Here is a 72,089-nt window from a genome sequence, read left to right as displayed (position 1 = left end):
AAACAGTATGGAAGTTTCTCAAAAAATTAAAAACAGAATTATCATATGACTGAGCATTTCCACTCCTGGGTATATATCTGAAACAAACAAACAAACAAATACAGTAATTCAAAAAGATACATGCACCCCAATGTTCACAGCAGCATTATTTATAATTGCTAAGATACGGAAGCAATCTAAGTGTCCATCAACAGATGAACGGATAAAGAAGATGTGGTACATATACACATATATACATATACACGTTTATATACATACAACGGAATACTACTCAGCCATAAGAAAGAACAAAATTTTGCCATTTGCAGCAACCTGGATGGACTTAGAGGGCATTATGCTAAGTGAAATAAGTCAGACAAAGACAAATACTATTGATATATGGTATCACTTATATGTGGAATCTAAAAAAATACAACCAACTAGTGAATATAAGCAAAAAGAAGCAGACTCACAGATAGAGAACAAACTAGTGGTTACCAGTTGAGGCGGAGGGCAACATGGGGAGGTACAGAATACTGGGTATAAGATGGGTTACAAGGATGTACTGTACAACATGGGGAATATAGCTAATATTTTGTAATAACTGTAAATGGAGTGTAACCTTTAAAATTGTATAAAATTTTGGGGGGACTTCCCTGGTGGTGCAGTGGTTAAGAATCCACCTGCCAATGCAGGGGACACGGGTTCAAGCCCTGCTACGGGAAGATTCCACATGCCGTGGAGCAACTAAGCCCATGCGCCACAACTACTGAGCCTGCACTCTGGAGCCCGCAAGCCACAGCTACTGAGCCCAAGTGCCACAACTACTAAAGCCCACGCGCCTAGAGCCCATGCTCCGCAACAAGAGAAGCCACTGCAATGAGAAGCCCACACACCGCAACGAAGAGCAGCCCCCACTCGACGCAACTAGAGAAAGGCCGCGTGCAGCAACGAAGACCCAACGCAGCCAAAAATAAATTTAATTAATTTTAAAAAAACTTAAAATAAAATAAAATTGTATAAATTTTTTAAAATAAATTTAAAAAATGGGTACATTGGTCTTAGGCAATGATTTGGAGGATCCCACATCCATAACTTAGGCATTCAGTAAGCTCTCAATTATGCAGCCAGAGTCACTGCACACAGCAAAGGCAAACCCACACCAAGGTTAGTTGTCAACTCCATTAAGAACAAATCACCACCTCTTCCAGGATGGAATGTGCCCATTGTAATCAACTTGCCACCAAGTGGCTGGCTGATCTCTTTAGAGATGTTACCACAGAGGCTTAGAGTCAGTCTCTGCTGCTGAACTTTCAGGTATTCAACAGCAACATTAGCTAGATCAGCTTTGGTGAGAAGGAGACCATACTGTTGAGTCTTTTATGTAACACTTCCATCTCTGCAGTCATGGTTTCTCAATTCATGAACCCACTGCACAAGCACTGTGGTGGAAAAACACAGAGCCTGGCTGACATTTGCTAGTACATCCAGTTGTTGAGTGCCTCTTCTGTAGGGGGTTGTTTCTGAGACACAAAAGTCTACAGCTGGTGCACAACCCCATGCACATGCCTCTTGCCCAGACTTCCTTGTCCACACTATCCCAATCTTAATCCTTTCAGGCCTCTTGCCAACCAACCAAGCCACTTGCCACTAGTCGGGAATCCTTGTAGGTCCTTATCTCAGACCAGCTGTCACTTCCTGTCAAGTGGATGACCAAATATAGTGCCGCAGACCTTTACTACTACCTTTACTACTGTTGTTCAAAGATGCTTTCCTTTCCAGCTAAAAACACTTAGGGATGAAGGTTGAAAACAGGTGAAAATAATTGTTTGTTTAATTACATAAAGAAGGCTGTTTGGGGAATCCCGTGGCAGTCCAGTGGTTAGGACGCCGAGCTTCCATTGCAGCGGACCGGGGGCACAGATTCGATCCCTGGTCAGGGAGCTAAGATCCCGCAAGCTGTGCAGCGTGGCCAAAAAAACAAAACAAAACCCCAAACAAACAGAAAAAGAAGGCTGTTTTTAGCATTAATATTTTTATGTTCTTTTTGTCTTCTCAAGGGACCCTCCCTCAAGAGCGATACATTCTTTGGCAACAGTTGGGGTAATTTTTAAAGAAAAGTGAAGTTCTTAAAAATTTAGTTACTCCTCCTCCTACTTCTACTATAATCTCATGTTAGAAATCCTAACATTGGCCAAAGTACATCATTTCTAATCCCATAGTTCACCCTTGGCAGAAAGAAGCCATAAGGCTTTATGGTGTCTTCATTTATCACCAGAAAATGATAACCATTTTGTCTGGTATGCATTAGTGAAGTGTGGGATGAGTGAGGAGTATACTTTTCTTATGTAAACCTAGAGAAGAGTTGTTGTGAATACAGATTTGCTTTCAGATAATAAACTTTAGGAAAGAGAATATGGAAATTTATTAACTCCAAACCATACCTACATGTATTTCCATGTACCTCCAGGAATTCCTGTTTGAAAATCATTGCCCTGGTCTAATTTTACATGCATGTGCTAATTTATAGACAAACATAGTCAGGATTTTTTACCTCAATATCTGCCCCACCTCTTATCCTAAAACTCAGAATGGCTTCATCTGTTTGCTTTCTGCTTCGATTATGATTCATATTTGTCCTCCAGTTTCATGTACTGTTGTGGGTTGAATTGTGGTCCCCCAAAATATATGTCTATGTTCAAACCCCTGAAACCTGTGAATATTACTTTATTTGGAAAAAAGGTCTTTGCAGATACAAGTTAGGGTCTTGGGGTGAAATCACCCTGGACTACCCAGGTGGGCCCTAAATCCAAATGCCCTGATAAGAGACAGAAGAGGAGAAGACAAACACAGAAGAGAAGAGGCAGAAGATAGTCACATGGAGATAGAGGCAGAGATTGGAATGATGCAGCCAAAAGGAATGCTGACAGCCACCAGAAGTTGGAAAGGTGAGGAAGGATTCTCCTGTAGAGGCTCCAAAAGGAATGTGGCCCTGCCGACATCTTGATTTAAGACTTCTGGCCTGCAGAACTGAGAGACAATAAATTTCTGTTGTTTTAAGCCATGCAGTTTCTGGTAATTTGTTACATCAGTCCTAGAAAATGAAAATGCATATCTTTGGCTTCCTATGTCCGTATTCTGCCTATAATGGGCTCTACCCTATGGCATAGGCCCTTGTGTATGGTGTCATCGCAAAATTCATACAAGGTTTGTCATCAGAGCCCTACAGATTTCTTTTTGTCTACCTTTTTATTGTGAAAGTTTTTGCATAATTTTAGATGTATTTGTTTTGTAATCCTGGTCCTGCCCTTAAAAGCTGGGTAACCATGGATGAGTTAGATAACCTTAGCACCTTAATTTCTACACTATTTAATCTAGCAACCAACAAATGTTAGTTTTCCTTCCTGTAAATCTAATCTAAAAGCTGCAGCTTTTAAAAGGGATCTTCACTGATAAAATGGTTATACCCAATATTACTTGTTCGTTTGTTTTAGGTTTATTCCTTTTCTAGTGTTTTTCCAATTTTTGCAGTGATTTGAAGAGACATGCCATTATAATTCTATCAAACCAAAACCTAAGCCTGTCAAATGCCTCGACGTTAAGAAATCAAAACCTAAGGACAACCAATCACAAACAGCCAACAAGCTTTCCCAAATAAGGGAAACTACAAATAAGGCAACTGCTTAAACTACCAGCAATCAAATAATTTCCTTGCTTTGCTTCTGTCTTCTCTGTAAAAGTCTTACCCCCCAGCTCCTGCCAGTGGAGTACTTCTAACCACCTGTGGTTTGGTGCTGCCCAATTCAAATCACTTTTTGCTCAAACTCTTAAAAATTTTAATATGCCTTAGTTTACCTTTTAACATTACTACAGAATAGCCAGCCCTAACTAATGCTTAAAGACACTGGAGATTAATTCTCAGGGGTCACTCAGCTCTTTAAAATCAGATACAGGTGTACTTCATGCTTCTGGAATATCCTTCCCAACCATATGCCAGGAGAACTACTATTCATGCTTCAAAGCTGGGCTCCAACATCCTCTTCTCTCTAGGTTTTTCCAGATCCCCCAGGCATCTGTTCCTTTTTATGGGCACAGCTGAACATGCCTTCCTCTGTCACAGCCATGTTGTTGTCTGGAACTGGGATTTCCAATACTTGTGTCTTTCTCCCCTTTGGTCTGACAGCTACTCAGGGCAAGACTGTGTCAGAATCAGTTTAGCTCCCCTGATTTGCTAGCTATATATTTATGTCTCCCAACTTTTTCTCCGTAATGTAAAGCTCATGCATTCCTTCAGTCACACACATGTATTATTGCCATGCTTGATGATGCAAGGGAGGAGCTCAATCTGATAATGCCAGTGCAGTGTGATCAGTGTTCTGACAGGGGCATGATGTGTGCTGCGGGGGCACAGCAAGAGGGGGCTGACTCTGTCAGGGACTGGGTGGTAGTGATGGAGGTGTGGGAAGGGCTCTCAGGAAGGCTTAGGACATGATTTTAAAAACTGAGTCTTGGAAGAGGAGCAGGAATTTGTCAGGAAAACAGAGTGAAGAAGGGATTTCTCAACAGAATAGCAGGTATAATAAACCACTTTTCACATCCCTGGATCTGACATCCTGATCGTACCTCCACATCTTGATTCAGGTGACTCTCTCCGTTGGGAATGGCCACACACTCCTGTTTTGGGGGGAAATTCCTTGCCAAGGATCAGGGAATCTCCTTTGCCTTATGAGGCCCTAAATTAATAGTTCTTTTACATGTATAATCTAATTCAGGGGTCTGCAATCTACAGCCCGTGGGCAAATCTGGCCTGCTGTCTGTTTTAATAAATAAAGTTTTATTGGCCATGCTCACTCATTTACATATTGTCTATGATTGTTTTTGTGTTATAACAGCAGAGTTGAGGAGTCGTGACAGAAACCATATGGCCCCCCAAATCTAAAATATTTATCAGTATTATCTATCCCTTTAGAGAAGAAATTTGCTGACCTCTGATCTAATTTAATGCTGAGGGGGAAAATCATTATTATCCCTGTTTTACAGAGGAGGAATTTCAGGCACCAAAAGGTCACACAGCTTGTTAGCGGTGCAGCCAAGATATAATGAAATATAGGAGATATACATAGATATATAGATATGTATGGAGAAGTATATCTGAGCAGAGCAAGGGATGGATTATGATAGACATAGAGGTGCATATCCAGATTCTTCTGCAAGGAAGGTCTTACTGCTCAGCTGTGGGGAGTACAACTAGAAGACAATTTCTAGCTGTCAGCTACTTAAAGGTGGGCCTCAGCTACAGAGAGCTGCCTCACCCAAGGTCATGCCCTTTGCAGGGAAGCCTGCATCTGGTGAATGAGCAAGGTTGGGGTCAGGGTATGAAGACCCAATACAGGACACTTGGAAGAGAAAAACACTCACCCCAGAGCTCCTCACCAGGTTGACATTTTTGGGCCTATAATGTATTTAAACTTCCTTTGCCTAATCCTGCTTCTCCCCCTTCCTTTCATGGGTATTGATCTTTAAGAAACACCTGAAACTTCAACTCTATCTCAGAATCCGTCTCCAGAGATCCCAATCACAATTGTATTGTGGTCAGAGAACAAACTCTGCATGATTTTAATTGTTTTAAGTGTATCAAGACTGGTGGTGTGGCCCAGCATTTTTCTATCTTGGTGTACATACCCTGTGCACTTGAAAACACTGTATATTTTACAGTTGTAGAGCTAATGTTCTAGAAATATCAAGGTTTTTCACAGTGCTCTTCAGGTAGTCTATATCTTCACTAATTTTTTCTGTCTAGTTTGTTCTATCAATTGCCTAGAGGGGGATGTGAAAATCTTCAATTACGATTGTGGAATATTGATATATCTGTTTAATTCTTTCAATTTCTGCTACATATACAGGCATACCTCATTTTATTGCGCTTTGCAGAAAAAAATGTCTTTTAAAAATTGAAGGTTTGTGGCAACCTTGCATTGAGCTAGTCTCTCAGTGCCAGTTTTCTAACAGCATTTGCTCATTTTGGGTCTCTGTGTCACATTTTGGTAATTCTCACAATATTTCAAACTTTGTCATTATTATTACATTTGTTGTGGTGATATGTAATCAGTGATCTTCGATGTTATCACTGTAATTTTTTGGGGGTGCCACGAACGTTGTTGTCTTATTTTCGGAAACTGCCGCAGCCATCCCAACCTTCAGCAGCCATCACCCTGATTAGTCAGCAGCCGTCAACATCGAGGCAAGACCCTCCACCAGCAAAAAGATTACAGCTCACTGAAGGACCAGATGATGGTTAGCATTTTTTAGTAATAAAGTATTTTTTAAATGAAGGTATGTACATTTTTTTAGACATAATGCTGTTGCACACCACAGGCTACAGTATGGTGTAAATATGATTTATATATGCACTGGGAAACTACAAAGTTCATGTGACTTGTTTTATTGGGATACTCACTTTATTGTGGTGGTCTGGAACCGAATCTGCAATAACTCTGAAGTATGCCTGTACTTTGGAACTCTTTTAGGTGCATAGACATTTATGTATGTTATGTATTCCTGATGAATTGATCCTTTTATCTTTTTTAATTGGCCCTCTTTATGTCTGATAACACTCTATCAAGAAGTCTGTTCTGATTAAAAAATGGGCAGAAGACCTGAATAGGCAGAAGATATTTTTCCAAAGAAGACATACAGATGGGCAACACACACATGAAAAGATGCTCAACATCGCTAATCAGAGAAATGCAAATCAAAACCACAATGAGATTTCACCTCACACCTGTCAGAACGGCTATCATCAAAAATACCACAAATAACAAATATTGGAGAGGATGTGGAGAAAAGGCAACCCTAGTGCACTGTTTGTGGGAATGTAAATTGGTGCAGCCACTGTGGAAAACAGTATGGAAGTTCCTCAAAAAACTAAAAATAGAGCTACCATATAACCCAGCAATTCCACTCCTGGGTATATATCTGAAGAAAACAGAAACACTAATTTGAAAAGATACACGCACCCCAATGTTCACAGCAGCATTATTTACAATAGCCAAGATATGGAAGCAACCTAAGTATCCATCAACAGATAAATGAATAAAGAAGATGTGGTACATATGTACATGGAATACTCCTCAGCCATAAAAAAAGAATGAAATTTTGCCACTTGCAACAACATGGATGGACTTGGAAGGTATCATGCTTAGTGAATTAAGTCAGAGACAGAAAGACAAATACCGTATGTTATCATTTACATATAGAATTTAAACAATAAAACTAATAAATATAAAAAAAAAGAAACAGATTCACAGATACAGAAAACAAACCACTGGTTACCCATGGGGAGGGGGAAGGAGGAAGGGGGAAGGGGAAAGATAGGGGTAGGAGATTAAGAGGTACAAACTACTATGTATAAAATAAATAAGCTACAAGGATATATTGTACAGTACAGGGAATATAGCCAATATTTTATAATAACTATAAATGGAGTATAATCTTTAAAAATTCTGAATCACTATGCTGTACACGTAATATTTATGTAATATTGTAAATCAACTATACCTGTACTTTATTTTTTATTTTATTTATTTTTTTGCGGTACGCGGGCCTCTCACTGTTGTGGCCTCTCCCGTTGCGGAGCACAGGCTCCAGACACGCAGGCTCAGCGGCCATGGCTCACGGGCCCAGCCGCTCCGTGGCATGTGGGATCTTCCCGGACCGGGGCACGAACCCGTGTCCCCTGCATCAGCAGGCGGACTCTCAACCACTGTGCCACCAGGGAAGCCCTATTTTTTTAAATTAATTTTATTTATTTATTTTTTTGGCTGTGCCATGCAGCTTATGGGATTTTAGTTCCCCGACCAGGGATCGAACCTGGGCCCTCGGCCATGAGAGCTGGGAATCCTAACCATTGGACCGTCAGGGAATTCCCTATACCTCAATTTTAAAAAGTTAAAAAGCTAAAAAAAAAAAAGAAGAGAGAGAAGTCTATTTTGTCTGCTATTAATATAGCCATTCCAGCCTTTGTATGCTTACTATTTGTATGATATATCATTTTCAATCCATTTAATTTTAACTTACCTGTGACTTTTTAAAGTTTGGATCTTGTAGAGAACATAAAACTGGGTCTTGCTTTTTTTTCTCCATTATGTAAAGCTCTGCCTTTTAATTGGAGCTTTTAGTCCATTAACTTTTTTTTTTTAATTTTTATTGGGGTATAATTGATTTACAATGTTGTGTTAGTTTTAGAGGTACAGCAAAATGAATCTGTTATATATATACACATATCCACTCTTTTTTAGTCTTTTCCCATATAGGCAATTACAGTGTAAGTTCCCTGTGCTATACAGTAGGTCCTTATTAGTTATCTATTTTATATATGGTAGTGTGTATGTGTCAATCCCAATCTTCCAATTTATAGTCCATTAACTTTTTTTTTTTTTTTTCCGGTACGCGGGCCTCTCACTGTTGTGGCCTCTCCCATTGCAGAGCACAGGCTCTGGACGCGCAGGCTCAGTGGCTATGACTCACGGCCCTAGCCGCTCCGCGGCATGTGGGATCTTCCCGGACCGGGGCACGAACCCATGTCCCCTGCATCGGCAGGCGGACTCTCAACCACTGCGCCACCATGGAAGCCCTCCATTAACTTTTAATGTAATTATTGCTATGGTTGGATTTAGATCCACCATATTATTTGTATTGTTTTTCCCCTTTGATTTTTTTCCTCTGTACCTCCTTTCCTGCTTCCATTAGGAATTTTAAATACTTATTAGAGGTTCATTTAAGTTTATCTGTTGTGTTTCTGGCTATACTTCTTTGCTTTACTCTTTAATGGTTTCTCTAGATATTGCTCTATACAACCTTGACTTTCATTCTACTTTCAATTGCTATTATTTATAGCACATAAAATTTAGAAACTCTCTACAATATAGGTCCACTCGCCTTTCTTTATGCTAGAGTTGTTATATGTACTGAATCTAAATACCTTACACTCCACATAAGGCAATGTTATAAGTTTTGTTTTAAACAATCCTAAGTATTTTCAAGAAATTAACAAGTTAGAATAGTCTTTTATATTTACCTATGTATTTACCATTTCTGTTACTCTTTAATGCTTCCTGAAGAGCTGAGTTTCCATCTGGTATTATTTCCCTTCAACCCAAAGAACTTTATGGTCATTGGGAACAAATTCTCTTAATTCATTTATCTAAAATGTCGTTATTTCACCTCCATTCTTTTTTCTTTTTTATCAAAATTCATTTTTGTTAATAGAAAATAAACACTTATTCCAGTTGTTATACTTGAAGTTGCTAAAAAAAAAAAGAATTTAAAATCACCACTTAATAATCCTGCTTTAACTAAGACAATGAAACTGTGGCTTAAAAAAAAAACTAGCACCATTTGCTCCACCTCCATTCTTAAAGGATAGTTTTGCTGGATATAGAATTTGAGGTTGAGGTTGAAGGTTTTTTTGTTTTTTTTCTACAGCATTTTTAAGGATACCAATCCACTGTCTTCTGGCCTCCACAGTTTTTGATAAGTCACCAATCATTAAGATTGTTTTTATCAAATATGTGTCATTTTTTCCCCTGGATTTCAAGATTTTCTTTCTTTCTTTTTTTAAAGATATTGATTTGGAATATGCTCTTCTTTTTTTAAAAATATTTACTTATATATTTATTTTGGCTGTGCTGGGTCTTAGTTGCAGCATGCAGGCTTCTTAGTTGTGGCATGTGGGCTTCTTAGTTGCGGCATGCAGACTTTTAGTTGCGGCATGCATGCAGGATCTAGTTCCCTGACCAGGGATCAAATCTGGGCCCCCTGCATTGGGAGCGTGGAGTCTTGGGACCACCAGGGAAGTCCCAAGATTTTATTTCTATCTTTAAGTTATAGAGCTTGTCTAGGAAGTACCTAATCATGGCTTTCTTAATTTTCATCCTGCTTGGAGTTTGCTGAGATTTTCAAATCAGTACATTTATGTCAATTACCAAACTTGGGGAAATATCAGCCATTATATCTTCAAATATTTTGTATGTCCCATTCTCTCCTAACTCTCCTTTTGGGATTTCATCTACATATATGCAAGACATGGTTTTTTGTCCCCCAAGTCACAGGTTAATGTCTTTTCATCATTTTTCTCTCACTTGTTTGATCATTTCTACTGATCTATTTCAAGTCAATGACTCTTTCCCCTGTAATTTACATTTGGCAAACTTATCCTGTGAATTTTAAATTTCAGACATTGTATTTTTCAGTTTGAGAATTCTCTTTTGGTTTTTCTTTGTAGTTTCAATTTCTTCTCTGAGTTAAAAATCTTTACATTCATTTTGAGCATATTTTATTTCATTAAGCGTAGTTATAATAGCTACATTAATATCCTCATCAGCTTATTCCAATTTCTGGGTTGGTTGTCTGTTCTTGAAATGAGGTCACATTTTCCTAATTCTTTGAATGTCAAGTAAGTTTGTCTTGTATCCTGGATACCATGAATGCTAAGTTGTGGCAATTCTGGATTCCATTATATTTCTTGGAGGAGTGTTAATGTTTTTGTTCTATCAAGTAATTAACATCATTGAACTCAGACTTTAAATTCTGTCCCTGAGGAAGCAGCACAAATGAAAGCTCAGTTCAAAAGACAAAGGGTTAGGAGTTGTGCCATACCTGCATGATTCAGGGGTCAGCCAGAGACTTGTGCAGACTTTATTCACATAATTTGGGTTCCCCCCCTTTGAGTCTCTCTTTTCTGGGATTCTCCCCTCATTTTCCAGTAGCTGTGATTGCTATGAACTCAGTCTTGTGGTTTTTCATGTTAAAAAAACCTGCATGTTTTCTCTCAAATTATCTCCGTCTACCACACCAACTTCTATCTTATGAGGGTGTCATACTTTATTTAATCAATTAATTGGCAACTTATGTTTTATCCAACTTCTCTGTGTTCTGTGATAATTATAGTACACCCTGATTGTGTTTCATAGAATAGATTCCTGGAAGTAGGAGTGCAAAATATTTTCAGGTTTTGATGTATACTGTCAGATTTACATTTAAATAGGTTGTGCAAACTTGACTACCAAAAGCAGTGTATGAGCTTTCTACCTCTCCTGCAAATCTGATTATTTTTCAAATCTTGATTTAATAGAAAAATTTCTTACTTTTTCCTCTTCTGTATGTCAGAGGAGTTCAGCATCTTTCTCTCTCTTCCCACTCCCTCAGATTCTAAAAAAGGTATGCCTGGAACACTCTTCCATCATATATACATGACTTGTTTTCATATTCGTCAAGATTGTGTCAACACTAAGTAAACTTGAGCTTGTATCACCACTACCACCATATTTAAAACTGCATTCTCTTACAATTGCATTTCCTTTCCCTGTTTTGTTTTTTGCCATACCACTTGTCACCCTCTGTCATACTCTGTATTTTAATTACAGTTGACTCCTGAACAACACAGGTTGAACTGTGTGGGTCCAATTATACATGGATTTTTTTCAATAAATATATACAGTACTACATCATCCATGGTTGGTTGAATCCTTGGATATAGAACCACAGATTTGGAGGGCCGACTATGGGATGTAAGCATTTGCAGATCTTGGTATCTGTGGCTGGTCCTGGAACCAGTCCCCTGTGGATACCAAGGGACAACTATATTTAGATTTACTGCCTGTCTCCCACTCTAGAATTAAGCTCTCTGAGGACAAGATTTCTTTTCTTCTTGTTTTGTTGACTGCTATATCTCTAAGACTTAGAACAGTGCCCAGCATATAGTAGATGATCAATATTTCTTGAATAAAGAAATGTTTTAAAACTGTTAATAATTAATTTTATGGATATATGCCTCCTCCTCTTCTTTACATTGAAGAAATGTCTCAGGAACATTTAAAAAGATTTTTTAATTTTACTTAAACAATTATTCAGATGAGTGATTCTCAAAGTGTTGTCCCCAGACCAGTAGCATCAGCATCTTCTGGGAACTTATTTAAAATTCAAATTCTCAGGCCCCATCACAGACCTACTGAGTCAGAAATTTTGTGGGTGGGGCCCATTTCTAAAGTCCATGTTTTAACAAGCCCTCCAGGCCACTGTGATGCATGCCCAAGCTGGTGTATCATTGATTTAGACTCACATCTGTATGTCTATTTTCTTTCATTGTTTGCTTCTAATTTTTTTTTAAAAATATATTTATTTATTTATTTTTGGCTGTGTTGGGTCTTCGTTGCTGCACGCGGGCTTTCTCTAGTTGCGGCGAGCGGCGGCTACTCTTCGTTGCGGTGCATGGGCTTCTCATTGCGGTGGCTTCTCTTGTTGCAGAGCACAGGCTCTAGAAGCACGGGCCTCAGTAGTTGTGGTACGCGGGCTCAGTAGTTGTGGCTCGTGGGTTCTAGAGCGCAGGCTCAGTAGTTGTGGTGCACAGGCTTAATTGCTCCATGGCATGTGGGATCTTCCCGGCTCAGGGCTTGAACCTGTGCCCCTGCATTGGCAGGCAGATTCTTAACAACTGTGCCACCAGGGAAGCCCTGTTTGCTTCTAATTATTTTTAGACATCATTTCCTATTAATTGATACTAAATTTTAATTCATTTTTTACTGCACAGGATGACTTTCAGCATTCATTTTTACTGTTCAGGTATACCTATATTCTTGACTGTCCCAGGTGTGGCACTACCATGGGTTCTCCAAGAAGTGTAGGAAATTTCTAGCCATATGTGCAACTGTTTTATTCTTCTACAAAGTACAGATTTTCTACAGCTCTGGACAGTGATGATTCATTCGGTGCATAGTGCTAGATTTTCACCTGGTAATAAATTACTGATGGAAATGGCTTTCACATTTCATTTTCTTCCCTGACAGTAAATAAGTTACTTGGTAATGAGAGCATAATATCCGTGAGTTAATCTTTCAATATATGTATGTGCACATGTGCACACACACACGCACACGTTTCATTCTAAATATTCATGCTTTTAATTCTCCAAAATGAGTTCAAGAAGGCAGGCATTGGAATAGGAAATATTTGCAAAGATGGCATTTAATCACATATGGTTGAGGGTCCATAATTATGCTAGGCTAGTATCTAGGTGAAATATTTATTGAGAAGTATTGACCATGACTAGACAAGTCTTTCCTACCAACTTATATGTTTATTCTGAGGAATAAATCAGGTAATGCAGTGAATGTGTTCTGAAAAATGTAAAAGGTGACATACATATCAAATATTATTATTACCTTATATTACAAAACCATTTTTGTCCTTATGTTACTGTTTTTAGTGTAACAACTTAAATTTTAGAACAGTTCAGCTGTATTTTTTAATCTATGACTCACGAGTAAAAATAGGAAAATAGGTTTCCTGTGCAAACCCAAATTGATTAACAGTATCTTCTGGAATGCATGCTTAAGAATGATTCTGAGGCCAAGTCTAGATTCACTCAGAAAGAGTGCAGTGATACATTAACAAGGTCTGCTATTGGGCAAGAACAAGAAGTAGTGCCATTTGCTGCAATATATTTGAAATCCCAGATTGAGGTATTTGTGTATAAGCACTTTGAATATGAGATAAAATGGAGTGATTGTGCAGAAAATCACTTTCATTCAGCTGCAATCACAGTTCATCTTCAGTCTTTAAAAATGTGATAAATAAAAGAAACACAGTGCTGAGTTATAGTTGTAATTCATTATTTTAATGAAAGAACATGTTTGATAGGAAAAACCTTTGTGAATTCAATATCAAATTTAATACCATATCCTCATTCATGAATAAGCATAGAAACTCTTACTTTGTCAAATAACATCATGGAGTGGGTTCAGTGAAATTTTTCATTAGTACTGATTTATACATATTAAAAGGATTTTAATTGTGAAAATAATATATGTACATGATTTAAAAATGTAAAGAGTATACAATAAAAAGGAGGTCTCCGTCCCATCCCAGACCCCATTCCTGTAGTCCTGTGCCCAATGGCAACCGCTAAGTTTCTTTTGTATTTTTTCAAACCAATTTACTCACATATAAATATACATATATATACACAAATACATACATACATACACACAGACAGACAGGAAAACACACACACCCTTTTGTACACAAGTGGGAATAAACTATATACACAGTTGAGCAACCTTTTTTCACTCAACAATATATCTTGGATAGCATTCCCTACCAGCACCTGTGTGTTCTCAGCTGATTTCTTTCATTTTCTCTTAATTTTGTGTTAACATTTTTTTTTACATAGATAATAACCCTTCTATAAAGTTTTCTGCTGATGCAGGTACTAGCAAAGACATTAAGAAAGAGCTGCATGATAGCGTCAAAGATGAAACTCATATCAATGGTCACACACATTTATACATGGCAATAAACAGATACGCAAATTCAATTCTCACATGTGGTGCTTAAGTACACAACCCTCGAGCAACTCAGGAATTGTCAGAAAATGTAATTTGTTTCTCTAGTGCTCTGATTATTCAATTATTAACAATTTTAAAAGCTTTATATTCAATCTGAATATATAGATCATTTAAAATATTTTTAAAACAATATTTTATATAAAAGGTTTAAACTCTCCATCCATTCCTTCCATGTGGTGATTCATTTTCAAATTCTCTCATGGGTAACGAGGTGTAACTTCTTGTTAAAAGCTTTCTAACATTCTTTAAAGTTAGAATACTTCTAAGGTTAAATAAAACCTTTAGTTCAGATTTCCCACACTAATTTCACGCATGAGATTTCTCTTCTGAATGAGTTTTCATATGTTTAGTAAGGGATGCATTTTGTTTGAAGGCTTTTCCACATTCATTACATTCATAAGGTTTCTCTCCAGTGTGGGATCTCTGATGTATAACAAGTTGTGACTTTGCATTGAACGCTTTTCCACATTCATTACATTCATAGGGTTTCTCCCCAGTATGAGTTCTCTGATGTACAATGAGGTGTGACTTTTGGGTAAAGGCTTTCCCACATTCATTACACCCATAGGGCTTCTCCCCAGTGTGAACTCTCTGATGTTGAGTAAGACCTTCAATTTGCTTGAAAGCCTTCCCGCATTGATTGCATTCAAAAGGACTTTCACCGGTATGAGTTCTCATATGGTAAGTAAGAGATGAGCTATGTCCAAAGGCTTTTCCACATTCATTACATTTATAGGGTTTCTCTTTAGTATGAGTTCTTTGATGTATAATGAGGTGTGACTTCTTGCTGAAAGCTTTCCCACATTCACTACATTGAAAGGGTTTCTCACCTGTATGAATTCTCATATGTTTAGTAAGGGATGAGCTATACTTAAAGGCTTTTCCACATTCATTACATTCGTATGGTATTTCACCTGTATGAGTTCTCACATGTTCTGTAAGAGATGAGTTATACCTAAAGGACTTTCCACATTCCTTACATTCATAGGGCTTCTCGCCTGTATGAGATCTCACATGTTGAATAAGGTTTGAGCTATGTCTGAAGGTTTTCCCACATTCAGTACATTCATAGGGCTTTTCACCAGTATGAACTCTCAGATGGTCAGTGAGGGCATGTTTATGACCATGGGCTTTGCCACACTGAATACACTCATATGGTTTTTCTCCAGTGTGAGTTCTCTGGTGTACAACAAGGTGTGATTTTTGGCTAAAGGCTATCCCACATTCATTACATTCATATGGTTTCTCACCTGTATGAATTCTCTGATGGTCAACGAGTCCTTGTTTGTGGCTGAGAACCTTCCCACATTCATTACATTCATATGGTTTCACTTTATTCTGAGTTTTGTCACACTTAGTAGGAGATGAGCTATGGCTGGATGATTCCTTATGTTTTTCTCCAGTTTGAATTTTGTCCCGTTCAGTATGTTTCTTGCCAGTTTGAGTTTTGTCAGGCCTATTAGATGAGCTATGGTTGGGTAATTTCTCACATTTTTTTCCAGTTTGATTTTTGTCTTTCTTTGTATCAGATAAGCTATGGCTGAATGATTTCGTATGCTCTTTAGCTACATCAGGTTTCTTTTCTACATAATTTCTTACATGACCAGGTAAGTCTAAATTCTTTCCATGTGAATCAAATTTAAGAAGCTTTTTCTTTGAAGGAACATATTTTGTACTCACATTTTTTTTCCCCAATGAACTACATTCATGGCCCTTTTTCTTAGTCAGAGTTGTTTTCTTGAAAGCAACTTCCCCAAGGAGTTTGTTTTGAGATTCCTGGTGGTTCTCTAGCTGGTCATCATCTTGCTGGACTTCTTCTAAAGTGGAATTCAATGAGACATTCTTGTGAATCTTTGCACTCTCATATTTTGGAATACAACTTATAAAGAAATGCCTTGTTGTGGGGCTGAATCTTTACTCAAGCCTAGTATCCTAAAGTGAATGAAATATCAAGTGCAAATGTCCCTGTCTTTTTGGACTGGAGAGGCAAAGTGCTGTAGTAAAAACAGGAAAAGAAAATTGACAATAGTGATTAGAAAAGACTTTGGCTGTTTATAAATATGACCTTGCAACCTGGGATAAAAGATGGAATAAACACAAGGAGCAGTGAATAAAAAACAGATGAAGTTAAAAGCTTGTAATTGTTGTTGACACTTTTTGAAGTCTCTCCTCAGCCCAAGCTGCCCAGATTTAATAACTGCCAATCCACCAATAGTATTTGGCTCTTACAGCCCATCTATATTCATCCAACTCTCCATAGTCACGGTTGGAGACAGCTGGCTCAAGCCAAGATGTCCAATAAGAGTACGTCTCCTAAAAACTTAGACCCAAGTTAGTCTCCACTGGGTGCTAAATTTAAAAATGATATAAGACAAGCACTACAAAGCCACATTTTCCCTATGTAAACAGAATGTTCATCAGTACAAAGAATAAAGCATACATCCACAGAAAAGCAGAGATGTAAGATCATGTGTCCTCAAAGAGACCATTTGCATAATCCCAGTTCCTAATGGCTTCCCAGTACTGGTTCTAGTCCCCAGCTGAAGTATCACCCCTTAGGTTACAAGAAGCCTTATAATAAATTCCTCCATTTACTTAGGATAGCTCAAGTAAAATTCTGTTATTGCTCCCCAGAGAGCCAAAATAAGAGAAAATAAGGTAAGTCCATCAAAGAGTACTGAACAGCATATAGATGACTGAGGGATTAAGCAGGAAAGGATGTTCCACTGCTACCACCCATGATTAATATAATAATGCAATTCCTGTAGTAAGAATCATCCCACAGTTTCTATGAGTTACCTGATGTTTTTACCATATTTTAAAGTTTGATATTGGCAAATAAACTTTACACCATTTGGATTTACAGTGTACACACACACTTGTTTTCCAATAGTTTGCTATGGAGCACACCTTCCTGTCAGGTCACTCTAATTGCCAATTATAAATTTTAAGCTAATTCCTAACTCTAAGTGATTGCTCACATTCTTTCCTCCATACATTATACAATTATACATTTTGAGATATCTTCTCAATCTATGCTTCCCTTCTCTGAGACCACCACCCACATTGACAGATGTAGGCAGCCATGTTTGTAGTATATGATCTAACTTCTCCTTGAAAACAATTGATCAGACAGTGGTAAACACCAGGCTCCAGCTATTCAACAATTCTCCTAAGAACTTAGAATTGAAACTTGAAGACTTCTGTTAGCTACATATGGATGTTACATATGTAAAAACCAAACAATTTAGAAGCTAGGACTACCATTTTGGGGGTGGCCTTTTTCAGCTATGGACATGGAAAAACAGAAAAAGCTTCAGGATAGGAATCAAAGAGACTCAAAGAGAGAAGCAGATATAAGAGTCCCCATGACCTCAGAAAGAAAGAGAGAAAAAGTGAATAGTTGTTTTACTAGTAAAAGAACATTACATGGATAAAGTGAAAACTGAGTTCAAACAGAAAAGAGTTATGGTGTTTGAATATACAGCCAGGAAATACTATTACTTTTATGGAGAACTTGTAAGAGATTAGTTCCCATGGAGTAGATCAATTTTTATAAGTATACATAAAGTAGTGTTATAGTAGCAAGAATTGGAGTTGCCAGCTGCTTTTTCATTTAGGAAATTTTAAGTGATGCAAGCATCCTGAGAAAAAGAGTATAACAAGAACTTTTTTTTTTTTTTTTGGCGGTACGCGGACCTCTCACTGTTGTGGCCTCTCCCGTTGCGGAGCACAGGCTCCGGACGCACAGGCTCAGCGGCCATGGCTCATGGGCCCAGCCGCTCCACGGAATGTGGGATCTTCCCGGACCGGGGCACGAACCCGTGTCCCCTGCATCGGCAGGCGGACTCTCAACCACTGCACCACCAGGGAAGCCCAACAAGAACTTTTATGTAGCATGACAAGGCTGCATCTTCCAATGTCCAAGGATGCTGGGGAGGATGGAGGCAAATCTCCTTCTGGGAAGAAAAGGATCAAACCTCAAACCTTTCCCCTTGAGGTGTAACATTATAAGAACCTCTTATTATGATGATTTGGGCTGGTCCCAACTGACATTGGCCAGTTGGAAAAGATATAAAGCACCACAAGAGAAATTTACCATGAGGGAGGGGAGGAGGCTCTGAACTAGTGAACTGGTATAATAATAGGGTAATACTAGGGGAGAGCTGGGTCTGGCAGAGCATGTAATTAAGGCTATAAGCTTGTCCTGAATCTGAGACAGTAACTAAGACATGAATTTTAAGCTAAAATGACTGTAACTTCAGAAACTGAAGCATGGAGCTCATTAGACCCAGCAAATCATTGGAGGTAATACAACAGTCCTTCCTTGAAGAAACTTCAAGAATGATAGAAGAACCTGAGCCAAGAATAGAGTCACTGTAGCAATGACAAAAATGTATTAAATGACTCAGAATTATTTTTTAGTTGTAACACCAAGTATCAGCGAGAAAAGTGAAGACAGCCAAAACTGGAGCCACTAATGCATGGATCAAAAATTCTATGAAGGACTTCTCTGGTGGCTCAGTGTTGAGAATCTGCCTGCCAATGCAGGGGACACGGGTTTGAGCCCTGGTCCGGGAAGATCCCACATGCCGTGGAACAACTAAGCCCGTGCACCACAACTACTGAGTCTGCGCTCTAGAGCCCATGAGCCACAACTACTGAGCCATCATGCCACAACTACTGAAGCCTGGGAGCCTAGAGCCTGTGCTCTGCAACAAGAGAAGTCACTGCAATGAGAAACCTGCACACAGCAATGAAGAGTAGCCCCTGCTCACCGCAACTAGAGAAAGCCTGCGCGCAGCAACGAAGACACAACGCAGCCAAAAATAAATAAATAGAATAAAATAAACAAAAACAAACAAACAAAGAAAACTCTATGAAGTCTCTTCATTTGTCATTTGAAGGACTGGTCCCTCTGGTCTTGGGAAATTCATAGAGTCTTGAAAAATTCAATGTTAGAAGAAACTTGAAAAGATATTGTGGACATTCTGCTAATTTGGGGACTGTAGTGATATATAATAACTGAATATTTTAATGTTTGGTGGCAACATCTAAGATGAATATTTTTAAGGGGGGGATTTAATAAGCTACCTAAGAATTGAAGCAATTTAGGTATGGGACAATATGAATATAATTTGGGTGATGTCAGTCAGAACTGAGGGGGGAAAAAGAATCAGGAACTGAGGAAAGAATAGTAAGAGGGAAGGCAGAGAGCAAGGATTCATGGGAACTCCATGGCAGACAGGCCTAAAATCTGACCCTGATAAAAACAAGGAAGGTGGAAGGAAGCTCTAATTTAGAAAGAAAGATAAAGCTTTCAATTTCTGACCATCTGAGAATAAGCTATCCTGTAAGGAGGTAAAATATAAGACAAAGGAATTGAAGATTTATCTGGACAAGATAAATTTATCTTGGAAGTCACCAGTATAGAATAAATAGCTTGTATTTACACAATAGATTATTCCTTTGAGGAAAACAGAATTAAAAAAAAGAATAGATAGTAGAAGACAAAACCTTAGGGACACTTCAAAGTGAGAAAGAAGAAAATCTGGTGAAAAAACTGGTAAAGGAACACTTAAACGATAAAATCAGATTCAAGTGGTACAATTCAAGCTAGGTGGGCAAGAATTTCAGGCTGATCAAAACTATTAAAATATGCACTGGAAGGTTACCACTGCTGACTTTAAAGTCAGAAATTGTTAGAGGCATGGATCCTATGGAATTTGACTGCAAGGGTTAGGGAGAAAATGGAAATAATGCTGGTGGTATAGACCACAGATCTAGAGCATTTCACAGTGAAAGGGGGGAAATGGAAAGTAATGAGGGGCAGGAGGATTACACCAAGAGATCTGGATAGAGGACAGATTTAAGAATGCCTGAATCTCTAAGGAGAGGAATTTGATACTATGGGGTCTAAGAGTGTGGGTGGATGAAGGGAGAAAAGCTGAGGATATTAGGAAAAGGGAGGATAATTTTAAAAAGCATTGCTTTAGAGAGGTAAGCAGGAATGGGATTACTTAAGAAAACAGCTAAAAGGGTTCACTGCTCTTTCTCAAAACTGAGCAACAGAGAGCATGGATGAGGAAAGATGGCTATGTGGAAGGGTCAGTTAGGCATCTGATGGTCTGGTATCCAAGGTTTAGAGCCCTGTTTTTCACCTTTTTTCCTACCACAACCCGAGTGGTATGGCAGACTGTATTATTGTTCCCTGTGGATTACACCTCCCAGCCCCACTGTATGGCCATTTGAATCCTCCCTGTGAAAGGAGTATACGTTCCTACCCAGTTGAACTCGGGAGTGGCCAGGTGATCTGCTCTGACTAATGAACCAATAAAATGTAAGCAGAAAGAGATATCTACCACATCCAATCAGTGATTTTAAGTCATCATATGGTTCCACTCCCTCTTCATTGCCTCTGTAATGAGACCAGAATTGGCCAAATAGGGACTGCTCTTTCAGTGTAGGTCACAAGATAATGTGGAAAAGGGCTACAGCTTGAGCAAGAAACAAATCTTTCTTTTTTTGTTTTTTTTGTTTGTTTGTTTGTTTGTTTTGCGGCACGCAGGCCTCTCACCGCTGTGGCCTCTCCTGCCGTGGAGCACAGGCTCCGGACGCGCAGGCTCAGTGGCCATGGCTCACGAGCCCAGCCGCTCTGCGGCATGTGGGATCTTCCCGGACCGGGGCACGAACCCGTGTCCCCTGCATCAGCAGGTGGACCCCCAACCACTGCGCCACCAGGGAAGCCCCAAATCTTTCTTTTTGTAGGCCACTAAGATTTTGGGGTCTTTCTTTAATGGGACGTAATTTAGACTAAGCTGACTGATACAAATGGTATAAGCAAATCCCCATAAGTCACACTGGCTCCCAACTACAGTGAATCTCCTATGAGAACCTCTCACGTGGACAGGTTCACAGAAGGAAGAGATATTAGAATCTCCAAGGTTGGAGAATCTTTGTAGTTTGAACTCTTTTTCCCCCAGCAGATTTTGATATTTTTCTACTGCTACTTCCTAGGATCTATAAGACGAATTTAAGAATAAATTATTCGAAGAATTCCAAACGCATGCATCTATTGTCAATTAATCTATGACAAAGGAGGCAAGAATATACAATGGAGAAAAGACAGTTCTCTTCAATCAGTGGTACTGGGAAAACTAGACAGCTACATGTAAAAGAATGAAATTAGAACATTCTCTAACACCATACACAAAAATAAACTCAAAATGGATTAAAGACCTAAATATAAGATCAGATACTATAAAACTCCTAGAGGAAAACACAGGCAGAACAATCTTTGACATAAACTGCAGCAATATCTTTTGGGACCTTCTCCTAGAGTAATGGAAATAAAAGCAAAAATAAACAAATGGGACCAAATTAAACTTAAAAGCTTTTGCACAGCACAGGAAACCATAAACAAAATGAAAAGACAATCTACAGAATGGGAGAAAATATTTGCAAACTATGCAACCAACAAGGGATTAATCTCCAAAATATAAAAACAGCTCATACAGCTCAATATCAAAAAAAAAAAAAAAGCAAAAAACAACCCAATCAAAAAATGGGCCGAAGATCTAAACAGACATTTCTCCAAAGAATACATACAGATGGCCAACAGGCACATGAAAAGATGCTCAACACTGCTAATTATTAGAGAAATGCAAATCAAAACCACAATGAGGTATCACCTCACACCAGTCAGAATGGCCATCAAAAAGTCTACAAATAATAAATGCTGGAGAGGATGTGGAGAAAAAGGAACCCTCGAATACTGTTAGTGGGAATGTAAATTGGTACAGCCACTATGGAAGACAGTATGGAGGTTTCTTAAAAAACTAAGAATAGAGCTACCCCATGATCCTGCAATCCCACTCCTGGGCATATATCTAGAGAAAAACATAATTTGAAAATATACATGCACCCCAATGTTCATTGCAGCACTATTTACAACAGCCAAGACATGGAAGCAACCTAAATGTCCATCAACAGATAAATGGATAAAGAAGATGTGATATATTTATACAATGGAATATTACTCAGCCATAAAAAAGAATGAAATAATGCCATTTGCAGCAACATGGATGGACCTAGAGATTATCATACTAAGTGAAGTAAACCAGACAAAGACAAATATCATACGATATCGCTTATATGTGGAATCTAAAAAAAAAATGATACAAATGAACTGTACAAAACAGAAGCAGACCTACAGACATAGAAAACAAACTTATGGTTACCAAAGGGGAAAGATGAGAGGAAGGGATAATTTAGGAATTTGGGATTAACATATACACACTACTGTATATAAAACAGAAAACCAACAAGGACCTATTGTATAGCACAGGGAAATATACTCAATGTTTTGCAATAGCCTATAAGGGAAAAGAATCTTAAAAAATATATGCATGTATAACTGAATCACTTTGCTGTACGCCTCAAACTAACACAATATTGTATATCAACTATACTTCAATAAAAAGAAAAAAATATATTTTTAAATTAATAAATAATAAAAATGTGAAAAAAAAAGAATTCCAAAGTTACCACTAAGAAACTAGGAACTTACTTCCATTGGCTCCTATTCCCTTGGGTCTTGCTATTTCACTCAGACCACCTTGTCTGGGTCTTTTCCCCTTCCCCAGCCATGGCTCTTCTCCTTTTCCCAACTTGGATATCATGTCTGGTTTGAGAGCTTGATATCCTATTCATGAGAAAAGATAGAAATTGAGTGTTAGAACAACAAACATTCCAGAAATCAAGCCCTACCATTTAAGCTTCAGAGCTTTTAAAGGATAAAAGAACACACGGCTTCTGAAATTTCACAGTGCAGATGTCCATGTACCCCATCTGGGTAGATCCTCCATTTTCAAGGCAGAGGAGCACAAGTATTCTGGCTAGTACCCAAAAGGGATTAAAACTCTTGGACTCATAAAAATTAAGGATAAACTTATCCAAGGACTTCAGAGAGAAGGCATCACAGTAGGCACACTTTGAATTACTTTGTCCTTACCCATTGAGGCTAGGTTGCTGTAATTCTCCAGCATCACATCCTTGTACAGGCTCTTTTGAGCAGGATCTAGTTGCTCCCATTCCTTCTTGGTAAAGGCCATAGTCACATCTTTGAATGTTACCGATCCCTGTAATAGCACATTCCTAGTTCAGTCCAATGTTATCCACATCAGTGAAAGATGCAGACTATAATGACTTTCTCTTACCTTGACCATTCACTGATGATCATAATGTTATACACGGGGCTTATTTTTTTACCCAATTTTGCATTTTTGTTTTTGAGAGACAAAAATCATATTAAGAAATGTCCCTATAATGGACTCAATGTTTGTGTCCCCCCAATTCGTTGTTGAAACCTTGCCCTCCAATATGATGATATTAGGAGATAGGGCCTTTGGGAGATAATTAGGATTCAATGAGATCATGAGAGGGGAGACTTCATGAATGGGATCAGTGCCCTTATAAGAGTCATGAGAGAGCTTGCTTCCTGTCTCTGCTCTTTCTGCCAAGTAAGGATCCAACAAGAAGTCTGAAACCTGGAAGAGGGCTGTCGCCAGATCCCGACCCGATGTCGGACTTCTAGCCTCCAGAACTGTCAGAAACAAATTTCTGTTGTTTATAAGCCACTTAGTCTACGGTACTTTGGAAAAAAATCCTATGATTATCAGAGAGAAAGACAATTACAACAAACAAACAAACCAGAATCAGTCTTCATCTTTTCTTCTGTAACTAAAGACTATGGAGGAGTGTTTATAGAGTTCTGAGGTAGAAGAATCGAGACCCTTGGTTTTTATGACCAGTCAAAAAATCATTTATGTTTGGAAGCAAAAGTAAGGTATTTTAGGCATGTAAGGATGCAGAAAGTATATTACCTATGTACTTTAGAAATAAAGAGAAGGAGGGAGGGAGAAACTGGGAATGTGGTAGGAAGAGGGGACAGGAGGAGAAGAAGAAGAGGAATGATTTTTAAAAGAAGGAAAATTGGATCAGAATAAAGATTTCAAGATTGGGAAAGACTTGAGCATATACAAGAGAGAACTACGAATAATAAAACCAGTAAAATGTCTAGTTACATCCAAGTAACTTGATAACGTTCTTGTGCAATTGTTATAAAAGTAACCTTAAAATCAAGAGGCATGATATAAGAAAAATAAGCAGGCATATAACTGGTTAGGGACGGGGAGAAATTAAAGCATGTTAAACTTCTCCTCTTATTAGGCAGCTACTGGAGAATTCTGAAACTGATAAGTATACATTCAAACATGTCTGTTTAACATTTAAAGATCACCCCTGACCGCCATAAGCCACCAATAAATTAGCTGCATGTGTCACCAATCTCTGACCTCACAAACGTCGTCACTGATTCTTATAACTCCCGTCATTAATTGTCACTGGCCTCCCAATCACTGAGCCAGCATGGCCCTTCCTAATCACTAAGCCTATAATTCCAAAATTACTGATCCCAACAAACTCCCAATCACTAACAGCAACAGATCTCCCCAGTCACTTGCCGCACAAACACTCTGATTACATATTCCCACAGGTTCCTCAACTATTGATACCAGTGGAACATATCAATCTCCATCTCTGATATCACCCCAAATCCTATCAATCTCCAGTCACTGATGCCAACAGAACTCTCAAACAGTGCCTTTTACAGAAACTCTAATCACTGCCAGTAAACTTCACTACACGCTCACCCTCTTTAGCCATTCCCTTTGCCTGCTTGCTTTAACCAAAACCTACCTGTCTCCTGAGGACTCTGTTCCCTTACAGTGATCCCCGTGGAGGTTGTTTGCCCACCTCCACCCCAACCCATGTACCTCAGGGCCTGAAAATGAAGTAAATTATACTTTCAACAGTTTTTCACTCATCCTTCAAAATCCCTAACTCGTTTAGAGTATCACCAGACTTTAACCCATTAATAGTCTGGTTCGATGATTCACTAGAAGGACTCACAGCGTTCAGCATATAGCTGTACTCATAGCTATGATTTAGCACAGCAAAAGAATTCAGTGCAAAATCAGCTGGAAAAAGCTGCACGAGGTGAAGTCCAGAGGAAGCCAGGAACAAGTTTCCAAGAGTCCTCTCCCAGTAGAGTCACACAGTACATACTTAATTCTTTCAGAAATGAGTTGTGCTAACACATGTGAAATGTTGTTTACCAAACGATGCTACTAACAAGGGCTTAATTTCCAAAATATACAAACAGCTTATAGAACTCAATAAAAAAAAAAAAACCAATAAAAAAATAGGCAGGGCTTCCCTGGTGGCGCAGTGGTTGAGAGTCCACCTGCTGATGCAGGGGACTCGGGTTCGTGACCCGGTCCGGGAAGATCCCACGTGCCGCGGAGCGGCTGGGCCCGTGAGCCATGGCCGCTGGGCCTGCGCGTCCGGAGCCTGTGCTCTGCGGCGGGAGAGGCCACAGCGGTGAGAGGCCCGCGTACCGCAAAAAAAAAAAAAAAAAAAAAAAAAATACGCAGAAGACCTAAATGGACATTTCTCCAAAGAAGACATAAAGATGGCCAATAGGCACATGAAAAAATGTTCAACGTTGCTAATTATTAGAGAAATGCAAATCAAAACTACAATGAGGTATTACCTCATAGTGGTCAGACGATCATCATTAAAAAGTCTACAAATAATAAATTTTGGAGAGGGTGTGGAGAAAAGGGAACCCTCCTACACTATTGGTGGGAATGTAAATTGGTGCAGCCACTATGGAGAACAGTATGGAGGCTCCTTAAAAAACTAAAAATAGAGTTGTCATAGGATCCAGCAATCCCACTACTCTTGGGCATATATTCAGAAAAGATGAAAACTCTAATTCGAAAAGATACATGCACCCCTATGTTCACTGCAGCACTATTTACAATGGCCAAGACATGGAAACAGCCTAAATGTCTGTTGACAGATGAATGCATAAAGAAGATGTGGTGTGTATATATATATATATACACACACACATACAATGGAATACCACTCAACCATATAAAAGAACGAAATAATGCCATTTGCAGCAACATGGATGGACCTAGAGATTATCATACTAAGTGAAGTAAGTCAGACAAACACCATATGATATCACTTATATGTGGAATCTAAAATATGACACAAATGAACTTATTTACAAAACAGAAACAGACTCACAGACATTGAAAACAAACTTAGATTACCAAAGGGGAAAGAGGTGGGGGAGGGATAAATTAGGAGTTTGGGATTCGCAGATACAAACTACTATATATAAAAGAGATAAACAACAAGGTCCTACTGTATAGCACAGCGAATTATATTCAATGTCTTGTAATAAACCATAATGGAAAAGAATATGAAAAAGAATATATGTATATTTTTTTTTCACTTTGCTGTACACCAGAAACTAACACAACATCGTAAATCAACTATACTTCAATTTAAAAAAATGCTGTTTACCAATGCTTGGTAAACAACATTTTTAGGGGTTGGTCAAATAGGCACTCTCTGCCTAGCATATACAAAAGTCCCAGATTCCCAGAAGGAAATCAGACATTCAGCATAAACCACATTGTTTACATAGTTTAGGCACAGTGAGCCACTTTTAAAATTCCCGGGAATAGCGGGAACTCTCCTGAAATCTAAGTTCTCGGATGTTGGCCAAAGGTTAACCTTGCAATCAGACCTTTCTAAGGACAGCTGTTTCAGGTCTTTCATGTCAACTTTTCTGCACAGTCATCCTCCCTCATTCACTGAAAACTTTAACATCAGATCCCTTTTCACCACAGCCCTGCACTATTTCTATATCGATGCAGAAGAGCCTTTCAACATCCTGGCCTATTGTAAACCATCATCATCATCTCTTCGCTTTAACTACTGCAATAAGCTACTAACTGACCTCCCTGCACCTCTGCACGCAGCCCGGGACAATCCAGTCTAACTACCAAAGGCACCGTAATCGCTGGCTCCCCTAGACATTCCCAGTTGCGACCTCCACAGACTCCCCAATCTTTGATACACCCCAAAGCCCCCATTTCTGATCCCCATGGCCTCCCAAACTCTGACTTTCCAGGAACCGCCACAGACCCCTCCCCTCCAACCACTGTCACCGTATATCCCTCAAACACTGATTTCCTCAAACTGCAGCAGTCACGGACTCCACAGACACCTCCCAAGCACTACTCCATCGATCCCTGAGTGTGCTAACACCATCCCCCCACCCCTGCAAGAGGCCCTCCAGTACCGACTCCAACTTCCGAATCACCTATCTTCACAGACTACAGTAACCCTCCAGTCACTGACGCCCGATTCGACCGCAGCTGACCACCAGACCACCCCTCCCCATCATCGCGCTCACCGCGGCGCTGCCCCCGGGCTCCGACACAGCCATCTCCGGGGGACACCCGGCCTGTCCCGTCGTCCCTACACTCCTCCTCCGGTCCGCGGTGTCTGGCTTTGTCAGGATCAGGGGGCAGGCGGAGGCCGACATGGCGGCCCCCCAGAGCGCGGCCTCTGCCAGTTCGGCAGCTGCGATGGCGCCGCCCTTGGGTATCCGCCCGGGCGCGGCCATCTTGACCGAGTCGCCGCCGTACAGTGGGGACCTGGCGCTCTCGGCGGGCTCAGGGGTGGGTGGCCCGGCTAGCTGAGATGGTCTCGCAGTGGTGAGGTGCAAGCGGGCAAAACCTGGCTCGCAGACTGCTCCCTGCAGAGTGATTCACTGTGCCTGACAGCCCACCCCCGGCGCTCAAAGGTTTCAACACTTGAGGACAGAATCTGGAGTTGCTTTTCCCAGTCAGTGCAGCCAGCTGCGGGGAAACCGGGAATCGCACTGCCTACCGCAGACTCCAGAAAGCTGGGATAATGAGAGAAATTGGAGGGGAAAAGCCCAATGGGGCAGATGCCATTGTTTTATAGAGAGAGAACGCTAATCTTTGAAATATATGTCTTTTCATTTATGGTATAAGAACAATGAGAAAACATGAAGCATCAGATTAAGTGAATACATCAATCCTCAGTGAGAACCAGTTTGATGGTGATGTTTCAGCCAAATAATCAAGCCCAAATAATCAAGCAATTGGAGTAGAAATAGTTTCTCAATGGGCCAGTTCATTTACAAACTTCGTTCATTTAACAGTTATTTGTTGAGCTTTTATACTATATGCAGACTAGGTTGCTTGGGTTTGCTAGGTAATGAGAAAACCGGAGATTCAGACACAGCCTTTGTTCACCCTTGTGGAATTTACAGTGAGGCAGAGGGCTGGTAAAGTTATCACAAATATATTGTTCTTTTTTCCAGAGCCAAACATACCCTGTTTTGCACCTTCAACTTTTATGTGCTAAAAAAAACCCAAAATACAACGGAGTAAATTAGAAGATCTAATTGGCTTTATTAAATGATTCATCAATGGGGCAGCATCCTATCTAGCAAACAGAAAGGCCATCTGAGGAGTTGTACAAAATGGGGAGCTTTTAAAGGCAGAAAGGGGCTGGGACAGGGGAGTCAAAAACAAAACAAAGGATTATTTCAAGCAAGGTCACTTTCCTTTGAGGAAAAGGCGGGGGGTGTCCCCAGGCCCAGCAATGCTTTCCTAGTCTTCTGACATCAACTCTAGGGCTTAGCAAAATATGTTGTAAATATTATGATGCATAGAATCCTAATATGGCCCCCATTAACTCCGCTCCCTAGCGTAATACCTTTGTGAGATCTCCTAACTTTCAATGCAAGAGGAACCTGTGGTTTGGTGGAATATTACTTCCATGATTAGATCCCAAATCAGTTGACTCTGAGTTGATAAAAATGGAGATAATCTTGGTGGGGCTGATTTAATTCGGTGAGTCCTTAAAAGTGGCTAGACCCTTCCAGAAGTCAGAAATTCCAAAATTCCAAATGGGAGAAGGCCTGTGGAAGGAGCCACATGGCACGGACCTGAGAGCAGCGGCTGAGGACTGAGAGTGCTTTTTGGTCTACCACTGGCAAGACAACATGGACCTCAGTTCCACAACTGCAGAGCAAATGTTTCTGACAAAAACCTGAGGGAGCTTGGAAGGATATCTTTCTCTAGTGGAGCCCGAGATGAGGACACAATCACCCAACACCTTGATTTCAACTTTGTGTGCCCTTGAACAGAGCCCAGCCATACAATGCCCAGACTTCTGATGTCCTGAAACACTGATATAATAAATCTGTGTTGTTTTAATCCAGTAATTAGTGATAATTTGTTCTGCAGCAATAGAAAACTAAGGACTCAGCGAAAATTGAAGGATAATTGTGATTGAGATTCCTCTTCATCTACTGGAGACACAGCACCTCCCCTGTGTCCCTGACAGAGCATCTTTGAGCCTCACCTTCTGGGTGTGAGCAGTTGACGCCCATCCTCCTCAGATAAAGTCCTGACTTTGTCCTTACAGTACAGTCCAAAGAGGTCCATTACTTACATTAAAAAAAAATAGGGGCTTCCCTGGTGGTGCAGTGGTTGAGAGTCCGCCTGCCGATGCAGGGGACGCGGGTTCGTGTCCTGGTCCGGGATGATCCCACATGCCGTGGAGCGGCTGGGCCCGTGAGCCATGGCCGCTGAGCCTGCGCGTCCGGAGCCTGTGCTCCGCAACGGGAGAGGCCACAACAGTGAGAGGCCCGTGTACCGCGAAAAAAAAAACCCAAAAATTCTACTTTCTATCTGATCCCAGCTAGTTGTGAGAGAAGAGAGGCAGTCCAGTTTCTCCAGACTTTGCTTTAACAATATCAGTGTTTCCTCACCAATCCAAACAAGTTCCAACCTATCTATAAACAAAATGCTGTCTCTATTGTAACAGCTCTCCAAGCCCTTGATTTTACTAATTAACTAATCATCCTCACATGGCCCTTAGGGGGCGGTATTCAGAGACAGAAGTGGGTGGAAAAGCATAGGAAAGGCAGGGTATGGATATTCCCTGCACTGAAGAGGAGGAAGGGAAGCAAGGAAGAGGGGAGAGAAATGAAGAAGATGAACGAGGTTGGTGAAAATAGGTCATGGAATGGTGACGAGGAACTTTCAATCTACCAGAGGAGTTCCATCATTTCTTGGCATGGCAGAGTCTGTCAGTTTCCAGGCTCAGGATAAATAGTGAAAGAGTGAATCTTCTTTTTCTTTTCCTTTTGGCCACACTGCGCTGCATGCTAGATCTTAGTTCCCTGACCAGGGATGGAAGCTGCATCTCCTGCAGTGGAAGCGTGGAGTCTTAACCACTGGACCGCCACAGAAGTCCCCAAAGAGTGAATCTAACACTTGAATCAATTTTGTCAAGACGGTAAGGATCAGTGTGTGGGTTGTACACTTACATGTGAGTTTTTGTGTATGTGCAGACATTTTCAACTGAGTAAAACAATTGTCATATCAAAGAAAGCCCAGGAAATTGTCTCTGCTTTCCATGATCTCTACTACCTCTTCTGGTCTCATGAGATTCTACCATCTGCACAATTTTAGGTACCTGATTTAGAAACTCTGTTCCCTCCATTAGCCTGTAGTCTGGCTCTTGACTATAAAGACTTTCTTACAATAGTCTCTAGGAAATGTCCTACCAACGGACCTTGTGTGAGACTTGTCCAGAAAAGTTAAGAGAACTGTGTGATCCCACCTATCAATGTTTTCTCATGCATGCATTCAATAATTCATTTTCCACCTGTAGATATCTATTGAACATCTATAATGTGCCAGGTACTAGGCCAGGTATTGTGGATACAATAATGGGAAAAATCTTGAAACATGGGTCCCATTCAGGGAGCTTAGGATGCAGGGGAGGAAACGAGTATTATTCAAATGAGCACACACAAAATTAGGACTATGATAAGTGCTTCAAAAAAGATACATGGTGCCATGAGAGTATGGATTATAGACTTAGATTTATGTAAATTACCAGGAAGAAAGGACATTTCAGCTGACATTTGAAGGATGAACAAGAATTAACTATGACAGCATTACAGCTTGAACAATTGCATGTGCAAAGCCTAGTGCCATCTCCCAACTCTAATCTTCACAAAGAAGAATCTGGAACCTTCCTTATCTCCCCTAGAGCCCTCCTGGGTCTCAAGAACCTCCTTTGCTCCATCCATTATTGGGTCCTCATTCTTCTCCTTTCTCTTTAAGGGACAGGTTCCCTTGGAGAAAAAGCCTATTTTCCATGTAAAGGACCTTGACTCTCATAGTTCGCGTTGCCAGGGCTCTTGCCTGGCAGCCCATCCCACATCATCCATGTATATCGTTCTATATTATTCAGAGACTGCAGAAGGGCCATGCCGTGCAAGTGGACAACTTTATGGATAGGCACAATACGTCAAGGCACAATACGTCAAATCAGTGAGACACAAAGCTCCATATAATGTCCAAGGAATTGCTTTCCAGAAAGACATGAGTTCAGATTTTTAGGTTGGTTGGTTATAAAGATTGCACATGATGGAAATATTCTGTGTCTTGTGGGTGAAGTGGTGGTAACATGGGTTCGAATACATTTGTGAACATTTGCTTGATGTATGCACTTACATGCTGTGGAATCACGTTTAAAGTGAATACAGTGGAGAAAGGAAACAGGAAAATGAAGGGGAAAGGAAGGATTCAGGACACTACCAGAACACTTGTAAGCACATTCACAAAGTCACACTGACAAAGGACTGCCAGAGTAAAAAATTTATTGCAGTACATGGAAAACACAATGGTCCATAATAAGTAAAAATGTAATTTTACTTTCAACACCAAAAATCTACAAAGTCCCTCCTAGAACCCAGATTGCTCATCTGATATAAAGGTTTGTTCAAGGTAGGTTTCTAAGCATAACCTCGAAGAAACCCAATCTCTGGTAAAACGCAAAGACAGACGTCTAATTGTTCTTTGCAGTGGAACATACCCCGGAATCGATCTATCTCTACCTCTATCATCTAATCTATCTATCGACCTATCTATCTATCTATCTATCTGTCTGTCTCGTCCTCCTCCTCCTTCTCCTCATCCTCCTTTCCCCGTCTCTCTCTCTCCTTTCATTTTCCACATGAAACAGGAAAATATGGAGGGATGAAAAGGCACAAATCACATCACTAAGGTTCGCCGTCTGAACCGCAGAAAAACAGAAGTGTTTTCCTCTGAACGCACATCCTGGCAGCCTGTCTTCTGGACACGGGGCCACATCTCCCTGAGCTGGGATGCGGCAGGAGCTGATGTCTGGTGCGTGCTGAACACCGTTCCCGGGACAAGTGGATTTCTGTCCGCTGTGGGGGAAGCTCGTCGCCTCCGGTTACACGATGCTGCCGCGGAGCCTTGCACGGCGAGGTGGCGGCGCGGAGTCCGGCTGGCTCTTGGGCGGAAGGGACCGGCCCTAGGAGGGGCGGGGAGCAGCTGGGTGCGCCCCTAAGGCGATGGCGCCCAGGGCGGGGAGGGCTGCGCGCCGGCGGGCCCGGAGCGCGCGGCGAGCAGGGAGTCGAGCGCCGCGAGCGCCCAGTGCAGGGCCGCGCCCGCGTGCGCCAGCTGCCAGGCGAGCCAGGCGCGCTGCGCGGCCGTGGGCTCCGTGCGGCCGGTGGACAGCGGCAGGAAGGCGCCCCCCGGGGCCCGCAGCTCGCCCAGGACCACCTCCAGGGCGCCCATCTGGTTGTAGAGATGGGACGTGAGCGCCGCCAGGGGCGCGCGGGCTTCGGGCCCCAGGGTTCCGCGACGGCGTTTGCGGGAGGGGGGCCCGGCCTCCGCCGGGCTGTGCTGGCAGCGTCCCCAGCTCCTGGCCCACGCTGGCGATCGGGACCGGGTCCTCCTGCCGTGGAGGCGCCAGGGAGTGTGGGCGGAACCTGCGCGGGAGACAGAACGGGAGGGTTTCAGGTGATGCGCGCCGCCCCGTGGGTCAAGGTCACCATCGCCCTTCCCCGTCTCCACTCCCCCACCCTACGCCCCACACCCCACCACGCCTGACTCTGGTGGCCTCTTCCAGGATCTGCTGGCAACCGGGACCAGGTCCTGGATGCCTTGCTCTCAGCCCTTCTGCCTTCAGGGGCACCTCACCGGGGTCAGGGTCTTTCTCGGCACGCTGGGGGCTTGGCTTGCCCCTCAGGTCCTTCCCTCACATCCCCACCTCTGCCGAGGCCCAGCGCAGACACCTACCTCCTCTGCGGTGAAGTCCCGCTCTGGAGGAGTCGGGCTGCTCCGTAGCTCTCTGGTGGGCTGGGGGTGGTCGTCCCCTCACCTTCTCTTCTCCAGGTCTGTTTCCTTGGTGGCGACTGTCAGGGGAGCCATCGGGGCTTCTCCCCCGCTTGTGCCTGGTGACCGCTGTGGGTGGAGAGGAGGAGAGGAGTGAGTGTTCCCTGACCTACCTCTGGAACGTGGGGGGAGTGGATTAGAGGAGATTCCAAGTCCCACGGCTCCGCCCACCTCCATTCCACCCCGTCCCCCAGGCTCTGGTTTCCTCCTGCTCCCCACAGCCTCCATGGGCAGCTCCCTAGGGCCGGGCCTTTCCTGTCGCTGTGGCAGCTCCTGAGCTGCCTGGCAGGCGTGCCCCTCCCTCAAGTGCAGCCCCCGAGGATGGCACAGCTGGTAGAGAGCCCCGGGTCACAGGGAATCGGGCCTTCACCTTGGGTTTCTCTCACCACTTGCAGTGGTGTGAATGTCACGTCTGGCACCTGTTCCTTTGCTCCTTAGCCCAATATCTTGTGTCTCCCAAAGCCTCTCAAGCATCACTCAAAACAAATGTCTGCAAAGAAGAACCTAGACTTTTACCTCCTTTGCTCTGACAGCCCTCTCGGGTCTCAATGCTTCCTATTGCTCTCCGTCTTTCTGAGGGATGTGCATCTCCTCCCTTCTGTTTTAGAGACAGGTTCTCCTTGGAGCAAAGCCTTCCATTTTCCCTGTGGGAAAGACCTTTTCTCTGCTGGCCAGGCCGCCTGCCACTTGCTGCCCCTGCCATTTCATCCAAGCCTCCCGGCTGAGCCACAGGTCTGGAGGCCTGGGGAGTGGGAATGACTAGGCCAGCAGAGGCCCTGGCCTTTTATGGCTTCCCAGCAGCCCACTGCCGGGTCTCAGATTGGTGCGCCGGAGACCACACCCCCCAAAGAGAATTGCAATGATGAGGTTAAGGGCTGTTCGGGCTCTCCCACTGCCTGCCTTGGTCCTCAGGACGTTGTAGCTGTACATTTCGGAGCATTTCGGCTCTCTGCTGTATGTTAACTGCACAAAAGGGCACTTGTTTTCTGGTTCGTTTCACGGTGCTTTTTATCTGTTTGTTTCACCAGTTCTGTGTGTGTCTGCATGTGTTAGCATGGGTCACTCTTATGCCAGGGGTCAACAAGGTGCTGGTATAAAGGACGAGAAAACCTTTTGGTCCGTTTTACTTGCATTCCCTTTGGCCCCTACTCAGGTCTGCCATCCTGACAGGAATGCCACCATAGACACTACAGGATGAAAGACTGTGGTTAGGCCCCAAAATAATGTTTTTACCAAACTTGGGGAAATATCAGCCATTATATCTTCAAATATTTTGTATGTCCCATTTTCTCCTCACTCTCCTTTGGAACTTCATCTACATATATGTAAGACATTTTTTTTTTGTCCCACAGGTCACAGGTTAATGTCTTTTCATCATTTTTCTCTCACTTGTTTGATCATATCTACTGATCTATTTCAAGTCAATGACTCTTTCCCCTCTAATTTAAGGTTGTCAAATTTATCCTGTGAATTTCACATTTCAGACATTGTATTTTTCAGTTCGAGAGTTTTCTTTTGGTTTTTCAGTGACAAGGATGATTGAGCATTCTTCAGTTCCGTCCCTCGTGTTTAATTTTTGAATTTACACCTTAGGGAAGATAAGCTTAGGATACAACTTGTACCAACAAGAAAATTGGCTTTTATTTCCCTAAAACCTATATTGGCATAAACACACAAAAATTACTGTATGTTGCCCTTATAAGAAAAAAAGAGTAAAATGACCCGATCCAGACAGCTCCCTTAGGATCCTGATCACTGGCTGTAAGTGAATGACGTTCCTCCCCCATCTCTATCTGAATATCCTCCTTCAGTGCTTCTCAAACTGGAACCTGCATCAGAATCTCTCGGAGGGCCTTGGAACACAGATCACATGGCCCCGCCCCCAGTGCTCTGACCCTCTAGGTCTGGATCAAAGCCTGATATTTACATCTGTAACAAGTTCCCAAGTGATGGTGATACTGCTGGTCCTGGGATCACACTTTGTGAACCACTCACCTACTGGGTAGAATTTAAAAGACAAAGGCACATTCTCCTTGAGGTTACTCATCTCACATGGTCCTGTGAGATATGGACTGAAGTGAGCCTTCCAGAACGGGGATGGGGGGCAAGGCGAGTCCTTTCCTCTCTTCACATTAGCATAGATTAGATGGTCATTTTTCTACTTAGAAATGCCGTGAGTAGAGACTATTAAAACCAACTAACCAACCAGCCAATGCCAGATGCTCCGATATAACTGCCTTAGGGAAAGTGATCAAAAAACATTTTTTTTTTTTTTTTCCTGGAAGGGCTTCTGTGCTCATGGCGTGTGGCTGAGGGAAAGCAACAGATCTCCCTTAGTAACGGCGATGTGGCCCAATGTTGTGGACACGAAGTAAATCAGACCTCTGAAGACAGGAGAGTCCAGAGTGAATGATGGGAAAACAATCCAATTTATACTTGCTATGGGAAGTATAAATATGTGGTAAATGAAGAGAAGTCAGCCTCACACGAGCTATGCCTGCTACTGTTTTGGTTTCCCTGAAGCCTACAGGACCTCCCCGGCTTGGCTGCTCTGAACCCAGAGGGGTCCTACAAATGCAGGGGCCCGCAGGCTCAGCTGGCGGTAACAGTAGCCTGGTAAGGGTGGGAAGATTCTAGTACAAGTTCCAATGTGTCTGTGCGTTTTCCCTACACCGCCAAGGAATTTCTGAGACCAGTCTGGTGTCTTACAATCCTGACACTATCTACTCAGGGACAGCTTCCGATTCCACACGCTCAGGGCTCAGTCTTACAAGACAGCCCCTGCCCCACTTCAGGTGCAATCGCAAGTCCAGGTTGTCAGCTGTGCTTCTGGGGGATCCACTATAGCTCAGAGGTTCCAACAACCACTCTTGGGTTCAATTAATTTGCTTATAGAACTCAGAGAAACATTTTACTTATTAGAGTATCAGTGTATTATAAAAGGCTGTCACTCAGGAACAGCCAGAGGCAAGACATGCATAGAGCAAGGCATGGGGAAGGGGCATGCCTTTCCAAAAGGTATCTCCCCAGATCATGTGTTCACCAACCTGGAAGCTGTCTGAACCCCAGCCTTTTTGTTTTTTTCAAGGAGGCTTCGTTACAGGGACGTGATTAACTCATTACACATTGGTGATGGGTTCAACCTCCAGATTGTCTCCCCTTCCGGGAACCTGGGGGTTCCGATACAAAGCGCGAATCCCCTAATCACCACATGGGGTCTTCTGGAAAGCAGCCCCCACCCTTTGGTGACCTGGGTGCTTTCTAAAGGTCGCCTCATTAACATAACAAAACCCATTTATCACTCTCATCACTTAGGAAATTCCAGTGGGTTTAGGGGCTGAGCCAGAAACCCTGGCAAACACCAAATATATATTTCTTATTATGAATCACAACATCCAGGCCAGGAGGACAGCACCTTCCCTGAGTGCACGTGTAGCCCTTAATCATCCACTTTATACTGGTTTTATCTGTGATCTCTTCGGATCTAAATTCTGTGCCCATTTAAGGCAAACCTCTGGGATATATGAAATTTGGATATTTTGAGCAAAATTATAAAGAATACTGACTCCCCCATGGGAACCTGCTCGGGGAGCCACATTGGATTTTAACACTTCAAGAAGCCTACATTCACGTGGCCAGTCGCCATGATTACAGCTGAAGGATTTCCAGACATGACATACAAACCATCCCAATGGTGACCCCGGAATGAGGGGAGAGCAGGGACTTCCAGACACATGAGCACTTGGAATTAATTGCCACTCTCGTAACTCATACACTTTCTAGCAAGATGTGACACCCTATATCAATACGTGGTCCAAGATAACTGGTGAAAAAATACTATGATACGTCTCCGAATCCAAGTAACAGTTCATGAAGCCTCAGAACAGGTAAGGACTCCATAAGCCCCAGCAACCACGGGACACTCCTTTTTTCTTTTTTAACTTTTTATTTTCTATTAGAGTATAGTTAAGAATGTTGTTAGTTTCAGGTGTACCGCAGAGTGAACCTTCTCATTAATGGGACTGAGCTCCTTACTCTGAGGTCTGGGTACCTTGACTCTAACAAGAATAGATTCTGTTTGGCTTTTGCTGGTTTTATCAGCCATAGGCCGCAACAACCTGACCTACAGGCTCCACTGATGTGGTGGAGGCTGTTTTTATAGAAGAGTAGCTGTGCAAAAGACAAATCGGTCTCCATACCCTCCCTCCTGCTCACTCACAGAAATTATTCCATCTACAACTACACTGTTTGCCATTAGAGCCGGCAAATATATCCATCAGGTGCTTCAAAGAAATCATGGACCATTGCTTTCACTGGCTGAGTCCTAGGTTATTTTTTACACTCTCCTAATATGTCTTTTTGTACCCTTTGGACCAAGTTGAAAAAAAAAGTCTATATCCAGTACAAAAGAAGAAAGAGGAGTGAAAAAATAATTAAATTCAGGGTTTCCCTGGTGGTGCAGTGGTTGAGAGTCCGCCTGCCGACGCAGGGGACACAGGTTCGTGCCCCGGTCCAGGAGGATCCCACATGCTGCGGAGCGGCTGGGCCCGTGAGCCATGGCCGCTGAGCCTGCGCGTCCAGAGCCTGTGCTCCACAACGAGAGAGGCCACAACAGTGAGAGGCCCGCATACCGCAAAAAAAAAAAAAAAAAAATTAAATTCAAAATTTGATATGTTGTGGAGGACAGAGGTCCTAAGGCTGGGTGTATGCAGCTGCCTATTTTGTAAAAAACATTATTTTGGGGCCTAACCACAGTCTTTCATCCTGTAGTGTCTATGGTGGCATTCCTGTCAGGATGGCAGACCTGAGTAGGGGCCAAAGGGAATGCAAGTAAAACGGACCAAAAGGTTTTCTCGTCCTTTATACCAGCACCTTGTTGACCCCTGGCATAAGAGTGACCCATGCTAACACATGCAGACACACACAGAACTGGTGAAACAAACAGATAAAAAGCACCGTGAAACGAACCAGAAAACAAGTGCCCTTTTGTGCAGTTAACATACAGCAGAGAGCCGAAATGCTCCGAAATGTACAGCTACAACGTCCTGAGGACCAAGGCAGGCAGTGGGAGAGCCCGAACAGCCCTTAACCTCATCATTGCAATTCTCTTTGGGGGGTGTGGTCTCTGGCGCACCAATCTGAGACCCGGCAGTGGGCTGCTGGGAAGCCATAAAAGGCCAGGGCCTCTGCTGGCCTAGTCATTCCCACTCCCCAGGCCTCCAGACCTGTGGCTCAGCCGGGAGGCTTGGATGAAATGGCAGGGGCAGCAAGTGGCAGGCGGCCTGGCCAGCAGAGAAAAGGTCTTTCCCACAGGGAAAATGGAAGGCTTTGCTCCAAGGAGAACCTGTCTCTAAAACAGAAGGGAGGAGATGCACATCCCTCAGAAAGACGGAGAGCAATAGGAAGCATTGAGACCCGAGAGGGCTGTCAGAGCAAAGGAGGTAAAAGTCTAGGTTCTTCTTTGCAGACATTTGTTTTGAGTGATGCTTGAGAGGCTTTGGGAGACACAAGATATTGGGCTAAGGAGCAAAGGAACAGGTGCCAGACGTGACATTCACACCACTGCAAGTGGTGAGAGAAACCCAAGGTGAAGGCCCGATTCCCTGTGACCCGGGGCTCTCTACCAGCTGTGCCATCCTCGGGGGCTGCACTTGAGGGAGGGGCACGCCTGCCAGGCAGCTCAGGAGCTGCCACAGCGACAGGAAAGGCCCGGCCCTAGGGAGCTGCCCATGGAGGCTGTGGGGAGCAGGAGGAAACCAGAGCCTGGGGGACGGGGTGGAATGGAGGTGGGCGGAGCGGTGGGACTTGGAATCTCCTCTAATCTACTCCCCCCACGTTCCAGAGGTAGGTCAGGGAACACTCACTCCTCTCCTCCTCTCCACCCACAGCGGTCACCAGGCACAAGCGGGGGAGAAGCCCCGTTGGCTCCCCTGACAGTCGCCACCAAGGAAACAGACCTGGAGAAGAGAAGGTGAGGGGACGACCACCCCCAGCCCACCGGAGAGCTACGGAGCAGCCCGACTCCTCCAGAGCGGGACTTCACCGCAGAGGAGGTAGGTGTCTGCGCTGGGCCTCGGCAGAGGTGAGGATGTGAGGGAAGGACCTGAGGGGCAAGCCAAGCCCCCAGGGTGCCGAGAAAGACCCTGACCCCGGTGAGATGCCCCTGAAGGCAGAAGGGCTGAGAGCAAGGCATCCAGGACCTGGTCCCGGTTGCCAGCAGATCCTGGAAGAGGCCACCAGAGTCAGGCGTGGTGGGGTGTGGGGGGTAGGGTGGGGGAGTGGAGACGGGGAAGGGCGATGGTGACCTTGACCCACGGGGCGGCGCGCATCACCTGAATCCCTCCCGTTCTGTCTCCCGCGCAGGTTCCGCCCACACTCCCTGGCGCCTCCACCGCAGGAGGACCCGGTCCCGATCGCCAGCGTGGGTCAGGAGCTGGGGACGCTGCCAGCACAGCCCGGCGGAGGCCGGGCCCCCCTCCCGCAAACGCCGTCGCGGAACCCTGGGGCCCGAAGCCCGCGCGCCCCTGGCGGCGCTCACGTCCAATCTCTACAACCAGATGGGCGCCCTGGAGGTGGTCCTGGGCGAGCTGCGGGCCCCGGGGGGCGCCTTCCTGCCGCTGTCCACCGGCCGCACGGAGCCCACGGCCGCGCAGCGCGCCTGGCTCGCCTGGCAGCTGGCGCACGCGGGCGCGGCCCTGCACTGGGCGCTCGCGGCGCTCGACTCCCTGCTCGCCGCGCGCTCCGGGCCCGCCGGCGCGCAGCCCTCCCCGCCCTGGGCGCCATCGCCTTAGGGGCGCACCCAGCTGCTCCCCGCCCCTCCTAGGGCCGGTCCCTTCCGCCCAAGAGCCAGCCGGACTCCGCGCCGCCACCTCGCCGTGCAAGGCTCCGCGGCAGCATCGTGTAACCGGAGGCGACGAGCTTCCCCCACAGCGGACAGAAATCCACTTGTCCCGGGAATGGTGTTCAGCACGCACCAGACATCAGCTCCTGCCGCATCCCAGCTCAGGGAGATGTGGCCCCGTGTCCAGAAGACAGGCTGCCAGGATGTGCGTTCAGAGGAAAACACTTCTGTTCTTCTGCGGTTCAGACGGCGAACCTTAGTGATGTGATTTGTGCCTTTTCATCCCTCCATATTTTCCTGTTTCATGTGGAAAATGAAAGGAGAGAGAGAGACGGGGAAAGGAGGATGAGGAGAAGGAGGAGGAGGACGAGACAGACGGATAGATAGATAGGTCGATAGATAGATAGATTAGATGATAGAGGTAGAGATAGATCGATTCCGGGGTATGTTCCACTGCAAAGAACAATTAGACGTCTGTCTGCGTTTTACCAGAGATTGGGTTTCTTCGAGGTTATGCTTAGAAACCTACCTTGAACAAACCTTTTTATCAGATGAGCAATCTGGGTTCTAGGAGGGACTTTGTAGATTTTTGGTGTTGAAAGTAAAATTACATTTTTACTTATTATGGACCATTGTGTTTTCCATGTACTGCAATAAATTTTTTACTCTGGCAGTCCTTTGTCAGTGTGACTTTGTGAATGTGCTTACAAGTGTTCTGGTAGTGTCCTGAATCCTTCCTTTACTCTTCATTTTCCTGTTTCCTTTCTCCACTGTATTCACTTTAAACGTGATCCCACAGCATGTAAGTGCATACATCAAGCAAATGTTCAGAAATGTATTCGAACCCATGTTACCACCACTTCACCCTCAAGACACAGAATATTTCCATCATGTGCAAACTTTATACCAACCAACCTAAAAATGTGAACTCATGTCTTTCTGAAAAGCAATTCCTGATTATGTGGAGCTTTGTGTCTCACTGATTTGACGTATTGTGCCTATCCATAAAGTTGTCCACTTGCACGGCATGGCCCTTCTGCAGTCTCACTTCATCAGTTACTCTTAATAATACAGAACGATGCGCATGGATGACGTGGGATGGGCTGCAAGGCTGGAGCCCTGGCAATGTCCTGTGATCAATGGTCAGTGGTTGGGAGAGAGTTAGTAGAATTTGTCTACATGTAGTAAACGTTGCTTCTAGGGATCCATGCCTGGATGGCTGGGAGAGAGGGTGATTTCTGATTGATGATGGAAAACCTCCCAAACTCGTGAGGCAAAGTTGGGGTGGCCAGGGACCTGGTGGCTGAGGTCCATTGCTCACAGAGGCAGCTCTGATTTCTCGGGGTCCGGGCTCTGCACACAGCCTGACATGTCTTGGTTTGGACCATGGCTCTTTTTGATTTTCCCTCTTTTCAGTAAATGAAGACCCTGAAAAAAACACCTCATTTCTTTTTAATTTTACCCTTGGACAGAACCTGTGGTTCTCCCCAGGAGTCTCTGCTTATTCTGGGTCTGGTCCCATAGCCTCTTCTCTCAGAGACAGGAGACCTCTGGGGAGCAGGACGTGGTTCCCTCAGACACAGGTGCTGATCCTGAAGCCTCACAGCTCCTGGCATCATGACTCTGACTTTGACCTTCCTGTTGCTTGTTAAGAGCATTGTGACCTCAAGACCGCTCCAGTCTGCAGGTGTGGATTTGATGTCCTTCCCTGTATAGGGAAAGAGGGAGCCTTGTAATCTTAAGGGCTTTGCTTATTTGGTCCCCTCCTGGGCTGTGAGTACATCTTTGGGAGGACTTTTCTCATTGCATTAGCTCCACAAGCTACCCCTGCTTTGTAATTTAGGAACTGGTCCATGACTGACTTGTTCTTCAGAGTTTTAACATCCACCTTGTCCTGGAAACACCTCTGGTTTCTGGTGGGCCTGGGCTCTCTCTGCACAGAGCCAAACACCCTTGCCTCTGTGACATGAATCTTCTGGGCCCTCCCCTGCTTTCCAGTGGTGAAGCCCCTGAACAAATGCCTCATTGTATTTGGAAAGTGCCCTTCAGGGGAGCAGGTGACAGGCATGGGGATGCCTGGGGTGTATTTTGATTATTTACTATTATCTTGTGTATTTTTGTGACATTTAGGAGGTTTTGACATATAGCAATGATAATCCATCTTACCCTTCCCCTACATTCTGTTTTTAAAAAAATAAATGTATTTATTTATCTATCTATTTATTTATTTATTTATCTGTTTATTTTTGGCTGCGTTGGGTCTTCATTGCTGGGCAGGCTTTCTCTAGTTGCGGTGAGCGCAGGCTACTGTTCGTTGTGGTGGCGGGCTTGTCATTGCGGTGGCTTCTCTTTGTTGCAGAGCCCAGGCTCTAGGTGCATGGGATTCAGTAGTTGTGGCATGCAGGCCCTAGAGCGCAGGCTCAGTACTTCTGGCGCTTGGGCTTAGTTGCTCCGTGGCATGTGGGATCTTCCCGGACCAGGGCTCAAACTGGTGTTCCCTGTGCTGGTGGGCGGATTCTTAACCACTGCATCGCCAGAGAAGTCCCACCCTTCCCCTACAATCTTAAAGATTCTTTTTAATATTTGCTTTTTTGGGCTTTAAAATGATATCTCATTTTGATTTGCATTTATTTAGATTCCAAATATACTAAAACGTTTATTAGGCATTTATGTATCTGCTGTTGTGTATTATATTATTTCTTCATATATTTCCACATCTATTCACATTACATTTATCCTACATCACAGTAGATATGCCTTATTGAGCTAGAAAACTATAGGTTACACACTGAGCCTTATGACTCATGCACTATTATTATCCATATATCAGCAACATGAGGTATAGAGAGATTAAATAACTTGTAGTTTTTCTCTGCTACCTGACGCTGAAGACGAATTTCTTTGTAACAGAGATAAGAGAAGTCCTGATTAGAAAGAGTTCTTTTCAGCTTTGCTAGGAAAGCCGGAGGAGCTCTACTTAGGTCACACATGTGCTTGTCTGCCTTCTGCCCACAGGGATGAATGGTCTTTGTCTCTGGTGGCCAGTAGAGGGCGTGAATTCCCTCCTGTGATTTCCACCTCCCTACAAAGTTACTAGCGCCTGGATTTTGTTTCTTAGTAGATGCTGTCTTACTTTGGGCAGCCCTGGACTGCCCTCATGTCCAAGTTGGCTTTTCTTTTTCTTTTTTAAAATTTTCTTAGCTATAATTGACATAATATACGCTGGGCATATTTAAACAATACAATGTGATAAGCATTGACAAGTGTATACACCCATGAAACCATCACCACAATCAAGGTAATGAAGATATCTATCATCTCATCTCCAAAAGTTTTCCTGTTATAGTCCCTTCCTTCTGCTACCTGCCTGTCTCTTACTCTCTCCCCACCAGACAACTACTGAACTACTTTTTATCCCTATAGATTAGTTTACATTTCCTAGAATTTTATGTAAATGGAATCATGCAGTATAAATGATTTTGGGGGGGTCTGGCTTTTTTCATTCAGCTTCATTATTTGAGATGCACCCCTGTTCGGTTCCTTTTCGTGGGTGAATAGTACTCCACTGCGTGGATGTGCACATTACTTGTTCACCTAATGATAGGCATTTGGGTTGTTTCCAGTTTCTGGCAATACAAATAAAGCTGCTACGGGTTTTCCTGTATAAGTCCTGTGAGGACATATACTCTCATTTCTCTAAGCAAATATCTAAGAGTGGAATAGATGACTCATACTGAAGAGATAAATTTCACTTTTTTTATTTTTGCGGTGCACGGGCCTCTCACTGTTGTGGCCTCTCCCATTGCGGAGCACAGGCTCCGGATGCGCAGGCTCAGTAGCCATGGCTCATGGGCCCAGCCGCTCCGCGGCATGTGGGATCTTCCCGGACCAGGGCACGAACCCGTGTCCCCTGCATCGGCAGGCGGACTCTCAACCACTGCACCACCAGGGAAGCCCGATCAATTTCACTTTTTAAGAAACTACCAAAGTGTTTTCCAAAGTGGCCATGCCCCCACTGTACATTCCCACCAGCAGTGAAGGAGAGTTCCATTCACTCCACAACCTCTAACACTTACTAGAGTCAGATTTTAAAATTGTACCCATTTCATAGTTATGTAGTAGTATTCAACTGTGGGGCTTTTTTTTTTTTTTTTTTTTTTTGCGGTACACGGACCTCACTGTTGTGGCCTCTCCCGTTGCGGAGCACAGGCTCCGGACGCGCAGGCTCAGCGGCCATGGCTCATGGGCCCAGCCGCTCCACGGCATGTGGGATCTTCCCGGACCGGGGCACAAACCCGTGTCCCCTGCATCGGCAGGTGGACTCTCAACCACTGCGCCACCAGGGAAGCCCTCAACTGTGGTTTTAATCTGTACTTCCCTAATGACTAAGATACTAAGCATCTTTTCATGTTTTTATCTGCCATCCACACATCTTTTTTGGTGAAATGTCTCCAAACAAATCAAATCTGTCAAAAATATTTAAAGGAAAAAGTTTTTCAATTGAAGGAACATCCATTTTCCAGCCCCATCTTTTCTATGGGTTGTGATCTGGCTCAGGCCATTATCTGGGCAAAGGGGACATCTTCATGTTCCTCCACCAAAAAGTGAGTGTTTTATGTCTGCCAATCCGGGAGGACAGACCTGACTTCAGGCTCCCCAAGATGCAGGGACCAGCTCTGGGAGCCAGCTCCAGGGAGCCCTCACCATGGCTGCCTTCCCTGAGATGTCTCCGTGGAGTCAGTCAGTCCTCAAAACATGTGTGGATGAGGAATAAAGGTGTACTGGGGAAGAGGCTGGGATTGGGTCTCACTCATCCTCAACTGTGTTTCGTGTTCAAGGACATTAAAGAGTGGGCCCCACCCTGGTGCACCACAAACTGCATAATAAGGGCTTCTAGAAACTGTCAAGGACCTGAATAAAGAAAGAATAACTCCTGAGATGTTCACTTAACTGATCACATGTGAACTGAAGGACAGTAAAATGAAAGCACATGAAAGAGTGAGTCCCATTGCCAACCTCTCTGTATGCTGAGTGAAAGACCACATACATCATCCTGGACATGGGAGTATCTGTCATAGTCACTGACTGATGGCCCCAGTGTCAATCTCTATCTAAGTATTACTAAGTATATTAACTACCTTCTTTCTTATTTTGAGAAAACAATAGTCTAGGCTCTTTTTCAACTTTAATCTATGCTCTTGAAACAGTGTGAATCTCCCTTTTTAAAAAGAGCCGATGATTCTGTGAACCTTATGATTGACATCCCTGAGTGTATTTCCTGGGTTTAATATATGGAATTAGATTGTGAGTCACAGTTTTATTGGGTAAATTGTGTTCAAGCAAGAAAAGTGGATGTTAATTCTAAAAACCGAATTAGTGTTTATAATGTAAAAATCAACAGTGCACTTATTCACCAATCTCGTCTCTCAGTTACAGAGTCCAGGCTCACACTGCTTGCCCCATGCCTGGCCAATAAATCAAGAGACAAGTTGCTGGGGCAAGGAATAGCAAATTTATTCAGAAAGCCGGCAGACCAAGAAGATGGTGGACTCGTGTCCCAAAGAACCATCTTGCCTGAGTTAGAATTCAGGCTTCCTTTATACTAAAAGGGGAGGGAGTAAAATCAAACATTTCCTGGTTCTGGTCAGCCTCCAGAGGGGATGTGTTAATTTCTTCCTTCCTACAGTCATTCACAGGTGGACGTGGTCAGGATGTCTCTGGTGAGCTAAACTAAGGTGTTTTGGCTTAATGCTCATTACCCGTGAGGCAGAGTTCCCAAAGATGGGCCATAATGTAAAATTTAAGTTTACAGGCAACACTCCTTTAGTAATTAACTTGTAATAAAATACAAAGGTTCTTCCCTATTACATCCCCTTCTCCTCAGTCACAAAATTAAGACTGTCTCACAGCCTCTTTATTGTGAGGTGCGGCCATGAGACTGAGTCCTGGCCAAGTTTACATGGCTAGAAGTGATATTTGGCCCACACAGGCCTGACCTATGAAAACACTCCCCCAAGAGAGGTAACACGCTCTTTCACCCTCTACAATGAGTGGGGTAGACCCAAGCACTGGAGCCAGATTTGAAGCCACATGTTGACAATGGCAAATTCATAGAAAAGATGGTCCTGGGGTCCCGGATCATTGTTGGGAGAAAAGCCATAAGCAAAGTCCCTTGATTTGAAAGCCTATATTTAGGTGTTATATGAAGCAAAGATAAGCTTGTATGGTGTTCAAACAATAGTCACGTGTTTTTCTGTTGCAGAAGCTAACTTCACCTTAACTGACAGAAGTCTGTACACCAAAGAAAGTTTTCCATAAATATATATATATATATATATATATATATATATATATATATATATTTCAAATTGGGGAAATATCAAAGACTCCCTGAAAATTTGCAAAACTAAATGATAAATGTAAATAATAAATGTAATTATTTAAGGAATTATAGATCATGTTCTTCTCTCTAAACTTTTTTTTTGTGGAAATTGAAGATGTACAAGCATGATTTTGGTTTCTGGTATTTTAATCTGATACAGAAATACAAGGGTAGATTGCCTTCTTGTACTTAGCAAACAATAATAAAATTAAGAGTGTTCCAATTTCACTTTTTTCTGATTTTTCGTAGGGATTTGTTAAATGGGGGGAAAATCTCACTTCAGTCTCCCCTCTAATAAGCTCCAAGGCACACTGGCTGAATGACCCCTGCTTCAGAGAGCTACTGAGTTCTTGGAAGTTCCTCTGAACAATTCCAAAACAGGTACAAGCCTGAAGAGATTCTACCTTTATCTTCTGCTCCAGTTGTTCCTGATTGTGATCAAAGTTAGAGAGAGATTTATCAAGGGGGCTCTTATCTCAGGCTTAACTGTAGTCCTCTGTCAAGCAGGTTGAAAAGTGGCGGATGGTCAAAACAGGTGCTTCAGTGCCTTTGGGGTTTTGATATCCCCTGTTCTTCTCCTGAAACTTGAAGTCGGTCCTGACATTATGGCATGACTTAGAAGAGATCCTTTCCAGATATCTTAAAGCCATGAATATTTCCTTGCTCTCCAAGCTATGGCACGAAGGCTTGTCCCAGGAAAGAGAACAGGTATGGCTAGAGCAGAGCATCTCCAGGGCCATTAACGAAAAGCAGGGCCTCGAAAATTTCCGTGATTCTCCGACATGGCCGCGAGGAGGCGCTTGGCTTTGTTCGCCACTCATCAACGGCCTGCAGAGGGCGTCCGACTCGCCCCGAGACCAATAGGCTCCTTAGTGGGTGCGGGATCCACGTCCTGGGTCCGGGATCCACGTCCTGAGTCCGAGAGATGTGGAGCCTTTTCCCGGACGAGAAACCCACTTACATTTATCACAGGTTCGCCTGCGTGACCCCTGGGGGCTGCGGAAATACTGAATAAAAAGTTGCTTTTCCCAGGCCCTGACTGCCAGGAGGAGCTTGGCCACGCAGATCTCTTGAGACTATTTTCTGAAAAAATGAGCACAGACCCTCCCGTTTTCCGCGCTCTCCCCATCTCTTTACTCTCAACTTTCTCGTATAACATTTTAGCGAGACTTATTTTACAAAACTATCCATTTATTGAGGCATTTGGAGTATCCATTTGTTGAGGCATTTAGAGGCTGGAAATCATCACGTGCTGTACTAATTTTTCCATATTCAGGGTTGTTTCTTAGGAGAGATCCCGACACAAATCCAGAGAAAGGGAAAACATATCCATGATAGGGGCAAAATATACAAATACTGGGGCTTCCAGTTGAAAAAGCTGGGGCCAGTGCCCGCAGAGTCACGTAACATAATCACTTTTTTGGTGGAAATAATGGATTTTAGAACCTTGTGTGTACCTGTCACCACTGTTCCTTATATAGCTGACCACTAGCATTATGTCAATATCATCTTTTTCCGTAGTATCAATAATTTCCTAAGCTAAATAATATCTAAATTTCTCTTTCATTTCAATAAAGTTAATAAATCTTTCTTCTGTTGTTATGACGGTATTCTTAATGTGAACATGCCTTATAATCTGACATTTCTGCAGCAAGGAGTGCATTTGTCATACAATTAAAAAGTTAAGTATAATATTTTGCGTCTTACTTTCTCCATGGTATTTCAGATCAAACGTGATTTCTTAGCATTATAAATTCGTTTGGAATTTTATTATACAAATAAGGTGGGGGAAAGAAAGCAATACTAATGGAGAAACACATGTAATGGTCATAGCCTCCCGAAACAGGCTCATTCTAAGACTGAGATTTAATCAAAGGATTATAGAATGCTCCCCTCCCCCACAGTTTACCACCATACTAAAAGGAATTCAGTATAACAAGAGTGGATAACAGCTGAAAGAGCTATAAGACACAAACTCTCTCTGAGGAGGAGAATTTATGGAAGCCCAGAGTCCCAAGGGAATGAAAACAAGGACACTAGAGGTGTTTGAAGGCTCTAGAACCTAGAGTTACAGCAAACATTAAGAACAGCTCAACTCCTAGCCCAGTTAACATAAATCTTCACACAAAAGGCCTATTTACCTCAGTTCATATGATTCAATACAACATGTCTGGCTTTCAACAAAAAAAATTACAAGGCATGCCAAAGGGATATATTTTTTTTAAAAAAAGTCAGTATCAGTAAGAACAGTGAGCTTTGTGGCATTTTAAATTGCCCTCTTCCATCCTTCTCTTCCCAGTTCCATGGTAGCTTGAAAATCAGCAGGTTCACAATCAAGGTAGCTGTAAAAAGCAGCAGCCTACCAGCCACAGGAAGGGACAACTGGTTCAGGAGCTCCCCAGAGCCCCATCTCCAGAGAACTGTCACTATCTGAACTATTTTTCAGCTCCCTGAAAGGGCCTCATTCACAGGCTTGTCTTTATTTGACCCAACTTGGAACTCACTCCATGGGAGAAGCCCCTGTCCCCAGAGAGAGGATCTAAAGCAGTCAGTGGCAGTTAACACCACAGCTGCCTGAAGCACTGATACTGCTTGCGGCAAACAGAGGCCAGCCAAAAACATAAGGAAAACCTAAGGAATGAGATGCCCATAGGAGGGTTGAAAGGCTCTCACATATTCTTGGGGATCTAAAAGGTTACGTGTGTGTGCAAGACTGTGTACACACCCAGGAAAGACCTAGGAAGGCCTAATCACTCACCTCTGGCTAACCTTAAGACTGTGCACAAAGAGCAAAGGCTAAGAGAGAATTATAAATTGCTGGAGTATTGAAGACGCGCCCAGAAACACACAACAGACCCTCAGCAAAGACTATGAGACTTATTGGTTCAGTTAATTTAAGGAAATCTCTATCTAATCATTGGCAGACTACTAGGCTGAGTACACACTTCAATAGCCAACATGATATAAAAATAAGAATGTTCAGCAGTAGTCCCAGAAAGTCACAAATCAAACAACAACAGCATCAATAACAAACCCTAAGGAGATCAATAAAGTTCTGATTTCGAGATTTGTCACATTTTATTGTTTAAAATGCCCAGTTTTCAACAGAATAGCAAAAGACATGCAAAGAACCAGGAAAGTATGACCCATACAGAAGAAAAAAGCAGTCAATGGACTTCCCTGGTGGTCCAGTGGTTAAGAATCCACCTTCCAATGCAGGGGACATGGGTTCGATCCCTGGTCGGGGAACTAAGATCCCACATGCCGCGGGGCAACTAAGCCCACATGCCACAACTACTGAGCATGTGAGCCACAACTAGAGAGCCCACATGCTGCCCACACACTCTGGAGCCCGCATGCCACAGCTACTGAGCCCACACGCTCTGGAGCCTGTGCACCAGAACTAGAGAGAAGCTCACGCCCCACAATGAAAGATCCCACATGCCGCAACGAAGATCCCTCATGCCGCAACTAAGACCCAGCACAGCCAAAAATAAATACTAAAAAAAGAAAAGAAAAGAAAAAAAAAAGCAGTCGAAGAACTAGCCCTAAGGAAGCCCACACATTGGACTTATTAGACAAAGACTTTAAATCAGCTATTTTATATGATTAAGAACTCAGGAAAACCGTGAATAACTAACTAAAGGAAAGTATGAGAATACTATCTCATAAAATAGAAAATATCAATAAAGAGATAGAAATTACTTTTTTTTTTTTTTTTTTTTTGCGGTAAGTGGGCCTCTCACTGCTGTGGTCTCTCCCGTTGCGGAGCACAGGCTCCGGACGCGCAGGCTCAGCGGCCATGGCTCGCGGGCCCAGCCGCTCCGCGGCATGTGGGATCTTCCCGGACCGGGGCACGAACCCGTGTCCCCTGCATCGGCGGCGGACTCTCAACCACTGTGCCACCAGGGAAGCCCAGAAATTACATTTTTAAAAAAGATCCAAATAGAAATTCTAGATCAGCCACACTGGTGATCATTCATGTTTACATGACTGATCTCCAATAAAAACCTTTGACACCAAGGTTTAGGTGAGCTTTCCTAGTTGGAAATATTCCATGCATATTGCCAGACCCTATTGCTGGGAGAGGTAAGCACAATCCACACAATCCCACTGGGAATGGACAACTGGAAGCTCATACCTGGAACTCTCCTGGACCATTCCCCATGCTTCTCTTCCTTTTGCTGATTTTAGTCTGTATCCTTTCACTGTAATAAACCATAACTGTGAGTATAACAACTTTTCATCAGGGTTCTCAGTAATTGCTCTTAATTCTTTTTAAAAATTAACAATATATTTTTCCTAATTTAAACATAATGCTTGTTATACTAGATGTTCATTGTAGTGTTATTTAAGGTCTTGACAAACTGGAACCAACCTAACTATCCAACAACACAGAAATGGTGTCTCTCATAGATACAGAAAAAACATGGGTAGTTGCCAGAGGAAAGGGGGTGGGAGGAGCTGAAATAGGTGAAGGGCATTGAGAGGTACAAACCTCCAGTTAAAAAATAAATTAGCCATGGGGATGTAATCTACAGCATAAGGACTATGGTCAATAATATTGTAGTAACTTTGTATGGGGACAGACAGTTACTAGACTTTTTTTTTCCTCCAGTTTTAAAGATCTTTCTCTATCTCTCTTTTCAAGAATAGAATAACGGTATAACATATTCAAGAAGAGAAGAATAATATAGCAAATATCCATGCTGCTTCCACTGAGAATTGTCACCTCTTCCCTTCCGTGGGAGTAGGGAGATCAACCATCATTAATTATCCATGTCAGGTTCTCTGTTAAACAGTTTACATCAGTTACTCATTGAAGAGTATATGTATATGAGATGCAAGAGGGAGGAGATACGGGGATATATGTTTATGTATAGCTGATTCACTTTGTTATACAGCAGAAACTAACACACCATGGTAAAGCAATTATACTCCAATAAAGATGTTAAAAAAATAAATAAAGTAAAACTACAGATGAAAAAAAAAGAGTATATGTATATGTAGTGGATAGTATTATCCCCATTTTCAAGATGATGTGAAAGACACAGACCCAAAGAAACTTCCAGGATCATAGAGATAGTAAGTGGCAGAACCAAGACTGGAATGCAGCTCTCTCTGACCCTGCCACTGCACCATGCTGTCTCCTAGATCTGTGTCCAATTTACAATCCTATCATCACTGATTTCCCTCAGTGATGATAGGATTATAAATCCTACTGTTGACAGTGGGACTTTTTTTTTTTAACTCCTGATGTAAGAAGCAGAACATAAAGCCTTTTGTTTTGAATGACATATCTTTAAGTTACCCGGAATGATTTTATCCGTGTGTGTTAACTAGTTTTTAGTGTGTTTTTTCCTTTGCAAATTATATAGACCATTTATTTTAAATCTTAGTGTTTATTTTCATCAACTATATGAAGCCTTGCCTTTCAATGTCTTATAAAAATTTTTAAAAATACAACAGTTGGGCTTCCCTGGTGGCACAGTGGTTAAGAATCCGCCTGCCCATGCAGGGGACACGGGTTAGAGCCCTGGTCCAGGAAGATCCCACGTGCCGTGGAGCAACTAAGCCCGTGAGCCACAACTACTGAGCCTGCGCTCTAGAGCTTGCGAGCCACAACTACTAAGCCCGCGCACCTAGAGCCTGTGCTCCGCAACAAGAGAAGCCACTGCAACGAGAAGCCCGTGCACTGCACCAAAGAGTAGCCCTTGCTCGCCACAACTAGAGAAATCCCACGTGCAACAACGAAAACCCAACACAGCCAAAAATAAATAAATTTATATATATATAAAAAATAAAAGTTATGTGTGCCTTTTGGATAAAAGTTGTAATTACTCAAAAGTGTTTAACTGGAAGTCCAATACCCTCAGGCACTCTCAGGGTTTAAACTGTTTCTTCCATCCCTCCCTGTCCCCAGTGCTTGACTCTCAGAAATGCCAAGTCCAAGTAGCAGGAAGATCTCTGGGTCTGATAGTAAGTAAAGACTCACCAAAGCGAAGGGCCTTCTAGCCTTAGGAGTGATCGCTAATGATAGGGAGTCTCTTCCCACTAGGAATGGTGGAGGGTCGTCCAAAGACTACAGAGTCTGAGCAGGGCCCTTAGCTTGCCTTCATGTGGCTTAGACATAGATGCTTCCCTGGGGAAGACCCAGATTTTGGGGGGTGGCACATCTGAACACAATCTTACATTGAGCCAAGAATCTGGTGATAAATGAGATCAATTCCTCAGTCAACCAAGAGAGCTTGTTCTCCTTAGACTGGAGTGATGCTTGACAGGTCTTGGAGAGCAGTGTCCAACCCCAAAGACTGATCAGACCCTTTCCAAAGTTTCAACTTTTTGCCTTATAAAGATGCTCAGGGACAAATTCTGCTGTTTCTTTCTTTCCTCCTTAAGGATTTTCTTCTCCAATCTTGAAAACATTGAAAATTCAATAACCTGAATCTGTTAACACTGTCTAGTAACTTTCATTTTTTCTTTTTCATTTGTTGTTCTAACAGCAGTGTGACCAACTTGGAAAATAATGAGTCAGTAATCTTTGTTTTCCACATTTGCCAAAATCATCACTTTGGTTTCATTCTTTAAGACTATAGAAAAGAGTTCAGAATCAGGAATTAGAGAACTCTCTTCTTGCTGACCGCCTATAATGGATTTAATCATGGGAGAATGTCCCCATAACTGATTCATGTAGCTCCTCTGAATCTATTTATTCAACGACATTTATTAAGTGTCTACTGTGTGTCAGGCAGCACCATGTTATTAACTGGGGATATTCGACCTGGCCTTAAGGAAGTCTACAGTATAGCAGGGGAAGATGTAGAGACAAGTGCAACAAAGTATTATAGAGGCTGTGAAGTGTTTACAAGGTATGGTGTCAGGGGGTGGGGGGCAGAGGAGGGAGTGGTCAATTCCATTGGGAACAGAGTTTCTGGAAGTTCTTCATGGAAGATGTGATGCTTAAGCTTTGCTTGGAGGAGGCATCTGGTAAAGAGCAGACTTTGAAGCCAGTATCCTCAGTCCAACTGTGAAGCCTGAGATTTTCTAGCTGTGTAACACTGAGCAAGGGAACCTCTGAGCCTGCTTTCAGTCTCTGTAACATTAGGATCATAGTAGCAATCTCATAGTGCAGTGGTGAAGGTTACCTTAAACATATATTTTGAACACTGTTGGTGGAGGAGGATCAGCAGGGAAAGGGTATTCAGATCCAAACTACCAGGGCTGGAAGGAACTCCTCTGGGTCAATCTAGTGCCTGAAAACTGTCTGCCCTGGGAGCTGTCTCTGGTGCTGATTTCCCGGGGCTTCACACTCATTATCTTGGGAAGACCTGCTCAGCACTCTGCCTGTGTCATTCTTCAGGGGTCTGAACTGCTGTCTCCATCTCAGTAGAAGCCTGGGCTCCAACAAGTGTGCAGACCCCACCTCCTCCCTGCCCATTCCCAGCCTGCCTGCCAGTTCAGCCTTTCTGTGAGCCTTGTGGAAGAAGGGCTGACTCAGAACTATATGATGGGATAGGGGTTCTCAGTATCCATACTCCTGGCTCTGTAGAGGTAGAATGGGGCAACTATATGGGTTTGTCCACATCCTCCACCTGTCTGAGAAGAGTGCCAGGCTCCAACTCTAAACTTCTGCAGAGGAAACTCACCACTCCCCCGCAAAGCCTAGGAAGTGTTTACCTCTTGCTAGAGCAACTGGGGAAAATTTTGTCCCCCGGGGGACACTTGGCAATGTCTAGAGATATTTTCAGATGTCACTACTCAGGGGTGGGGGCATTCATTACTGGCTTCTAGAGGATAGAAGCCAGGGATGCTGCTTAACATTCTACAATGCACAGGACAGTCCCCTACAACCAAGAATTATCTGGCCAATTAGGCCCAAAAACTAGTGCTGAGGTTGAGAAACCCTGCTCTAGGGTTTGAGGCAATTTGGTGTGGTGTCTAGAACCTTACCGGACATCAAGGTCTAGCTCAGTATTCTTTATTTACCAGCTATGACCTTAGATAAATCATTGAACTGCTCTGAGCCTCACCTTCTACATACGTATGTTTAGGTTCCTGGACTAGAAAGCCTCAAAGCCCATTCAAGTTCAAACTCAACATGTCTGCATAAATATTTGCTGAGTACACCGCTAGGAACCAACATTCTATGGTACTATGTACATAAAATATCAGGAAATGCATAAAATATCAAAAGGAAAGGAACATAATGGGGGGAAGGTGAGAGCTGATAACAGGTTACTACCCAAATATACACAGAATTTATGCAAATATAAGTGTTCAGATAAAATACAGGCTCTTAAACTTCAGGTGGTGACAAAAAATGACATCTTCACTAGCAATTAAAGAGATACAAAATAAAATAACTATGCCATGTTTGCTAATCTTTATAAAGAAACAACTCAAAATGCTTAGGAATGCAAGGTAGTATATGTACTTAGATATTCCTCTGTTTCCCTCTGAACAAACCCTCAGCCTGGGACTATGAAATAGCAGCTACAGAACTGGTTATGCCGCACAATCAAATCATTCCATCATGAAGAGGATATTTAAAGTTTCTTTCTATATCTATAAAAATTTGTGCCAGCCTTTGGACAGTAACTGAAACATCAGTTCTCCTGGATTTCAGACCTTGAGGCTCAGACTGGAACTACACCATCAGCCCTCCTGGGTCTCCAGCTTGCGGACTCACCTGCAGATCTTGGGACCTGTCAGTCTCCAAAATTGCGCGAGCCAGTTCCGTATACTAAATATCTTTCTGTATATATAAAAAATTAATGAGGGACTTCCCTGGTGGCGCAGTGATTGAGAGTCCGCCTGCCGATGCAGGGGACATGGGTTCGTGCCCCGGTCTGGGAGGATCCCACGTGCCGCGGAGGGGCTGGGCCCGTGAGCCATGGCCGCTGAGCCTGCGCGTCCGGAGCCTGTGCTCCGCAATGGGAGAGGCCGCAGCAGTTAAGAGGCCCGCGTACCGCAAAAAAAAAAAAAAAAAAAAAAAAAATTAATGAGGGACTTCCCTGGCAGTCCAGTGGTTAAGACTCTGCGCTTCCACTGCAGGGGACATGGGTTCCATCCCTAGTCGGGGGAACTAAGATCCTGCACATCACACGGCGTGGCTAAAAAAAATAAAAATTAATTAACAGGAACTTAGCATTCTAAAGTAAAGAACAAGGTACTAGATTACCCTCCCCCCTCCTTATTCACCAAACAATAAGGCACTGGATTTAAAGAATTAATTTTCAGAATTAGGAATAAACCACCTTATCACACCTTCCTTTCACCTCTTAATTATCTTGAATACCACCTTCAGGGTTAATGGGAGCCGCAAAGGGCGCAGAGATCCCAGAAGGAAAGGACTGTGAGTGTACTCCTTAGGAGAGGAAGATGTAAAGCTGCTGGTGTATCTCTTTCCATGTGGAAGTCCCTGTCTGAGGCAGTCAATGTGGATCCTCCTCATTTGTTCCCATACAAGAGGCTCTTTTATAAGAAAGACCAGAAGGAGGTCGCTTCTAGAAATGACACTTTCAAGCTGGTGTAATTTGGAGATGGAGACCTCCATCACACTGGTTTCAGTCATTTGACAAGGATGGGCCACCCTAGCTGTGCCAAGAGAGAGAGGGCACACAGCACAGGAAACAACTTTAATTACCCTTCTTAAAACCATCTTTTCATGATCCTCCATTGCATCACTCTGAGTGTGAGGAAACAGACCTCTTCACTCTGCCTGTAGGTCAAGGAGAGAGAAGTAGCCGACACCTCCCAGGAAAAGGTACTACCAGAGGAATGAGCCTAGGAAGTACTCCTCTGCTGGATACAGAGTGAAGGTGCAAAAGGTACACATATTTGGGCCTCAGAGAGAGAATACAGGCACTGTTGCTCACTGAGCAGTCCTTTATGTGGTACCGAGGACACCGCGTGACTTGGGAAGTGTCAGCTGGGAAGAGGCAGAAAAGCCTTACCAGCCAGCAAGGTGATGTGGCTTCCCAGTAAACTGTCAAAACCTGCCAGGGCTTAGGGCTTCACACTCTGCCAGGCTGTGAATTCATGTAGACAGGGAGCCATGAATGACTTGTTCACCACTGCCTCCTAAGCACAGCTCTGTGCTTGGCACATAGGTACACTCCACAGGTGCTTTAAAAAAAAAAAGGTTAAATATTTAATGGAATCTTTTAGGTGAACATTCACATGACACTGGAAAGCATGAATAGGAAGAGGAAATTCTGTTTCTGGAATAGCTATGGTATGATAATGGAATTTGGCCCTTTTAAAATCAACAAATGTGTCTTAAAATTGGGTGAAACTCTCTTATTAGGAAATTCAACCACTTTCTGCAGGAGCACAATTGTTGCACTTCTCATCAAAGTGCTTTCTTTGGTCCCTTAGTTCAGTTATTTGATTTTTTTTTTAATGATGTAATAGTTTGAAGGTTGACCAAAAAAAAAAAAGGCTGAGTAAAACCTGGGACCTGGATACAATGTCATAATTAAACTGAGAAGTAAAATGTAGTAAAGGAATATGCTTTTATCACTTTGCCTAATAGTCCAAAGAATAACTCTTAAGAATAAGGGAACTCTACTTAAACCACACATAGTCTAGCTCAATTTACCAACCACCACCAAGCAACATAGGTAAGTACTATAAAGGAGTCACCCAACTCAACAAATCCACCTGCCAGTTTCTACTACATAATTCACTTAGGCTTTATACCCCTTAAATGCAAATGTTTCAGCAAGATGAAATACTAAAAACACAATAATTAAAATCAAGCCCCATGGACTTCCCTGGTGGTGCAGTGGTTAAGAATCTGCCTGCCAATGCAGGGGACACAGGTTCGAGCCCTGGTCCAGGAAGATCCCACATGCCGCGGAGCAACTAAGCCCGTGCATCACAACTACTGAGCCTGCGCTCTAGAGCCCGTGAGCCACAACTACTGAGCCCGCGTGCTACAACTACTGAAGCTCGCAAGCCTAGAGCCCCTGCTCCTCAACAGGAGAAGCCACCGCAGTGAGAAGCCCGCACACCACAACGAAGAGTAACCCCCGCTCGCTGCAAGTAGAGAAAGCCCGCGCGCAGCAACAAAAACCCAACACAGTCAAAAATAAATAAATAAAATTACTAAAAAAAAAAAAAACAAGCCCCATGATGTTCCCTCTCCTTTTTTTAGCTCCTTGATATTGTCCCCACCAGGAGCCTGTGATTTACTGGTAACTCCAACATTCTGGAAAACTATTAGATAATAAACACTGTGCAAGTCAATACTTAAAGGATGTCAAATTCATAAATCATCATGTGGCAGTCTCAGAATGAAGTTCACAAAGAGAAATTCCTAAAATGCAACAGAGTCTACAGGACAGGAGTAAAACAGACGATGCACCAATACCCCAGCTGACTTCGGGCACTGACCTTCACCCTCTGATTCCAAGATCAGTACAGAATCTTAATGCACACTGCAGACAGAAAAACACAGTCATGGCTTTACCTACCCCTCCCCTGAGAATCTGGAGAAATGTTTCTCTTCAGAAAAACAAAAACCAAACAAACAAACAAACCACCCCCCTACATTTCCAAATTCAATCAACCGGATAACCTGGCAGCAACCCCAGGCTAATCGCAGAGCTCCAAAACAACCCTCTCTCTGACGCCTGTCAACTTCACTGGGCAAAGGGAATCGGCAAACCCTGACTCTCCGGCTAGGTCGGGCCCCATCCAGGGAGGCTAAGCGCAGGGGGAGCTTCATACCAACCCATCGGTGATAGTAGACTGTGTGCCATTCATTGGGGCCTTTGGCGAGAGGTCCTCCTTTTATCCAATTTGCATCTTACAGCTGACGCCACCCCACTCCCAGCGCTCCAGGACCAGGCTCAACTCTGTAAGGCACACAAGAGTCCAACTCAAAACTCCATTCAGTCACCTAGAACGTCCGACTGGAAGTGGTCAAGGAAAGGAGATGTGGGTGAGAGCGAAGCAAGTTACCTCCCAAAGCAAACCAAGCAAGTCCGCCAGAAGGCGAGTCCTAGAGCTAGAGAGCGATCCTCCTCGGGAAGGCACAGGAGAAAACTTCGTCACGGAGGGAAGTCGGCGAGCCGCGGGGAAGGGCGCCCGGGAGTCCCTCCGGGGCCGGGGCAGGATTGGCTCAAGGCTGGGTGTCGGCTCCTGCGCCGGGTCTCGGGGGCCTGCAAGTCCCCGCCGCCGGGCCGGGCCAGCTAGGCTCCGCTCTCCATCTGGGGCTACCGGCCGGTCGTGGCCGCAGCCTCGGCCGCGTCTCGGGCCGGACTCCTCGCCGTCCCCGCCAGGTTCCGAGCGCCGGAACTAGAGCGGATGTGGGGGACGGGGTTCCGACAGGCGGAAGTGACCGGAACCTGTTCTCGCAGCGCGGCAGCATGTTTCCCATGTCTCGGCGCCCCGGACTTTTCCGCGGTCTGCACCAGCGGCGGCGGCGGCGGCGGCTCCTCCCACACACGTGGGTAGGCGGCGGTTGCCTCGAGGGGCGGGAGGTGCCCGTCTATCCCGGCCTGGAAGCGCCGGCCCCGGAGACGGGCAGCGACGGCGGCGACTCGGAACGCACGGCCAGCTCGCCGGGTTCCCGGGCCCTCGCGGGAGCGCGCTCGGCGGGCGGAGGAGGCCGCCGGCGATGGGGGCCGCGCGACAATCCCATAGATGCTTTTCAAATATATGAACCTATCATGTGAACTCTAAAGTAGTGTTGTAGAAATGAAAGACATTTTTACGCATAAAACTGAAAGTAGGTTCCGCTTAAACTATGATCTTACTTTGTCTTTTTATTTTCATAGGTGATATTCGTGAACCTCAGAGGTTCCTCAATAATAAATCCACCCAAGGTAGCGCGGTTGGACAGAAGATGAGCACTGTGGTTATCCTTCCAATCACTGGGCTTGCTCAACTGGTTGGGGGTAAATGCACCAGAGGGGTGGTTTAGTGGGAGGGAAAATTAGGTGGCCTGGGAGTTAGGAAACCTGTTTTCCAGGTGGCACCAGGAGCTGTGTGCGCTGTAGCAGGCCCAGCCCCAGGACACAGGATCCCTTTCCACCTTTCCCTCCCCACAGTGCCCATCCCCCTCCAGGAGCTCACAAGCAATGACATCCCTGTACCAGGGCCACTTGCAACCCCTCTCCATGTACATGGGAGAGAATTGATCAAAAAGAAAGCTGCCATGCTGGGCACTTTCAGGATCTGGCCCAGTGTGTTTCTGAACTCAAGGTTTCCAGATTTGTCAGCAGCAAGACTGGCCCAGGCAAGTCACTTCTTGGTATCTCTCCGTGGAAAGAAGAGCTGATTCAGCTCCAGAGTCTGGACAGAGAGGGCCAGCCACAGCACCAGGTAGGTCGGGGAGCCTGGGTCTCGGAGTTGGAGTTGAAAGAGCACTGAGCAGGCGTCGGGAGACCCGGAGACTGGTCGGTAAAAGCTGTGAGACCCGGACAAGCTGTTTAGTATCTCTGGACTGTCAGCTTTGGGAAAGTCGGTGAGATGATGTATATAAAAAGCACGTTCCTGCACGACAAGGAAACAATCACCAAAATGAAAAGGCAGCCTATGGAATAGGAGAAAATATCTGCAAACCCTATATCTTATAAAGGATTAATATCCAAAATATATAAGGAACTCCTACAACTCAATAGCAAAAATCCAAATAACCTGATTTTTTAAATGGGCAAAGGATCTGAGGAGACATTTCTTCACACCTGTTAGGATGGTTATTGTTTAAAAAAAGGGGGGGTGTTGGTGAAGGTCTGGAGAAAAGGGAACCATTGTACACTGTTGATGAGAATGTAAATTGGTGCAGCCATTATGGAAAGGAGTATGGAAGTTCCTCAAAAAATTAAAGTTAGAACTACCATATGATCCATCAATCCTACTCCTGGGTATGTATCCAAAGGAACTGAAATCATGATCTTGAAGAGATATCTGCATTCACATGTTCATTGCAGCATTATTCACAATTATTATAGCCAAGACATAAAAAGAACTTAAGTGTCCATTAGTGGGTGAATCAATAAAGAAAATGTGGTATCTACATACAACGGAATATTATTCAGCCTTAAAAGAGAAGGAAATCCTGCCGTTTGCAACATCATGGATGAACCTGGAGGACATTATGTTAAGTAATATAAATCAGGTACAGAAGGACAAATACTACATGATATGAGGAATCTAAAATAATCAAATATACAGAAATGGAGTAGAATGGCGGTTGCCAGGGGCTATGGGGAGAGGGAAACAGGAAGGTGTTGGTTAGAGGATACAAATTTTCAGTTATACACCATGAATATGTCCTAGAGATCTGCTGTACATCTTAGTGTCCATAGTTAACAATACTGTATTGTACGCTTAATATTTTGCTAAGAGGGTAGATCTTAAGTTATATTCATATCACAAAAAGTAATAACAAAGAGGACAGGAGGAAACTTTTGGAGGTGATGGATGTGTTTACGGCATAGATTGTGGTGTTGGTTTAATGGCTGTATACTTATCCCCAAACTCACCAAGTTGTATACATTAAATATGGTCAGCATTTTGTATATCAATCATACCTGAATATGGTATTGGTTGTTTTTTTAAAAGCATGTTCCTTTACTAAACAGTTGTCAGATCTTAAATATGTGTTGTCTTGCCATGAAGCCTATTCTTCCAGTAAGTTCTAACAAGAACTTTATTCTTCCAAAGTTATTCTTTTCACAACCCCCTGAGTTCATTTATCCCTTTTGCACAGAGAACTTTAGTACAGGAACTGTTACCATTTTCTTTTTTGTGAGTCTGATGGACTATGGCTTGTCTCTCCATAGAAATGCCCTGTGTGCTTGCATGCACACACACACACACACACACACACACACACACACACCCCACACACACTGTTTTGCATATAATTCCTGTGGCTTTTTGACACCCAGAAGTCCATGGATCTGGGTTTTAAAAATCCAGAAAAGGAATGTTTGAGTCCTAAAATATCTCAGAATCCAGGATTATGATTCTTTTTTCATGCTGGCCAAGCCAGTCTAGATAGTGTCAATATCCTGCTCTGCTTCTCAATCCTGCTCCATCTCCAGGGAATGTTCACTTCAGACCTACTGAAGTTGACTGTCCTGCCAGAGGTCATACCTTCAAATATCTCTTCCCTCACCCTCCTTGTTCCTCAAACGTCCTCAGCTGGCGTTGGCTCATTGCACTGGTGTGCAATGGAGACGCACCTGGGGGCAGGTGGAAGCCTTCTCATGGTAAATCAGGGCTGGGCTACAGCTCATTTCTGCCTCCAGTGCTCCTGGGTCGTTGACAAGCCTGCTTCCTAGATCCCTGGCCAGCACTTCTCCCTTCCTCTGCTCCACTCCTGCCCTGGGTCCACCTGCAGGGCCACACCTAGAGAGTCACGCTTGAGGAAATAGACTGCCTCCTAACAGTGAACTCAACTTGATCAGGGGCTCCCAGCAAACACAAGAAGCTCAGAGAAGGGTCACAATGCAAATGGTAGGAACTCACACTGAGCTTTCTTTCACAGATGGTGGCAGGTGTTCTAAATGACCCGTAAGTGGGAGAGGAATGGAAGTGATTCCCCCCTCAGACTTCCAAAAATTGGGATCCAGAGTATTGCCCCTACTGTGGTGTCTTTTTGGTGTTTCAGATCTCATGCTAGATCAGTGAAAGGTAAGAAACTTAGAAGGACAGTGTTCCCAATAGATCAGAATGCAGACGCGGTACCGAGGCTGTGTGTGTTTCAGCCCTTCAATTCACACTTTTCATGCTGCCTCTAAAATGGGTAGGGATACCCAGATTCATGACCCATTCACTGGACTGTCTCAGCCTGAGAATAATGTAATTCCCATGGACTACTCTGTCTTAGGGTGAAACTAGGCCAACTCTATTTGCAGGCTTAGTCTTCTTAGATTCAAAGTACATTTGTAATGAGTTTCTGTGCTCCTCACCAGAGAGCAAAGAAAATATTAAAGCTTGTTTGCAAAGTTGGCACAAGAAAGAGCCTAGAGGCTAAAATTCCAAAGACCTCGTGGTTAGCTAGAATTTCCTATCAGATTATTTAGCTTCTTTCCAGATGATTTTTCTTAAGAAATGGGTCACAGGTGTATATTCTGCCTTTTCCTAATAAAGCTTTGATAACATCGACTTGGCTATCCAAACTCCTTTGTAAAAGTCTGCACAAGTTTCCTGTAAGACAGCACCTCTCCTTGTGTAACCTGGAAGCCTGACAGGACTCGAGGGCATTTGGCTCCAACTGGCATCCCTACCCATCACCTGGCTCTGCTGAACTGCCCCGATGCCCCAGCCGCGTGTGAGAACTCACCTACTGCTCTCTGGGAAGTCTGTGCCTAGGCTAGGCAGCAGTTCTTTGTAAGTGGGCCTTCTGAAGGAGGGGGAGGGGCAGGGGAAGGCAAGGACAGGGTAATAAATACCTTGCTTTGGCCTTACTCCTGTGTCTGAGTCTTTTCTCAAGTGCGGATCAAAATGGATAACAGCGCCACCCAGTGGCCAATCCCCAGTAAAACAGCATCACGTCTCTCTCAAGCTGCAGTTATCTAGTACGACAGCCACTAGCCACACGTGACTATTAATTACTTGAAATGTGGCTAGACAGGAAGCAAACCCAGGCAGAGAGTGGGGCCCAGGGAGTGATGCAGCATTCTCTTCTTCAGGTGAGCATCTTGATGCTCCAGGAAGAACTGACCCAGCATCAGCCAGCCAGGACTGCAAATTCCAGCTCTTCCTTTGCTCTCTAAGTGTCCTTGGAGAAAGGACTACCCTTGCTGGCATCAGTTTTCTCTTCTATCAAATGGAAAGTATTTAACAAGCTGATCTCAAAATCCTGTCAGGGCAAAATGTCCCATAATCTCTGTTGTTTCTTCTATCCACTCCTGACCAAGTGAACGGGGAACCTGTAAGGAAGTGCCTGGTTTCCGGCTCATCACGGGTTCCCACCATTTCCTAGGGGCTCAGGGGCCCTGAGGAGACACACACGCAGTATCTCAGCACAGTTCCCTCTTCACAGGACGCTGTCACAGCAGCACCTAGCCAGGTGATGATGGTTCTGCCCATTCTACAGATGAGAAAACAGTTTCAGAGGGGCTATTTGACTCATTCAAAGTCAGACACGGACTCACAGGATGTTGATGCTGGAAAAGATGTCTAAAATTAAAGGGAGGTAGTCCTCACTGTCATCTTACTGGTAGGGAGACTGAGGCTCAAGGTCATGTGACCTGGCAGCAGCCTTGGTAGTGACAACAATGGAATCCTCAGTTTCTAAGACTCCTAGTCCTACCTCATGCTCCTTATCTGTAAACTAAGGGTAATAATAGTGCCCAACTCATAAAATGTTATGAGCACTTAGCACTCAGAGGTAAGTTCTCAATAAATACAGCTGGTATGTGACGTTGCCTGCGTTCACCTTTTTATCTCCAGTTAAGATCCCTTCCTGAGGTCTTTGGCTAGAACTACCCCAGACAGACTTTCCATAAAATAGTCACCTTAGGTCATCTGCAGTGGTGGACCGAGAATAAGTTGGGTGATAAAGATCAGCGAGGGACAAAATTGTTGAAGACATACTGTGTGGAGGGTGGGGAGGTGGCTGCGATTTGGGGAACGATTTTCCTGCAGGTGTAAAGGAATAAAGAGCCTGACAGTCCCCCATTGCAGAGATGAACACAATGGAGAGAGGTACCCGGGTCCAGCTGGCAACTCACAAAGAGTTACTGTCACCGTGTGTCTGACCTTGCCCGCAGTCTCCTGAAAGAAGGGCAGCTGAGTCCTCCTGGCAATAAGTGCCAGTCATCGGAGCACAAAGCAAGCTCTGTGTGTGTTCCTGCTTCTCCCCACATGGTGCCATCTCACGTTGCACAGCACTTTACAGTTTATCAAGGTGAGACAGGTAGATTTTATCTTAGCTCATCCTTACAGCATTCCTGTGCAGGGGGCAGAGAATGTCTGTCTTTGTTTCACAAGGTTTCCTCTCATTTTACAAGCTAGAAACTGAGATGCAGAGGTAGTTGTGCAACTTTGTATAAGGTCACACAGGTAGGACATGGCTTAGCCAATACCCAACATGTGGTCTGAGTCCCTCTTAATCCTGTCGAAGTCTTTACTCCAAAGGTCTGCAACGGCCAAGTGATTTTAGCATCTTCCATTGCTCTGCTCAAACCATAAGTGCTCTGAGAAACTTCATACAGTTCCGTGAACAGGTCATACTCTTTCTCTGTTCTCTTTTTTCTGTGCCTACTCGGAGCCCTGAATATACTGCCTCGTGTGCCAATTAAAGGAACACGAAGCATTCGTGCTCCAGGAAATCTCCAGGCCTTATGATGATGATGTGCCATGTTAAGTGGTCACATTTCTGAAAAATAATTTGTTTCTAACAATTACAAAGGACTCTGGGTACCTAAGAAAATAGCCTGACACAGCAATTCCACTTCTGGGTATTTACCCAAGAAAAATGAAATCATAAGCCTACAAAATCACTTGTACATGATAGTTCATGTACAACCCAAATTTATATTGACAGGAAATAATATATCCACACAGTGAATACTATTCAGCAATGTAAAGAGTGAACTACAGACAACATCATGGATGAACTCAGAGACATTAGGTTTACGAAAAGAGCCACATACAGAAGAGTATACACTGTATGATTCATTTAGATGATGTTCTAGGACAGACAAACTAAACTATAGTGATAAAAATCAGAACAATTTTTGTAGAGGGCAAGGGGTGGGAAGCATTATCTAGAAAGGGACACAAAGTAACTTTTTAGGATGTTGGAAAAGTTTATATCTTCTTTGGGGTGATAGTTTTACAGGTGTATATATTTGTCAAAACTCATCAAAGTGTACATTATACCTCACTGAGTAAATTAATAATACCTTATTAAATTATGCATTATTTCTGAAAGTCAAAATTGAGGAAAGACTGAGAGTTGCTTTAGGAAAAATGTGTTTTCCCCATAACTCTACTTACACATTTTGTTCTGCATGTATGATTCCATAGGTCAATGGTTTTATATATGTTAATTATGTGGTCACTTTGGGGAAATTTTCAGAAATCACCCTTGGCTTTTTGCTAGTCAGTCAACCCAGTATCAACTGAGCACCTACCATATGCCTAGAAACATCTAGGTAGTGGATTGGGAATAGAGAAGTAGGTAAGACACAGGTCCATCCTGGAGGAGCCCACAAAGGCATATAGGAACTAAGTCAGAGATCACTAAGGTAAGAATAAGGAAAAAGCACCAAAAATTGTTTAAAAAAAGGTATCCACAAGACAGTACTGTGTCCTTATTATGAGTCAGGGAAACTGAGCCCTGAAAAGGGATTTGGCAGACTGGGAAGGGGAGGGCATTCAACTGCAAGGAACAGCTTCTTTCACTCAAACAATATTTTTTTTTTCTTTTGCGGTACACAGGCCTCTCCCTATTGTGGCCTCTCCCATTGTGGAGCACAGGCTCTGGACGTGCAGGCTCAGCGGCCATGGCTCATGGGCCCAGTCGCTCCGCGGCATGTGGGATCTTCCCGGACCTGGGCACGAACCCGCGTCCCCTGCATCGGCAGGCGTACTCTCAACCACTGCGCCACCAGGGAAGCCCAACTCAAACAATATTTAATCCTCATTTATTGAGCACTGTGATATGCCTCCTAAGGAAGGTGATTTTGTTTATGCCTAAGAAGGGGGCCTCTGGAATCAGACTGCTTGGGGTCTTCCCTTTACCAGCTGGGTGTCCTGAGCAAGCTATTTGGCCTCTCTGAAAAGATGGGGATCATCATGGCATCCACATCATCAGTTATTATGCTGATTAGAAAAGATAATCTGTGTGAAGTGGTCAGCATAGAACCAGGTACAGGAAATGTACAATAACTCTAGATTCCATTATTGCTATTGCCATCCTTAAATATATGCCAGAAACTCAGGCAAGCCCTGGAAATACTGAAGAAAACTCCACGTTTGCATTAGTCAGCTTGGGCTGCTATAACAGAATACCATAGACTGGGTAACTTAACAACAGACTTTTATTTCTCGCAGTTCTGGAGACTGGGAAGTCCAAGATCAAGCCAGCAGATTTGGTTCTTGGTGAGAATCCTCTTCCTGGTTTGCAGACACCTGCCTTCTAGCTGTGTCCTCACATGGCGGAGAGAGAGAGACAGACAGAGAGAGAGAGTCAGAGAGAGCGCGTGCAAGAGAGCTCCGGTCTCTCTTTCTCTTCTTATAATTACACTAATCCCATCATAGGGCCTTACCCCATGACTTCATCTAAACGTAATTATCTCCTAAGGGCCCCATCTCCAAATACCATCACGTTGGGGGCTAAGGCTTCAACGTATGAATGGGGGTCAGGGGGACAGGAACAGTCTGTTAGGTTCTAGTGGGGGAGACAGATAAGTTTACAGATCATTAAAATACCATGTGCTAACCACTTGGAAAAGAAGAAAATTTAGAGATTCTGTGTTGTAGATTATCTTTATTCCTACAGACACCCAGAGGAGGGAAATGACTTTCCTGAGTTACTAGGGCAATAGCACAGTCTGGAGTCAGGCCTCCTGAGTCTCAGTTCAGGGGGGACATCCCTTACTGTTTACCCCTCTGAAAGAAAAAGACGTATCCTTGCTCCTTCAAATTCCCTGGAGCTCTGATTATAGTTTTCTAGAACCAGGTATCTCTCTGTGACTGGAGAGACAGGCCAGGTGACCTCTTTGCCTGGTTCTTGTGCTCAACCCACTTATACAGAAGCAACTCAAGGCTGCTTTCTGGAAGGTGACAACCCCATCTCCCCCTCTGCAAACGAGGCAGGGGCCTGCAGATGGAGACAGTCTATCGAGGAGGGGTCTCAGGGCACAAAAAAATAAGAGGAGGCTTTCAAATGCGGGTCTGAGAGTAGGAACCTGGACAGACTGGCCTTGGATCTAGAGAGGTACATTGTAATCAACCCTGGCTCCAACTGGAAGCAGTGCCAGCCCTGGGGCTTTCCAAGTCAGGGACCAGAGAGGTGGTTTCCCGTCAACCCTGCAGCATTCGTGTCCCAGGTTTACTTCCTGTGGGCTTTCTCATGGCCAACAGTGAGCATCCAGCCCTTCCTCCTTTCCCCCATCATTTGAAGTGCCTACATGTTCACACACACACACACACACACACACACACACACAGAGACATCAGTCCAACATTTCCCCACATTCTCAACTCACACATTAGCTCACACAGAGACTTGCCACTCACACTGACTCACAAGTACAGAATCATAAATCTACCCAATGCACGTGCACAGTTACACACGTGCTCAATCATGCATACTCTGACATATACACACTCACCATACGCACATCCACGTCCTGATCCACGTACAGGTGGCCCCTCATCCACAATGCTCTGCTGCCCTCTCCCTGCCAGTCACTTGTGATTTCTCAGAAGGGGACATTCAGGCATGTTTGGGAAAGCTGCCTGGATGTCTGTGTACTCACAGCAAAAAATCTCCCTGAACTGTAAACTTCCATGTGGTTCTTTGTTTTGCAATACCAAACCAAACAGTACAAGATGTCTGAGCAAACAAATAAAGTACCAACTGCGTATTATCTCATTTTTAGATTTGCCTCTGAGTCACTGTTGGGACATGACATCATGGGCTAACTTCAACTTGATGGAAAGTCTTCGGGGCCCCTCAGTCTTCCTGCAGGAGGCAGGTGTGCAGGGCCTGGGAGCCCTTGGCAGTTGGAGTGGACAACCTCATAGAGGTGTCAAAGGAGCCCATCAAGACAAGTCCAGGGTCCCTGTGAAGTTGGGCAGAGAGCCTGTGCCTAAGAATTCTTAGAGGTGTTACCTCCTCAACCGCGGCTTCAAGAATGAACACATTGGGACTTCCCTGCTGGCGCAGTGGTTAAGAATCTGCCTGCCAATGCAGGGGACACGGGTTCGAGCCCTGGTCCGGGAGGATCCCACACGCCGCGGAGCAACTAAGCCTGTGTGCTACAACTACTGAGCCTGCACTCTAGAGCCTGTGAGCCACAACTACTGAGCCCGTGTGCCACAACTACTGAAGCCCGTGCACCTAGACCCCATGCTCCGCAACAAGAGAAGCCACCACAATGAGAAGCCTGTGCACCACAACGAAGAGTAGCCCCCGCTCGTTGCAACTAGAGAAAACCTGCACACAGCAACGAAGACCCAATGCAGCCAAAAAAAAAAAAAAAGAAAGAAATACCACACAGTGAATGGTCACAACTGTGGAGAAAGGAAAGCCCTATCTAAGCAAGAGATGGCTAGTGCTTCATCCAGCCAAAGAGGTTGAAGTGGTTCTGGAAACTTTGGTGGTGGTCACGGAAGTGGGTTCATAGGTCGGGGTGGCTTTGGTGGCAGCCGCCGTGGTGGTGGCTATGGTGGCAGTGGGGACAGCTATAATGGATTCGGTAATGATGGAAGCAATTTTGGAGGTGGCGGAAGCTACAATCATTCTGGCAATTACAGCAATCAATCTTCAAATTTTGGACCCATGAAAGGAGGAAACTTTGGAGGCCGAAGCTCTGGCCCCTATGGTGGTGGAGGCCAATGCTTTGTCAAACCACGAAACCAAGGTAGCTGTGGTGGTTCCAGCAGCAGCAATAGCTATGTCAATGGCAGAAGGTTTTAACTGCAAAGCTTAGCAGGAGAGGAGAGCCAGACAAGTGACAGGGAAGCTACAGGTTTGTGAACAGATTTGTGAACTCAGCCAAGCACAGTGGTGGCAGGGCCTCGCTGCTACAAAGAAGACATGTTTGAGACCATACACATGTGTACGGACAAAAAAAACCCTCAAAGACTGTATTTGTGACTAACTGTATAACAGGTTATTTTAGTTTCTGTTCTGTGGAAAGAGCCAAGCATTCCAACGAAGGGTTTTAATGTAGATTTTTTTTTTTTTTTGCACCCATGCTGTTGATTGCTCAGTGTAATAGTCTGATCATGACACTGAATAAATGTGTCTTTTTTTTTTAATGCGCTGCGTAAAGTTAGTCTACTCTGAGGCCATTTTGGTAAACTACCCCAACAGTGTGAACTAAGAATTCCTTCAGGGTGATGCCAGGTTCTATTACAACCTGCTTGGATGGAGAAGCCATTGTCTTCAGAAACCTTGGCGTAGTTGAACTGAGAGTTACTGTGCTGTAACCTGGAGTTCACCATTAAAAGGGTCACCCAAGCAAAGTCATGGAATTTTTTTGTTATTCATATGATTGTTGGCACATCCCATGCAAACTATCTAAATTGAATTATGGTACCAGATAAAGTTACAGATGGGAATGAAGCTTGTGTATCATCCATTATCATGTGTAATCAATAAACGATTTAGTACCCTCAAAAAACAAAACCAACAAACAAAGAGACACGGTGCAAGTAAAGCATGGGATCTCAAGGCCCTGTTTGGGGTTGTCTCGGGAAGCATCTCAGGTACATTTGGGTAAAATGTGTGCACCTCCCCGGGGCCCCTTTTCCCACTGTAGTTGCGGGGAGGTCTCATCCCGCATCCTGCACATGCTAGTCTGAGGTTGTAACAGCTGCTCACAGCCTTCCACAGTGGGACACAGTGCTGGGCCAGGTGCAAGTTGGGGGGGCTTTTGTCTGCCACGGACTCACTGTAGACCCTGGGAAGTCCTATCCCCTCTCTGGGTGGCCACGTCTGGCCTTTTGGCCCCTGGATTGCTTCAAGAATCCAGGTTAACAGCGAGAGCCTTTGCAAACAGAGAGAAAGTGATTGCAGGGGGACTTGCTCCATGTTTACCCAGGAGGAATCAGGCTGATCTAAACGCCTGAGGTGATCGGTGAAAGGGAGTCACAGCCCAGACATGAGCAAAGGAGAGGGCTGAAAGGTAGGGTGCCCTCCAGGGATCTGTCTCCCACCTGCCTGTCCTCTGTTTAAGTTTTCCTAAGACTTCACAACTCAAGACCAGGGCTTCCTAAAGAAGCGCTCATCTTTTTTTAACCCCCTCTAAACAAGTTGTATGTTTATTTGTATGATCGGTGGTCTCTCTACCCCTGGTCCATGATTTTAGGAGGCAGGACCACGCTTGGGTTTGCTATCATTGTTCCGACTGCAAGGTCTCTTGACCTCTCAGTTGCTCCTTCCCCAAGCTGGGGCATGGCCCTCTGTCCTGTCTGTCGCCATTCCCTCCAGGGCCTTCCCCTGGTGATCCAGAGGCCCCTCGCTTCAGGCTCCCTCTTCTAGGCTGAGGTATTCTGTGGGTTGGGGAAGGGAACCCCGCTTTACCTCATGCTGCTCCACAAATTACTTTCTAACTTCTCCCACAAACCGCCCCAAACCTGCCACACTCTCATGGAGGCTGCCTCTGTTTCTGCCACTTCCTTCCTCTGAAGTAATGAAGCACAGAACGTGTGCCTGCTGGGGTTCATTCACTCATTCAATGATTGTTAATGGACAGTCTGTGTTGTGACATGAACTATTTACGGGACTGGGAGTGCCTTCTTGAATAAAAACACAGAAATCTCTGTTTTCCTTGAACTTGCATATGAGTGCAGAGAAAGGAAGAATAAATAACAAAATTAAACAGGATGCTACACAGTGATGCATACCATGGAAAAAAAACAAAGGAGAGTAAGCAGGGTGAAGGATACAAGAAGGATTGTAGTTTTAAATCAGGTGGTCAGGGTAGACTTCACTAAGAGTGACATTTGGGAAAGAAAAGGGAAACTGCAGGGAGAAAAACATACATTAAAAACACTTTGGTAGGCTTCCCTGGTGGCACAGTGGTTGAGAGTCTGCCTGCTAATGCAGGGGACACGGGTTCGAGCCCTGCTCTGGGAGGATCTCACATGCCGCAGAACAACTAGGCCCGTGAGCCACAACTACTGAGCCTGCGCGCCAGGAGCCTGTGCTCCGCAACAAGAGAGGCCGCGATAGTGAGAGGCCCGCGCACCGCGATGAAGAGTGGCCCCCACTCGCCGCAACTAGAGAAAGCCCTCGCACAGAAATGAAGACCCAACACAGCCAAAAATTAATTAATTAATTAATAAACTTCTACCCCTAACATCTTCTAAAAAAACAAACATTTTGGTGATCCTCTGTCCCAGAATAAGTTCCTCACTTTACACATGGCCTTCAGGTTGTCAGTGGCCTGGCTCCTGCTTTTCCCAACCTCACAAAGTCCATGCCACACACACACACACACACACACACACACACACACACACACAGACTCTGTCTCTACACTCTGATCAACCTCTGATGTGCATACTCTCCCTGTGCCGCACACACCAGATGCATAATGCTGTGTTATGTATTATGTATGTATTATACATTATGCTACTCAGAG

The 72,089-nt window shown here is 43.9% G+C and overlaps 1 protein-coding gene across 7 annotated transcripts; it reads right to left on the bottom strand.

The window, feature by feature from the left end:
• Positions 1-13,641: 13,641 nt before the first annotated feature.
• ZFP37 (ZFP37 zinc finger protein) lies at positions 13,642-59,211 on the bottom strand. Of its 7 annotated transcripts, none has more exons than XM_030858984.3 (5): positions 58,765-59,211; positions 58,531-58,658; positions 23,395-23,521; positions 22,951-23,085; positions 13,642-16,198 (listed from the first exon to the last, which is right to left on the bottom strand). In XM_030858984.3, exons 2-5 carry the CDS (start codon positions 58,564-58,566, stop codon positions 14,688-14,690), a joined length of 1,809 nt encoding a protein of 602 aa, XP_030714844.1. In that variant the 5' UTR covers positions 58,567-58,658; positions 58,765-59,211; the 3' UTR covers positions 13,642-14,687. The 7 variants fall into 7 exon arrangements, with proteins under 7 accessions (XP_030714844.1, XP_060156591.1, XP_060156592.1 ...); XM_060300608.2 differs by having other exon boundaries at positions 58,535-58,658; XM_060300609.2 differs by lacking the exon at positions 58,531-58,658.
• Between the last annotated feature and the right edge of the window lie 12,878 nt (positions 59,212-72,089).

Source organism: Globicephala melas, chromosome 6 (genome assembly GCF_963455315.2).
Source record: "Globicephala melas chromosome 6, mGloMel1.2, whole genome shotgun sequence".
In the NCBI taxonomy this organism is placed as follows: domain Eukaryota; kingdom Metazoa; phylum Chordata; class Mammalia; order Artiodactyla; family Delphinidae; genus Globicephala; species Globicephala melas.
This window is presented reverse-complemented; position numbering and strand designations above follow the sequence as displayed.

Bases quoted from the DNA above. Each gene is read 5' to 3' on its own strand.
- ZFP37 (XM_030858983.3), bottom strand. From the start codon at position 27,936: ATGGCCGCGCCCGGGCGGATACCCAAGGGCGGCGCCATCGCAGCTGCC. The intron at 23,522-27,723 runs GTGAGCGCGATG...GTGCTATTACAG, and splicing joins AGCCCGGGGGCAGCGCCGCG to GGATCGGTAACATTCAAAGA. The intron at 23,086-23,394 runs GTAAGGACAAAG...TCTCATGAATAG, and splicing joins CAGCAACCTAGCCTCAATGG to GATATCAAGCTCTCAAACCA.